Source organism: Nannobrachium achirus, assembly GCF_963921795.1.
Source record: "Nannobrachium achirus genome assembly, chromosome: 20".
NCBI lineage: Eukaryota > Metazoa > Chordata > Actinopteri > Myctophiformes > Myctophidae > Nannobrachium > Nannobrachium achirus.
Genome location: NC_137827.1, coordinates 7,181,518 through 7,253,606, shown reverse-complemented (window position 1 = coordinate 7,253,606; position 72,089 = coordinate 7,181,518). Strand labels below are relative to the sequence as shown.

At 42.7% G+C, this 72,089-nt stretch overlaps 2 protein-coding genes across 3 annotated transcripts in view; one reads left to right on the top strand and one right to left on the bottom strand.

Annotated features, from left to right (window-relative positions):
• Positions 1-25,452: 25,452 nt before the first annotated feature.
• On the top strand, positions 25,453-48,433 carry LOC308305889 (procathepsin L-like). The gene is made up of 11 exons (XM_080750785.1): positions 25,453-25,580; positions 26,778-26,883; positions 27,378-27,520; positions 31,841-31,943; positions 32,659-32,732; positions 33,758-33,920; positions 38,855-38,955; positions 39,635-39,826; positions 42,011-42,176; positions 45,167-45,281; positions 47,062-48,433. Exons 2-11 carry the CDS (start codon positions 26,784-26,786, stop codon positions 47,171-47,173), a joined length of 1,269 nt encoding a protein of 422 aa, XP_080606911.1. The 5' UTR covers positions 25,453-25,580; positions 26,778-26,783; the 3' UTR covers positions 47,174-48,433.
• A 23,513-nt stretch (positions 48,434-71,946) lies between these two features.
• Positions 71,947-72,089, bottom strand: part of gabrb1 (gamma-aminobutyric acid type A receptor subunit beta1) — a gene marked incomplete at its 3' end in the record, with an annotated part of 160,889 nt that continues 160,746 nt past the window's right edge. For both annotated transcript variants that reach the window (XM_080750424.1, XM_080750425.1), the window contains one exon: positions 71,947-72,089. This exon is cut by the window's right edge and continues 211 nt beyond it. In XM_080750424.1, coding sequence (XP_080606550.1) covers positions 71,947-72,089 — 143 coding nt within the window.

Below are 72,089 nucleotides of genomic sequence, written 5' to 3'. Positions count from 1 at the left end.
CTCATGTATGTATGTCGTCAAAATAAATATATAAAAGACACGTTGGTTATAATTTTCTGGCTATAGGAAGTCTTCTGAGTTACCCAAAATACCCTGGCCTCGCTGAGCCCTTCCAACCAGGGCTAATTAATAATTCTAAATAGAGTGATTGGTTAAAAAGTTGGACAGTGATCACACTAGAGAAAAAAGATTATTGGTGTCACCAGTCTAAAAAGTGATTCAGTCAAGTAGTCTGAAAGCACACCCGTGAATCCACATTAAAACCTTTCCAGTGTACACAATGTGACACGAGTTTCAGTTTTTGTAGTCATTTAAAAAAACACCAGTTTATTCACAAACGTTCTACTATAAAATATCTCACTGAAAGGATCAAATGAAACGCCTGTATGTTGGTAGGGAGGTGGATAGAAAAGCAGAAATACTCTGAAGGTGGTTGCACACTGCACTGCATGTTTTCGTTGCGTTTTGGAAATCCGAAAGCCGTAGGCCAGGGAGAGAGAGAGGAAAGGGAGAGAGAGCAAGGGACTCAGTGCAACAGCTGCGAAAATCGGAAAAAATCAACCCTGGTCCGAAAATAAATACGAAACCGGCGGCAGTGTGCAAACGTGATTGACATAACATGAGGTTGATTATTTTATTCACGCACTCCGAAAATCACTCCGATATTCGGCCCTAAAAACGCAGCAGTGTGCAAAGACCTTAACTCCTGTAAACAGAGGCCTCCTCAGCCATTTGGCCTATTTGCAGCCCTCTGTGTGTGAGCATGCATGCTGCTTATGTTTTGCTGTTATGTGTTGTGGATTTCCATGGTCATTGTTACAGTACCATTACTGTTGTTACCCCACAACTCATTAGGCATTACATTTATTTCTTTAAGCTACTTTCAATGGAGAGTTAAATGCTACTATTAGATTGGAATGTGCTCAATTTATGTTTTTTTTATTTTATTTAGTAGAATCATGTGTGAGTTCAATCATTTAGTGTTAATGTAAAACTCTATATAATGTTAGAGTAGGTCTACATTCATAAGCATAAAGGTGGACACTACAGTACTCATATTACTTACATGTGATGTTACAGTTAGTAAATCAATATGCCCCGTCTGTTATATGTTGGGCTTGGGTTCATGATTTCAGCTTTTTTTCCCTTTTTTTTTTCGTCTCCCATGCAAACCTTTTGTGAAGAGGTTTCTGGACAGTATTTGTCATTGTTCCAATAATAATAATAAACATGCATTTGCATAAAGCAAGCATTTGTCTACTCTAGAGCCCGACCGATACCATTTTTTTCGTCCGATACCGATATCCGATGTTGGAGAGTGCTAGAGCACCGATACCAATATCGGTACTGATGTTTTGTAAAGAATATATATATATATGCTTTTTTACAAAACATTAAAAAAAATGTCCACCAGACATTATATAGCCTTGGTATATAGACAACATGCCTGGCCACGCCCCCTACTTCCGACCGGAAGCCCTTTTTTGGGCTTGATCGTAGCGCGATTTCCTGTTTACGTTCATCTGATCTGATTCTCCTCTTAACTAATGAGACGGGATTGTTTTACTTTGTAATTTTACTTTGTAACTTATGTTAACAATGTCACTTAATGGCAACACTCATCCACTCTGCTGATAAATAAATGAGTTGTGACGATACACACCTGTTCTGCCATCATTCAATGTTATGAGTTGGAGGGGAAAAAAAGAGATCTCAATTGAAACAATTGCCATAGGCTTTCTTTAGTTGACCTTGTACTAGTGTACTGTCATGAAACTACCTTTTTTCATATGCAAACTTCTTAAAAAATAACGCTATTTAAATTGTTTCAAAAGCTTTATACCCTGTATATATATATATAAAATGTCACAATGCGACATAGCTTTTTACACAATGCTGTACTCCCTCCAACTGCATGTCATATTATATGTTCGCCATTTTAAACTGTTTTTATTTTATTTGACACTTGCTTTGGCAATATAAACATGTCTTCTCATGCCAATAAAGCTCCTTTGAATTGAATTGATATAGGCCTACAAATAAACAGATTTGTGTATTTGAAAGCAAGCATTGAACCTAATCAGTATTTCATGGAAGCGAATGTTGTATGATTTCTAGCTAGCAAACCTTTTCCCTTCAGAACGCTGGTTGATCATGTCAAACGTTGTCATCTCCATTCTCCTCTGTTCTGGGATGAAGTCACAGTTGGCTTGTGTTGTGTGATATGCATTAATGTTTTTACAAATAGGCCTGTCAACAACTCAACCCACTCCAGAATAGACATAATACACATTAGCCCACCTATTATGTGCATCCTATGCTGTGTTCATTTCACTATATCACTGTAAATCATCGATTTAATCCTAATCAAGGCAATATAAATATCCATTCATATTTAATGCTCATTTAATCATTAAATCCTAAACTGTCACGTCAAAACAATGAATACATTTGGCTTTAATAGATACAAAAACAAACTGGATTAATTGAAAATGACAAGTGTTTAAAAGCATTCCTTCAAAGCATCATTGGGAACATTCCTTATCTCAATAACACAATATACAGTACAACATTTGAAACCCTCAACAGTTAAAAAAAAAAGGCATGGACAAGTCAAAGAAAAGTTTGTATAAATATTTTATTGCAATAAATATGATGAGGAGACCCTCACATCTGGCTTCATTGGTCCTGGACGTACAGTACAGGTCTGAAAGACAGAAAACAATTGCATTCACAGATACAACACAACAGCGAAGAGCTTGTATTTCAATTATAATCAATGTTGTGTTGTCACAAGTGAAAATAACTTGTACTTAGTTGTAACAAGAGTAGTCCCCATACAGTAAAAGATCGTAGCTAACAAGGCTAATTAGCTAGCATGAGAGTTTTACCTTGTTGTTGTTGTTGTTGTTGTTGTTGTTGTTGTTGTTGTGAGTCGTGCTGCTTCTCTGGGGAGTTTGCTGAGTTTAGGATATGTTAAGGATGTCATCAATACTATTAACTGGTGTAGATAGAATAAAAACATCGAAGATAGCGGTGCGCTTGCATATCAAGAGACCATGACCGCAGTCACCGCACCATCTGACAGCTGGAAAAAAAACCTCCGTTGGTTTAACCCTTTCAGTTCATTGTCATAATCTTTTACTGCAGCGCTGGGCAGTGTTGCCAAAATTTGTGAGAGAAATAAGCCAAACAAGCCAACTCTTGCAATATAAATAAGCAAAAAAAACAAGATAGTTTAGGTAAATAAATTGACTTGGCAACACGTTTATATGCATGCCTGACAGAGAGAACCCGGAAGTTCCCTTTCGACTTGGGGGCGGGGCGTCCCTCCTGCAATCGGCCAGGAATGTTGTCTATATGGTTCTGTATCCGTATATCAGACAGTTTGAGCAGATTTCATTCCAATTGGTTATATAGTAGGCCTAGTCAGACATCTATATTTCTCTGTGGATTTTCACATAAGTCTACACACCTTCCTTCACCCCAAAATGAAAAATCAGAGTTATACAGCACATGTGGTGAGTGAATGACACAGAGGCAGCAACTCCACTATAGTGTTGGCTTGCGTCTTGGACTATTATACTGCACTCTACTGGATAATTCTGGTATTGCCCACAAATAGGCTTATATAAATCGGGGTTTCATGCTGTCTCCGCAGACATGTTACAGACAATTAATATCGGATATCGGTGGAATAATTCACCGATATCCGATACCCCTCCGATTGCTCCAAAACGACCGATATATCGAATTGACCGATGTATCGGTCGGGCTCTAGTCTACTCCCATGTTCATAAGAGTATTACAAACTAAGATCTGTTTAACCATGTAAGACCCGAATTCATTTCTACTTGCAAAAAAATAAAAATCTACTTTTCAGATGTGTTGTAGTAGGAGTACTTTGGAAAAGAAAATGTAATGTTAAAAAAAGGTTTTTGTAAGGTTTCATAGCCAAAAAGCAACAATTATAAATTTACATTTTGGAGGATATCTTTCACAATAATATCCTATTGTTCTAGACATTCTAATGATCACCAATACAAATATTACATGCAATGTATATGTAGATGTTGTTTGTCCAGACTCTGGACTCCAGAGATCTTGAATTTGTGTGAATGTCAGCCTCTGTGGGGGGTATTTACAGTATATACAAATAGTGTGCACAATGGTATTGTAATACTAAACAATAGGATCCAATGGTGATGTGACAAATTATTTAGATTTCTTTTTTTTTATATAAAATATAAATGTATCCAAAAAGCGACAGTGGGTCTTGCAGGGTTAAGACAGATTTAGAACGGATAACAATATGAGATTAATATGTGATTAATCATGATTAACTATGGACAATCCATTAGCGTGTTAGTTCTGGTGAGGAGAGGACACACGCTGCACCATTCTTTAATAATTGTCTTCACCAAATCCCTTTGTGAAAAATAGCTGATTTACAAGCTCACAAAAGCAAAAGTGTTACTCCCCCAGAACATGGACGCTGGGGTTCTGGGGGTTAATTTACTATGAAAACCAGCAAATCTTGTCCTCTTATCTCTGTCTGTAGGTCACGCCTGACATTGTGGTTCCCTTGACACATCACTGTGACATCACAGGTGATAATCACAGGTGACAACCTGTAAATGTCCATATATGGGTATTCCCCAGAATCACTTTTATGCCCATATATGAAGATCCCTGATGTCATCGATATACATCACTGGCCAGATGGCCAAGAATGGCTCATATCTGTGTGGCTTGTTCAGATAGGGATCTCCATGTATTGGCATAAAATGGGATTGTATGTTGTGATGTCATGGGAACCACTCTAACAGAATCAATTGTATGCCCATATATGGAGATCCCTGATGTGATCAATATTAAGCCCATACCTAACAGGATCATATGGGAATGCCCATATATGGAGGAAGACAGCCCATATCTGTGTGGCTGGTTCAGACAGGGATCGCCATGTATGGGCATAAAAGGGATGCATCATATACAGTACATGGATCTCCAAATATGGGTAGGCCTACCATGATGGGGTCTCCATAATATATGGGTAGCTGGTCATCACTGGCCAAATGGCCAAGAATTGGCCTGAGGTCGCATGTTGCCCTGAGGCATCTTACTAGTATACACAAACTTTGCATAAATATATGCAGTGAGATTTTATCTTTTTTTTTTTTTTTTTTTTTTTTTTCTTGGCATCCCATGTTTTCCTTAGACATAAGGCTGAGTGTCGGGTAGTTGTCAACCCTACTCTGCAGTCAGAGCACAGCCTGAAGATCCTATAGACCAGGAGGGGTCTTCGACGTTTTCAGGCCATGGACCCCTTAGTTGAAGCAGGGACCCCCACAACCTGTCCTGTTCATAGATTCCATATAGTTTCATTATTTGATAGCATGATCATCGTGCAGGCCTATTAAACTTGACCTTTGACTCTGTACTTAGTCTGCTCTCTTTTTCCCTCTACACCAAACACCACCTTTGCCGAAAATAGCCGATCTTGGCTTGCAGACCTGCTATATTGTCTAAAGTTCTCAGAATATGGACGCTAGGACTCAAGTGGTTAATAAAAAAAAAAAAAAGGTTTCTATCATAGGCTACACATATTTTGGAGGACCCCCTGTAACTCTGAGGACCCCCTGCTGAAGACACTTGTCCTAGACTGTAGATCAGCTTCAATGAATAACAAACATAAACATCTCTGCTTTATTGACACACGCACGCACGCACGCACGCACGCACGCACGCACGCACGCACGCACACACACACACACACACACACACACACACACACACACACACACACACACACACACACACACACACACACACACACACACACACACACACACACACACACTGTAGGCTACTGCTCGAAGCTATTTCCTAAATCACCGCTAGAGGGCAGCATTACCCCATTGATACACTGAGCTTGATCAGCCTGCCGTTGAAAACTAGGAACTGTCAGATGTTCCTGCCGTCTCCACCAAACCTGTTCACTGACGAAAACTAAATAAGAACTAAACTAAACTAAGATGAATTGATGATTTCTTCAATAAATACAAACTAGACAACAATGTTAGGGAGGGATTAGTGGAGAAAGACACTGTAGAAGTCTTAAATGTTATTTTTGCTGATCTTGTATTCGTTTTATTTCTGATTTCTGACTGTTAGGCCTGTTTTGTTTTAGTTTACATATTTCTGTTGTTTGTCATGTGAATGAATTGAGTATAAAGAAAGGACTCCAATGTATCTGCACTGAACTGTACTGTCCTGTGATGTGCTTTTCCTATGCAAAGTGATAATAAAATAATCAAGCAATCGATCAACCAATCAATCAATCAATCAATCAATCAATCAAAACCAGCATTTTTGGTATTTCTGCGGGCCCGGAACTTATAGGTCTATTAGTGTATGTTTCAACCCGGACAAGATAAGTTAGGTTTCAATATCACGCTTTCTGCCCCTCTCTCTCTCTCTTCCGGATTGAAACACAGCGTAAACAGAGCAGTGTTTTCTAAACAGTGGAGACTAGAATCCTTACTTTAGAGCTGTGTTAAAGTGTGTTTTCTACCAGGAGACATTCTTGGAGAAGAAGGTATGTTTTCCTTTTATTTTGTTTATAGATTAAGAATGTAATACCGTAAGTGTAAATGAGCCTGCCTACCAGAGTATTGTAATGCAAAGCAGACAGGCAGGGGATTGAAGTGTTGACCGAGCCGTCACACAACTTGACGACGTGCGTGCATGTCGGGCGCGCGTGCGTACAGCTTGATAAGTGTGGGCTCGCCGAGCCCAACCGAGCCCACATCATCTCACCCCTGAGTACTACAGTGTTTAAAATAATACCATTATTGCGACCGTATGTCCCAGATTAGTATAATGGTCACAGCTTGGCCGTATGTATACGTATCTCCGTCACGGGTTTGATTGATTGAAGACTTTATTAGAAGTTTGCATAGGAAAAGGTACAGTTTCATGACGGTACAGTTCACTGTTACAAGGTCTACTAAAAGGAGATCCATGAAAAGACTAAGCTTATTTCCACTGGAAACCATTGAAGTATCTCATATAACATTGAATGACAGACAAATAGAACACGGTAATATGCAGTAGATATGTAAAGAAAAACAAAAAGAAAAAAGAAGGGGCAGGGGAGGGTAGGGTTGGGGGCAGCCCTCTATTCAGAAACACCCCTACTTAGAAACACCCCTATTCAGAAATACCCCCACTAATACAGTATCTGGCTTAAAGTCCTGTTCGCAATTTGGTGTTAGGGGAGTTTCTCACCTGAACTGAGTCAGTGGGTCCCTAGACATGAAAAATCACCGAGGTGCTCGTCCGCCATAGTGCCACGAATGGCGCAATGGCCAAATCAAATATGGCTGCCATCGGCTATGATGAAAATCCAACTTTTCTGTTTCTGGGTGTATATGCACATGTAATACCTTCATTTGGACTAATTGGGGTATGGGGAATTCATTTCTGATATTGTTTTGACCATTTTGGGTGATTTGGACCTCAAAAGGTCATGGTCAAGGTCATTTTGTTATTCCGAAGACCGTGGGCCATAACTTGGCCATTGTTAGGAGTAAAAACAGGTGCAGTAGGTCTAAATCAACTAATGCTGACATGTATAATTCATTTCTGACATTGTTTTGACCATTAAGGATCATCTTGTCTTTGAAATATCAATGTCAATGCCATTTTTCAAAAACGATTTTGTTCATTATTTGCACTTTTATAGTATTTTTTGTAAGTTTGTTACTATTTTATAGTAAGTTTGTTTTGTTTATAACAAAATACATACTAGTGAGAAATACAACAAGTAAATCTGCATCTTTGAAACATGGCAGGAGTGTACTAAAGTCAAAGTGCTCCTTCCATCCATCAGAGCTTGACATTGACTTTTTGAGGCAGTTGTCCTTTGTACAAGTGTATTTCCCATTCACTTGTCCGGGGACAAAAGTCACTTGTCCGGATAAAAATGTCATACATTGAAATAATAACAAAAGGACGGCTAATGACCCCCCTTGCTCCCTCCACTCCATAGTATGGGCACTTGTCCTGGACAACAGGACAAGCCTTTATGTCATGCCCTGTTCCATTTTCCATTGGTTCTAGTCTTTCCTCAGGTTCCTTGGCTGTTGCAAGCAGGTGGCAAGAAACGTGCTAGAAAGGTGCCTTGTTGGTCTCAGCAGTTGTACTTCTCTGCTACTAATACTGTGTCTTGTTCTGTCAAGGTCTTTGCCTCTCCAAAGTTTGTTAGATATTGTACTACTCGGTCAGAAGCCATAACTACATGTTTAATCCTCACCTGGCCCATGCAGTCATCTCCTGTCTCCAAGGCATATGTGCCTTGATCACTGTCTTGGCTAGTGGTGCTCCAAGATGAGACTGCTTGAGGCAGTAGAAGTGAGTCTCACCAGAGCCATACTGCTGCCAGATCTCCTTCATCCTCAGTGCTTGGAAATATGGGGTGTAATATAGCAGTAATGTGAAGGAGACAACAACTCTCTGGGGTCCGCTCATAGTTCCGACATCCCATTATTCTGACCATTAGGTTAGTGAAGGTTAGGGATAGGCTTAGTTATAATGGAGGCTGAACATGCACCAGGTGTCAGCCTCCTCAATCCTAGTCAAGATGTCTGGGATCTCTTCTCCACTAGCGACATCATCAACAGAGACAACAGAGCTGATAATGGTAAATGGACTGCATTTACAGTATACAGCGCTCTTCTCCAAAGCACTGTACAATGTATTTCACATTCGCCCATTAACACACACATTCACACATACATTCACACCACCATGAAACCATGCAAGGTGCTCATTGGGAGCAGTTATGGGTTCAGTGTCTTGCTTAAGGACACTTCGACAAATAAGCAGGAGGAGCCAGAAATCGACCCTGGAACCTTCAGATTCCAAGGCAGCCGTTCTACCTACATCGCCACAAGCTTGAATGGACACCATATTCCGAACACACAGCTGGAGAGCTTTGTGTTCTCCTCAGACACCCAGAATTTGTAAAGTTGATGAAGGATGGGTGCGTCTGTTATCTCTGATGATGATGAGTGGCTCCATGCAAAAGGGGCTGGAGGTGAAGAGATCCCAAAGATTGAACTAGATTGAGGAGGCTGTCACCAAGCTGCTGGTACATGTGGAGTCAACTGGCCCTATTATAACTAAACCTACCCATAACCCTAAGGGGTCGGCAACCCAAAATGTTGAAAGAGCCATATTGGACCAAAAAACAAACAAACAAATGTGTCAGGAGCCGCAAATAATTATAAAAGTCTTATATATTGTCGTTGTCGGGTGGAAACCTTGTATGTCCAAAACTTCGTTTCGTATTTATCATTAATGAACTAAACTAGTGAAAACAGCCGATCTACAAGCACACAACGCCTCGCGGTGTGCGAGGCGTTGTGTGCTTGTAGCTCTGCTGTTTTCACTACTTTTGTGCGTCAGTCTTGTATGATGAAGCAGGGCTTTACTTTGCGGGGGGAAAAAAACATACAAATTTGAAACCAGATATGACGATTAAAAAATTGTTAAAACAATTCAATTTTCATACATTTTTGAAAAAGCTCTAGGGAGCCACTAGGGTGGAGCTAAAGAGCCGCATGCGGCTCTAGAGCCGCGGGTTGATGACCCCCGGGGGAATAATGGGTCGCCAGGATTATGAGTGGACCCCAGAGAGTTGTCGTAGTGATACTTCCAAGCACTGGGGATTAAGTAGATCTGGTAGCAGTATGGCACTAGGTGTGCAGCGGCACATGCTTCTACGGCATCAAGCAGTCTCTCATCTTGGAGCACCACTAGCCAAGACAGTGATCAGGGGACATATGCCTTGGAAACTGGAGATGACTGCATGGGCCAGGTGGGGACTAAGCATGCAGCTATGGCTTCTGATCGAATACAATATCTAACAAACTTTGGAGAGGCAAAGACCTTGACAGAACAAGACACAGCATTGGTAGCAGAGAAGTACAACTGCTGATACCAACAAGGCACCTTTCTAGTGCATGTCTTGCCACCTGCTTGCAACAGCCAAGGAACCTGAGGAAAGACTAGAACCAATTGAACATGGATGGGTGCAAGGAACACTTTGACTCTCGAGGATATGGCTGCCTTGCTGATGGATATCGGTGCATCATATTTTGCCATGGAAAAATGGAAAATCCATCCTGTAAAACACATCATACTAACTTGGATGCACACAATCACAATATGGTGCACTTTGAGGGAAATTGTTATTTAATTTTGTTTGTGCTTTTGTTGTGTGATTTTATTTGTCACTTTTATTCGTAAATAGTCTTATTTGCTCATTTAAACACCCATTTAAAACCCCCCTTTAAAGTTAAATGTGGATGTTTACTTGTTGTATTTCTCACTAGTATGTCTTTTGTTATAAACAAAACAAACTTACTATAAAATAGTAACAAACTTACGAAAAATACTATAAAAGTGCAAGTAATGAACAAAATCGTTTTTAAAAAATGGCATTGACATTGATATTTCAAAGACAAGATGATCCTTAATGGTCAAAACAATGTCAGAAATGAATTATACATGTCAGCATTAGTTGATTTAGACCTACTGCACCTGTATTTACTCCTAACAATGGCCACGTTATGGCCCACGGTCTTCGGAATAGCAATGACCTTGACCATAACCTTTTGAGGTCCAAATCATCCAAAATGGTCAAAACAATATCAGAAATGAATTCCCCACACCATAATTAGTCCAAATAGAGGTATTACATGTGCATATACACCCAGAAACAGAAAAGTTGGATTTTCATCATAGCCGATGGCAGCCATATTTGATTTGGCCATTGCGCCATTCGTGGCACTATGGCGGACGAGCACCTCGGTGATTTTTCATGTCTAGGGACCCACTGACTCAGTTCAGGTGAGAAACTCCCCTAACACCAAATTGCGAACAGGACTTTAAGCCAGATACTGTATTACACTGAGGTTAGGGTTAGGTGACACCTCTATTTAGAATAATGGAAGACAATCTTCTGAATATCTATGTGTTTGTCCCTCTGATGCTCTGACATCACATTCTGGCTTCACTGTATGTCATATCTACTGCATAGTACTGTGTTCTACTCGTCTGTCATTCAATGTTATATGAGATACTTGAATGGTTTCCTGTGGAAACAAGCTTCTTTTCTAGGCTCTCCTTTTAGTAGACCTTGTACCAGTGAACTGTACCGTCATGAAACTGTACCTTTTCCTATGCAAACGTCTAATAAAGTCTTCAATCAATCAATCAATCAATCAATCAATCAATCAATCAATCACATTAACATAATCCCTGTTTTACCCATATATAAAGTTCCCTTATGTCATCAATATTAAGCCCATATCTAACAGGACTTCACTGGGGAATGCCCATATATGGAGGCCGCATCGGCACATACCACACTAACAGAATCCATATATGGCCAAGACAGCCCATATCCGTATGACTGGTTCTGCTGACAGGGATCTCCATGTATGGGCACAAAATGGTACGATGTCAGATCGGATGTCATAGACATCATAGGACTTTCACATAACGAATAACTGAGTAAGCATGTTTTGGGCTCTCACAGCATATCTCCATATACAGTACATGGGTCTCCATATATGGGTACCAGGGGTCTTTTTTTCTAAGAACTACTACTTATCTTAAAGAGCGAAGATTTTCTAACAGAGAGAGAATAACATTGAGATATTAATTATATTTTCCACATCATAGACTGTGGAAACACATTGAAGTGAAAAAGGACCTTAAAGGTTTTGAATCTACTTTAATTCCCACAGTTAAAACAATCTTTCTGTAGCAATGTGTTTATGAAGGAAGACGTGAGGCGGGAAGGCAAAACTATTAATACAAAAAACATAAATACTTTAATGCTGCAGAGATTAATCGGGACCGTGCCTATGTTCCCCAGGTTCTATGTTCCCCAGGTTCTATGTTCCCCACTTTCTTACCACCTAAACCTACCCCTAACCCTAACCTCACTAAAAGCAATGCTGTGAGGTGGGGAACATAGATAGGGGAACATAGAACCTGGGGAACATAGATAGGGGAACATAGAACCTGGGGAACATAGGGTGGACCGGGACCCCGATTAATCTTAGGTTAAATAGCCTTTCCTCTGGTGCCATCTTGTAGCCAAATTCTCCACTTGGACACAAGATGTGTTAAAACATAAAGACAGATTGTCATGAAACTTGATCACCCTGCAAGCCAAATTACGTCATGATGATGTTATGATAATATCCTCCGGTGTCTCCGGTGACAATCAGAACTAGGCCAGATCACAGCCCATATGGGGATGATCTTTACGTCATTACCAGGATGTCATATGGAATTTTTTGTTTTAGGATTATTGTCATTGTTTGTAATGTTAGTTGAAATAGTATGAGCATGTAAGGTTATATTCTGGGACATATCTGACTAGTTATGAATATGCTATTCATCTGGCCTCGATCAAACCCTCTCTGATTAATCCAGGACATCTGTTTTCGTGGGCAGGATTTATGTTGGTTGAAATCAGGTGATATTCTAGACCAGATCTGACTAGTCATGGTTTGACTTGATCTGGCCCCAATCGAGACGTCACTGATTCGGTCCAGGTCCTGACCGTGCTTGTTGGGCAGTGCATTAAGGCTTCCTGGAAGATCAACTCTAAACCAAGTCTTCCATTGACCTTGATCTTCTAGCGCCACCATCAGGTCAAAGTTACATAGTTCCACAAAAGGTTGCGGTTGCTCGATTATGGCAGAAATTAACACAATTATTTTGGGATTTTTAGTTATCGCGGTAACAAGTCACTGTTTACTGACTGAAATACATTTTAATGGGATTATTTACTCCTTGAAACTAAAGTATTAACAAACACATGGTTTTATATCTTCCTTGTTGACCAAAAGGCTCTCTTTCCATAATCTTGTTTCAGATCAGAACTAAACATCTCATAGTCTGAGGTTGAGTTTTGCTTTTGTGTGTCTTGAGTGACACACAGATGTAAAATAATGATCTTTTCAGCCCTACTTTGATCGCTCCCCTCACCCAGGTCAAATAAGACTGCTTACAGTATGTGGTCAAATACCATCTCTCATCCCCTCTTGTTAGTTTTGGTACATAGTTATATCACAACCCAGTGATTAGCAGTTTTTGAACAACAGTTATTTATATTGTACGCTTCCTCTGTTTTACATGAAACCATTTCTAAAATACATGACACATCATAAGTCTTTATAACCCTATACAGTAAAGGGTGGGGGTTTGGCAGGGCATATAAGGAAGCAAATAAACAAATTTAAAGCAGATTGGTGACTATTATTAAATAAAGTCCTTGTTGAATTGCTTCATTCCAGACCAGAGTGTGGAGTCCAGACTGCAGGTGAAGATGAACTCTCCAGACTCAGCCAGGGCCATTTCTATTAAACAGGAGGAACCTGAAGATCAGCCACACTTCAGTAAGTTTAACCACTTGAACCCTAGCATCGCTAAGCAGGGGAACATGTGCTGGAAATAGTCCATCTACAAGCTCACAACTTGCAGAGTCTTATGTTTTAATATTGTTTCATAATTCCATGATTCAAAAGGGGTAAATGGTGCATTTATATAGCACTTTTATTTAAGGTGCTTTACATAGATTGTGCACCCAATCACACACACATTCATACACAGATGGCAGAGGATACCATGCAAGGCACCAATCTGCTCACTGGAAGCAACTAGAGGTTCTTGCACAAGGACTCAACATATTCCCTTACATGCTATGTCTTTCTATTACAGACATTTTGACCCATTTTTCTCTTCTTTTTTTAACACTTGCAGACCTTCACCTACATAAAAACACAGAATTAAAATGACAATACAACATGACCTCATGTGTACACGCCCCTATTCATTTTGTTTACACATCTGTTTATATTCATATTCCAAGACCCAGGACCAATGTTCCCTCTAAGCTGCGCGCATGCGCGCCCGCGCACAACTCAGGACGCTGTCGCGCACGACAAATCTTCGTAGCGCACGGCAGATTAACACCAATAGATTTGTGAAACGCAGCAGTTGATTATTTTGTGTACTCAGACTCTGTCTGCCTGCAATGTTTAACATAGGCACTTAGGCAGCGCTAGGTCTGTCTCTCTCTCTCTCTCTCTCTCTCTCTCTCTCTCACTCTCACTTTCGGTGCCTTGGCTGCCTCCCCCCTCTCACCAAATTCTCTCGCTCTCGCTCTCTGTCTCCGTCACTCGACTCGATTCTCGCTCGCCTCCCCCTTCCTCTCTCTCTCTCTCTCTCTCTCTCTCTCTCTCACACACACACACACACACATGCACGCAGGCACGTGTAGTCTGGGATCACTTCACTTTACGGGGTTTGATCCGGTTGGGAGCGGAAACCACTTTACGTCATGTTGTAGTCCTATACGGACTACACTTTGGCCGGAACTATCAACCGGATTCAGTTTTAACCCAAAATATTCCCCCTGCACCCAAGGACATACTTTTAGGGCCGACCTAATAAACACCTTGATGAGGCGTAGTTTTGCTTTCGAAAAATTCGTTTGGTATGTGCATCTTTTAATCCAACTCGTAGCGACTGGCAAGACTACGTAGGCTACTCCAGCATTTTAAAAGGGATTGGGGAAACAAACGGGGGGAACCAAATCAAAGCGACGCCGCTTCTTCTAAACGGTCTGTTGTGAACGAAAACCAGGCTCTCTCCCGGGAGAAAGCCTGGTAGGCGAGGTTAAGGCACGTGTGCTAGACAGAAACTTCTTCGGACTAAATTGTTTATTGCCGTCATAAAGCAACAGCGTGTCTGTAGGGAAGGCTACCAAAACAAAACAAACGCATGTGCTTTCCTTCGCGCGTATCAGAAGCTCAAAGGACCATGGTTGCTAATGTGCAGTTTCATAAAGAAATCCCCCGCCTGTGCACAGCAGAGATTAGACCTACAGTACTCCTCCATCCAGCTTCCAGGTATGAACTCTATAAACTGCTATGTTTCTCTGGAGCTGACGAGCTTGGCGTCTCACCTTCACGACGAGTTACAGTAACAAAAATAACTCCAGTGTCCAGTCCTGTAATGCATTGGTCCCAAATTGGGTCTGGGGACCCCCGGGGATCTTGAGGTAGTTCCAGGGGTCCCCAGCAAAAGTTAGGAACCAAATGGACCCTTATGTAACTCAGAGTGTACAAATGGAACCCCACACAGTTAAATTAACTTGTTGATTTTATAAAAACTATAAATTGGGTTAGGGTTAGGGAGAGAGTCCACCTCTGCAAGGTTATGGGCTAGCTTAGGTCATATTATGATTACATTTTTGGGAAAGCAATCTACAAGGTCAAAAGCCAGTGTTAATTTAAATTGAGTGTGAAATGGTAGGCCTATACCAAATTTTCGCATGCATGCTTACATTGGCACTTTGGCACATACAGTAGGCTACACATAGTGCTTTTGGACTGTATTTTATTCATAATAATGACACTTCTTTAGATGTGTTAATGTCAATATGTCAATGTATTGTTATTTTGACTCATATTTAGGCCCATTGTTTGTATTGTATTTACACAACATGTTGTCAACATGTGTATAGCCTATACTATATAAGATAGATAGATTTATTATCCCCAGGGGGGAAATCAGTCTGTAGGCCTAATACTGAATACTAATTGATATAAAACCCTTTTTCCCCCGTCTTTTTAAATGTAACTGTCCTATAGTAGCCTACAGTTTATTAACAGTAGTCGAACCGCTATTACTTATTCTGTAATTACATTTGAATAAGCCATAACTTGACATGACTTGACGCACTGACGCAGTATACACTCGTGCACTCGACATATTTGCTCATCAGTGCTCAAGTTGTGCTCAGAAGGTTGGAGTGTTTGCTCAGACCGAAAAAAAATTAGAGGGAACATTGCCCAGGACATGTAAAATGAAATGATAAGGCATTTAAAGGGAATGTTACATGTTTCTTGACTCAATAAAGTATAAAAAAAATACCTTCGACATTAACTCAGGGGGAGCCTGGATTCGACCTGGGAACCCTTCGTGCTCTAATGACGGTTTCTCTACCCCTGAGCTATGCCGCTCTTGGGTTAGACCCCACACACTGCCAAGAACTTATAGGAAAAAAAGAAAATAAATATAGCTTTATTTCAACATTTGGGTAATTTAGAGTTTAGACCTTCATCAGGACAGACAATACAGGGCACAACAACCACCAAACATGTATAGGCTACAGTGGGTGTCGTTGCACTCTAGGGTGCCATGATACCAGTCCAGGGGTGCTGCAATATGTGGAATTCATCAATTTAACCACTTACTGTAGACCCTCTATGCTTAGAAAAACACACCTGATTGTCTCCACCAGCATAATGCATGGGGGAGAGTATGTTTTCGCCCCTGTCCGTCTGTGCGTGCGTCCTTCCATGCGTGTGTGTGTCCGTCCGTCTGTTACCAGCTAATCTCCGGCGCCGTTGGCTTGGTCACGGTCAAACTTTGTACACAAACTCCCTGGATGCCAATTCAGAACCTCTGCCCCAAATATTTCACATGGGCCTGTTCTAGCGCCACCATGAGGCCAATTTTTGCAAAACTAACTTTTGCCAGTACTCCTACAGATTTTGTCCAAAAATTACGCAAATCGGTAGACAGTATCTCTACAGTCATGTGATCGACATGGATCAGTCCGATTTTCTAGTCTAAAAACTGGCTTCCAAAGTTTGCAGGATTGGTCCATGTTGAATAAAATGCCTGAAATCATGAACGCAGTGTGTGATTTTGATGAAATTGTGCATGCACATTCCCAGGCCGAGGAATAAATGCCACTTAAAAACAACCAAATCAGCCTCATGGTGGCGCTATAACAGGCCAATTTGTGTTTTTACCTATAACTCCACTGATCAGTGTACAACTTTGTATATGCACTCCCTAGAGGCCAAGGAAAAACCTTTCATCTATGCCTTTTATAGCGCCACCAGGAGGCCGACTTATGTAAAACTATTTTGTTCCTATTCCTTGAGATTTTATCAAAAAATCATGCAAATCAGTACCCCTATAGTCATGTGATCAAGACAGATCTGTCCGATATTTCATATTCCATCCTAATTGGCTAACATTGGCTTCCAAAATTCAGTGGCTTTGCAAGATTGGTCCATTTTGAACAGAATTACTTAAATCATGAACCCAGCTTGTGATTACAGAGAAATTCTACATGCACATTCACACTAGGTCAAGGAACAAATTACACTGCAGTTTAAGGCCAAAGAAGGCACCCTTTTCACATTTTGCGCCACCATGACCTACCTGACCTGGTGGAGACCTGTGCTCGGAAGAGCACTGCTTCTAGTTTGTACTGTACTTGAGTTTTTTTTTCCATCTAAGCCCAACTCTCTTCTCCAAAAATAGCAGATCTACAAGCTCACAACGTGTCATATTGTGATGTGTTGTGAGCTTGTAGATCGGCTATTTTTTGTGAACCTTGTTTTCAGTCAGGTTTGATGGAAACGGATATTTCTCCAATGTGTCTTTTTTTTCGTGCAATTTTATTATGAACATTAGTGAGGAACTATTATATGAATATAGGTTGAAAAGTGGCAAAGTCCTCCTTTAAGGAATCCAGTGTTAGCTGTAATGTTGTTTTTCTGCTCCTAGACATCCTGCACCTGGTTGTGTGTAAAGAAGAGGTTTCTCCTGAACAGGAGAGGAGCTCCAGTCTGCTCCAGGAGGAACCAGAGCCTCCACACATTAAGGAGGAACAGGAGGAACCAGAGCCTCCACACATTAAGGAGGAAGAGGAGGAACCAGAGCCTCCACACATTAAGGAGGAACAGGAGGAACCAGAGCCTCCACACATTAAGGAGGAACAGGAGGCACCAGAGCCTCCACACATTAAGGAGGAACAGGAGGAACAAGAGCCTCCACACATTAAGGAGGAACAGGAGGAACCAGAGCCTCCACACATTAAGGAGGAACAGGAGGAACCAGAGCCTCCACACATTAAGGAGGAACAGGAGGAAACAGAGCCTCCACACATTAAGGAGGAACAGGAGGAAACAGAGCCTCCACACATTAAAGTAGAACAGGAGGAGCTACTTCAAACACCAGAGGAGCCTTCTGGGTCAATGTTGACTTCTCTAGTGGCTACTATGAAGCTTGCAGTGGTGGTCCTTCACAAACTCCCTCTAAACATGGTTCACCAGGCTCTCCATCCATCAGAGCACCTGCAGCAAGGCAGCAGTGAGGAGAAACCAGATCCTCCACACATTAAGGAGGAACAGGAGGAACCAGAGCCTCCACACATTAAGGAGGAACAGGAGGAGCTACTTCAAAGACCAGGGGAGCCTCGTGGGTCGACGTCAACATTACCAGCAGTGAAAAGTGAAGACGGTGATGAAGACACCTCTTCTCACTGTTCTGGAGTTGAAGTGGAGCTTGAATCTGACTCTGAAGTCACTGAAGACAGTGACGATTGGGAGGAGACCAGTGGAGGTCAGTCAGTTTTAAACACAGGGACAGGACTTACATGTGTGGGGAAAGAAACTGAGTGTTGAATAAGAGAGAAAGCCGTTTTTGCTCCTCATTTTATACTCACCAGTTTTAACTTACCTCCCCCTTCTCCCCCCCCCCCCCCCCCCCTCTCTCTCTCTCTCTCTCTCTCTCTCTCTCTCTCTCTCTCTCTCTCTCTCTCAGGCACTGGAGAAAACCCCTACCACTGTGAACATTGTAGCAAGAGTTTCAGTGAGTCATCTAGCCTGAAGGCACACCAGCGTATCCACACTGGAGAAAAAACATTTCAGTGTGAACATTGTGACAAGAGTTTCAATCGATCATCTCACCTGAAGAGACACCTGCGTATCCACACTGGAGAAAAACCTTTCCACTGTAAACATTGTGACAAGAGTTTCCATCAGTCATCTAACCTGAAGATACACCAGCATGTCCACACTGGAGAAAAACCTTTTCACTGTAAACATTGTGACAAGAGTTTCCATCAGTCATCTCACCTGAAGGCACACCAGCGTGTTCACACTGGAGAAAAACCTTTTCACTGTGAACATTGTGACAAGAGTTTCCATCAGTCATCTCACCTGAAGGCACACCAGCGTGTTCACACTGGAGAAAAACCTTTTCACTGTGAACATTGTGACAAGAGTTTCCTTCAGTCATCTCACCTGAAGGCACACCAGCATGTCCACACTGGAGAAAAAACTTTTCACTGTAAACATTGTGACAAGAGTTTCAGTCAGTCGTCTACCCTGAAGAGCCACCAGCGCGTTCACACTGGAGAAAAACCTGGGTCATGCAAAATGGCCAAGAAATGAAATTCACAAACATTGGTCAAAGGTTGGCACTATTAGCACTCAATTGAAAAGAAATCTTGTGAAATTAAATGTCGTCAATCAATCATCAAGGACGATGATACACGAAAGGAGAAGAAGAAAATCCAAACTTTGAACGGATATAACTCAAGCCCTGTTGGACCTACAGCCATGAAACTTCATTGCATATTTGCGTCTCCTCATGCCGAACAACTTTAATGCCATGACCTTAACACATGGGCTGCTAAGGTTTATAACATTTATAGCTGTTGCTGCTGCCACCATTGACTTACGCTTTGTTTTGACGTGCCTCGCAAGCTTTGTGCGTGTGCACGTGCGTGTCCAGAGAAGATTGAGGAGGATAATCCATTTGTTTACAAACGCTCGCGAAACTAAAATCCAAACCGGGACCGACCATCGCGGTAAAGTGTCGCCGTGAAAACAATCAGATCTCTGCTTCCCTGGCGCTGTTTTCATCTCATTCTTAGATAAAGCCCTTCTTATGTTTCGAAGTAGAATCTAAAGCAACGTAAAGTGCTTCCGCAATTTCTCCCCCACTCTAACTGCCTGCAGCTGCCGGGTGACGTAATGGACTCAGGTCATTCAGAGGGCAGCTGCAGGCTCGTAGAGTTAACTCTTCGTTGCCTCGTCTGTCAACAAGATAACTTCCTTTTGGCAGGGTGACACCTAGTGGCCTTAACTTGTCCCTGAACGAGTTTGGCTCCATGGGTGTTAAGATCTCCCACCATTTTGAATGATATGATAAACAGTTAAAATGTATCTCCTCCTGGGGCGCAACGTGCACACAACCCTTTTCCAATCTGTTTTCGTGAGAAGTTTGTAACGGAAAGAATAACCTTTTTTATAAGTCAATGAATATTGGGGTTTTATGAAAAATATTCTTCTGCCCCTAACGCATACATGCAATGCAAAGTCACATTTTCATGAAACTTTGCAATAATGTAGAGGGTTAGTCCGAATATCACTGAAACCAATCTTACTCCAATTGTCCAAAGGGGTGGCGGTACAGCAAGCGTTTGAAAATGCAAACTTTAAAATGACAATAAGTCATGCCTCGTTTGGCCTGAAGGCATGCAACTTGCTTTCATACGTGCCTTGCCATGCTACACCACCTCAAGAATTGAACTGCACAAGAATTGAACCACAGCAGTACAGCACCGTAATCAACCACGCTGTGTCCTTCATGGTTGGTGAGTTCACTAACTATGTTTTGTTTATATCTTACGAACTGTGTGATTATATCTTTATGTGTTTAATTCATGGTAATGTTAAAGGAGTAGTTCACCCCCAAAATGACTTTTCTTCTATTGATTACACACGCCATGGAGACTTGAGTTCAATAATATATATATATTTTTTGTTACATTCCTAAGACAAAGATTTGATAAAGAAAATTGGGTCCCCATCCGGAATCAATGGGGGTAAATTTACTATAATCAAATGCAACAAATACAAAAAAACTTTATTGAACTCAAGTCTCTATGGCGTGAGTAATCAATAGAAGAAAAGTCATTTTGGGGGTGAACTACTCCTTTAATATCAACCTGCACTGTTGGCAGCAGTATCAAAACGATAACATACAAATACTATATTTGATCAGGGGTTGACATTAAGGTCTCAGAGGCACTTGCCCGTTGGTCAAGTACAGGTCATGTCCTACTTGCCCAAAGGTCATACCCACTTGCCCGAAAACTAAATCGTCAATTGTAAAATTATAGGTAAAATTTGAATTCAAAGTGTTGAATCAATTCAGCGCTTTTTCTTTTTTTTTTTGCTGTTCATCCTAAAGGTTTATGCCAAATACCTACATAGCTATGAATTTGACTATGGATTCACACTTATTTGTCTAGCAACAGTGAAAACAGCACATTATATGTCAACAGTGCTCTTATTTTACATTCCACAGACCAGAAGACGGATATCTTGTGTTGTCGTGTTTATAGACGGTTGCGTCCCCTCCCAAACGAGCACTTGCCCGGTCGGGGCAACCCGAAAGCAAACTCCACCTGCCCCAAAGTTGTATTTACCTTCCAGGGGGCAGGTGGGCAAGACTTAAGGCCCTTTTCCACCGGCAGCGATAACGATGACAATAGCCATAAAATATCACAGCGATAATTATGCCTTCACATTGATGTCCAATAAAGTTATCGGACATCAATGTGAAGAGGCGCCAATTAAACAGCCGCTCGCGCAGAGCGCATCACAAGCTGTTGTCCAGTTCCATATCACTGTGATCTTAACCACATCGTTGTTGATCCTAACGATGTAGTTGTCGGCTATCGTTGTCTTTATCGGTGTTGGGTGGATGCTGCCGATCCACTTCAATTGAAAACCCACTTTTTTAAATCGTTATCGTCATCGTTATCGCTGCCGGTGGAAAAGAGCCTTTAGTGTCAACACAACGCCTGTTGATGTTGTCATCTGAAGCACTTCCATAAGGCGCACCACAGACATGCGTGAAACATCTTCTCCTTATCGTCTGAGAATGGCCACTGGGGGCGCCGTACTAATGCATTCTCAATGGAAGGTTGTTTGGTGTTTTGTCGTTGCCGTGTCTCTTCAAGAGCGTACAGGCTGCGGCTGAGCTAGAGACACGGCAACGACAAAAAAACAAACAACTTTCCATTGACAATGCATTAGTACGGCGCCCCCAGTGGCCATTCTCAGCCGATACGGAGAAGATGTTTCACGCAGCTGTGTGAGTCCAGCCTAATGGTGAGGTCACACAAGTACCAGTTTGTTGTGCTAAGGTTGTTTTCATAGTAAATATAAGAAACGATTCCTGCTGGTCTTGAGGAATAGTATCTTTGCATATCCTTCATTGCTTCCTTCACAGGTGTTACCAATGATTCTAATTAGGGGTGGGCGATATGGTGATAATTATCGTTGAGACGATGCAATGTCTCCACGATATGCCCTTTCAGAGGTATCGTATATATCGTGATACAATTCACCCTTTGTCAAGTCCCGCCCATTGTCCTGCCCCTCTCCACACCCATTGGTTGCTGTGTCTTGGTGGGACATTCAGTGGGACATTCCATCCACTGCCATGTTAATTCAGTTGCTTCATATTGTTATTCTGTGTGCTCAATTCTAATTTCAAACTTTGTTTCAGTCAATTGGAGCTGCTCAGTGGTAGCATAGTGAATCAGCATGTTTTTAAATGTTTTTATTTATCCAAAAATTAAGTTTTAGCTAATTCAACATAAAAAAGGCAGAACCAGGGCGGGACAAGGCAGATAGAGCCTGCTGGTTGGTCAGTCAGGGACCAACCAGGAGGCTAACAAAGGGTGAATTGAGGGAGCCTTGTAGAAAATCCTGTTTAATCGTTAATACAGAGATTCATTGCAGAATTCATTTAAACCTGCATTTTGGTCTAAATCGGTAGTTCTCAAAATGTCAAATGTCAAGGTCTCCACTTAACTCTGACAGTATACAAATGAAACCAAATGGACCCTTACGGGTCCATTTGGTTTCATTTGTATACTGTCAAAAGAAAAAGAATTGTGATAAAATCGTGTATCTTGATACAGCTTGGGAAAATATCGTGATATTGTATTTTTCCATATCGTCCACCCCTAATTCTAATGGAGGCTCTGGTAGCCTACGTACTCCTCACAAACACAAAATACACTGTTTTACATTCCAGGTAAAATATGCAAATGTCAAATACATTGACCGAATAAAGATCTCTAAAGCAAGCCAAAATGACCTTCTCTGGTGACAGTTACCATGTTTGAACACTAGATGGCTGTACAGTATAGGGTAGACTGAAGATCAAAATGCATCAAAATACATTTTCAAATTTGGTTGCCAATGTTAGAAGAGTACCCATGCATCTATCAGCTTGGTTTTTACAGTGTTCCAGTTATAATTATGTCTGCTCATGTCTTTATGCCATCACTCCTTTCATTTACACGTGTTTATCTCCTCTCTCCTCTGTAAAATAAACTTGGCACAAAAAGAAAGGAAACTCGACTTTGGTCCATTATATCTCCCCTTTAATAATACCAATTTGTATTGTGTATACTTTTTATCATTGATTCGTCACCTTTACAACGAGGTGCAGCTTGTAAGCATCGGGCATTCGAGGCGTGAGCTACACAGCCAAACGTGTGGGTAGTGCCGACCAAAACTTTGTCAAAATGGCTTGCAATACTGTTCCGCTGACATTTACTCTCGTTTTGGGCTTAAGTATAAAGTTGTCAAATATTTCAGTAATTTCTTTGCATATTTAGGTTATGTGTCATATCTACCATGTGCAACTTCAAAGCCTAAAAGCCAAACAGAAATGTAGTTGTCAACACAAAAACACAAATTAATCGCAATTATTTGAGAGAAAATGTATCGTCATGTAAAATGTCATAATCGTGACAGCCCTAACTGTATGTCTATCATACATGAAACTGGCTCACGTGCAACAACTGCACACCGATGGTAAAGAAAGGGAACTAACCATAACCACGAATTATTTGACCAAACAGTAAATGTATCCTCTAGCATACATGGGCTGGTGGCCCGGGGGCCACACATGCGGCCCTTATCTTCACTTAATGCGTTCCGCAGGTTAATATCAGAATACTGATATATTATTGATTTCATCTGTTACTGCAAACATGACCTGCTCCTATTACTTTGGTCTATATTAGTAGCTTAATGGCTAGTCCTATTTGTATTTAAGCTCATAAAGTTAGTGCGTAACTAAATGCATTTGTAATTAAATAAAAAAATACTTTTCATTATTCCAATTAATTTTGGAATTGTAGATCGGCTTTTGTGTGACATACAGAATGATGAAGACCGAGTGCTGCAAATGTTCAAGATTTTTCAAAAATAGCAGATATACAAGCTTGCAGCGCGGCACTCGGTGCCATGCTGTGAGCTTGTATATCTGCTACTTCTTTAATAGTTAAAGAATAAAATAATGGTTAATGTAATGCGTTCTCGGTCTTATAGTGAGGTCTGGATACTCCCAGAGGTCCTTGAGAGGGTTCCAGGGGGTCCCCAGATACATTGTTGAACCAAACGCACCCTTACAGGTCAGAGAGTGTACACATGGAACGTGTAGAAAGGGAACTTGGAAAAACACTAAGAGTTCAGACATTCCCAGACAAGAAAACTGAAGTGAAATCTTCTGCATACGTGTGACAGACGACCACACATGAAACTGGCCCCCGTGCCAGTATCCTTGTTCTACTTGTTGTCGCACCAACAACGGCACAGTGATGGTAAAGAAAGGGAACTGGGAAACGACATTTAAGGACAAACCATAAAGGACTGACAGTAAATTGAGAAGAATAAGGAACCGAAATATCAGTGTCATGCGTTTACTCCATGTGACTGAGATTTCACTTCTCTTTTCTTCCAGTTTCAAGTACTTGGTGTGTGTGTGCGTGTGCGTGCGTGCACGCAGCACACACAGTGTCATTTACAGCTAAACATTGATCTCACAAATACTGTAACCGAAAATGTATTCTATTGATCAACACTTCCTTGTTTTTTGAGGTTTTTCGAGGTGACAGAGTTGCACAACACTTATGGAATACTTTCACTATTGTAATCAAGTATTTTGAAATACTTTTTTCTTTTTATAACTTTTGGGTGAATTTATTAATACATTTATTAAGTAGACCTTCAGCTTTCAACTACGACCGTTGCAGGATATATTTGGCATAAAACATAAGAACAGTATATGGTAATGTTCACTGCCTGGTGAATTTATATCTCACCCGTCTTTTAAAAGAAAATATGCGAATGTACTACAACCAGACTTACACAAACTTACAAACCAGTAAAGGCTGAAACTTGAACACTGTCATAAATGGTAAATGCTTCATATATATAGCGCCTTGGCCCTTTATCCAAGGCGCCTGCTCACCGGGAGCAACTAGGAGTTCAGAGTCTTGCTCAAGGACTCTTCCACACTAACTCTGGGGGAGCCCGGGATCGAACTGGGAACCCTCCGTGTTCTAATGGCGGTTTCACCCCTGAGCCACTGCCGTCCCTATAGTCCCCCCCCCCCCCCCATTGTCTCTACTCTCAATCAGACCAGTCTCAGCTGACCTGGCAACCAGATGGGAGAGGCAGTTATGACATACAGTGAAGCACAGCCCTCCTACTAACCCGTTGGTTGTGTCACTCCATGCCCTATGACTACAGTAAGAACAGTATTCACACCAACTCTGCATCTACTCTGCACCCTACTGCAAGGTAAGGACAAGCTCCTACACGCGCGCACACGCACTCACACTCACACACACATTAGGGGTGCCACAATACTGAACCGAACTGGTATACCGTTTTTCTTTTTTTTTTTTCCTTTGGGGGGGGGGGGGGTTGGCCACATAAAAAACATAATTTTAACTCTTTCTCTACACTTTTTAGGAGAAAATCTTCCTCCTAGTATAATCGTAATACCTGATTACCATGTTTTAGGGGGGAAACAAATGATTGCACCCCATCTTTAAAATGAACGGAACATTTTGGATTCTTTATTTTTTTTTACTGTACCGAAACCGTGAGCCAAAAACCGAGATACAAACCGAACCGTGGGCTGACTGAACTGTGGCACCCCTAACACACACACACACACACACGCCCATTTTCTGAATGCCATTCTTATCTCTTTTTTTTTGTTGCCATTTTTAGCCATAACGCTAAACCAGGTCTAGTCCAAATAGCTAAATCTACATCAGTGTGGGATATAAGTATAGGTATATTAATTGTTATTAATTCAAAGTAATCGATAAATAGATGTGATTTAAAAAGAAATAAATACGAAAAAACCAAACAGTGGTGGAAGAAGTATCACAACTCTGAAATTAAATTAAAGTACTGAAATTACTGGCTGTCATTGGCATTAAATTACTTTTTAATAGCTGAAGTATAGGGCTGAATTGGTTATGTTTAACCCATTTAGGCCTAGAATTATTGAATGCTTTAACCATTGAAAAATAGCAGATATACAAGCTCACAGCGCGGCACCGAGTGCCACGCTGCGAGCTTGTAGATCTGCCATTTTTGAAAAAGTCGTGAAAATGTGTGCAAATCTTTGAATATGTGTATTTTCAAAGCGAACGTTTGTAACTCAAATTTTGCTTCTGGGTGGTCCCTGGAACTAAATATTTTGATATGGGGGTACGTGGCCAAATAAAGAAACATAGAAACATATAGGTTTTTCAAAAAGCCTCAGAAAGATTTGAAATATTCAAAGATTTTCATGATTTTTCAAAAATAGCAGATCTACAAGCTCGCAGCGCGGCACTCGGTGCTGCGCTGTGAGCTTGTATATCTGCTATTTTTCAATAGTTAAAGCACAGGGGCCCTGCAGTGAATCCTTGTACCCAGGGCCCAGAATTTGGTGTGACGCCCCTCTGTGTGTCTGTCTGTCTGTCTGTCATGCATCAGTCAGTCATGCAGTTCCTGCTGGTTGCTGGGTTCATCCTGGCCGTGTCCAGTGCTGCCACCATCTCCCTGGAGGACCTGGAGTTCTACGCATGGAAACTCAAATTCGGTGAGAGACCCTGACCTCGCTGATTATATACATCAGGGGTTCTCAACCTGTGGGAGGTCCCCTGATGATTATCTTAATGTGCAACATTGTTTTCTTTCTCAACATTAAACAAACCAACATAAAGTTTAAGTGTATAGAGGGTACCTGCACATTTCGAATTGAATTGAAGGACTTTTTAATACCTCTAAAATGACAAAATAAACATTGGCCAAACTGTCAAATATTAGAGGCAGAAATTGTGAAAATAGCCTATCTACATGCTCACATTGCCTCAACATGGTGCTGCGAGTGCTTTGGTACGAAGGGCTACGATCTATTCTACACTCTTCACAAGGCTATTTTAAAAAAGCCAAATTATGAAAATAAATAATTATGAAATAGATCTACAAAGTAACGTGTAGCTTGTAGCTAAGGTTTTCAAAGTTTATCATGTAAAAGTAAAAGTACCTAAAAATCTATATTTTATAAACGTACTTCTGATGGTGTGTATTCAGGAAAGGTGTACAGCTCTGCAGCAGAGGAGGCCCAGCGTAGAGACGCCTGGCTGGACACCCGCAGACGAGTGCTGCTTCACAACATGCTGGCAGACCAGGGCGTCAAGTCCTTCCACCTGGGCATGACCTTCTTCGCTGACATGGTACCCTTTATTCTTTTGCACTTTGAATAGCTTTTTGAATAGAATTTTGAATTGAATTGAATTCTAATTCCCTTTTCCCAAGAATGTGGCATGAACATTCCCTCTTCCGGGTCAGTCTTCCCACATGGCTTCATTTGATTGGCTCAACAGCAGATTTATAACTGCATGGATGAAACACATAATAATAAATAATGATGATAATCTTTATTGTACCGGGAAGGGATATTTGTCTTCACAAGTCTGTTCAAAAACAACAACACTGCATAACTAGGCCTGTCATAATTATTACATAATCGTCTAATCGCAATTTATTTGACATAATCGTCATAATCGTTTACATATCAACAATGTGGGTGTGGGAAGTCTGATGATCTTGAAATCAATACGGGTGATACTGTAGAGTTTGTTTCTGTTAGGCATGGACAGTATCAGGGACGTGCTGGGCCCCTGATTCAGCCCGGGAAAAAGAGTTGGAGAGGCCCTCATTGCGCGCTACAGAGAGAGATCTCTCTCTATAGCGCTGCTGCTACTCAAAGATTTGCCATTTCAGATCAGTGCTTGTAGATCTGCTGTTTTCACTACTTTTGTGCAACAGCCTTGTATGATGAAGCAAGGCTTTGCTTTGCGAAAAAATGTACACATTTGAAACTTGGAGATACGAGGTTTCTGCCCAACAGTGACGATTTACTTTGTTGGCCGCCCAGCCCCCAAAATGGAACAAAGGCCGACATTTTATTTTAAATTTTTCCTAATGGCCGGCCTGGACCGGCCGGGAATGAACCGGCCGTTCGGGAGTTGTCCTGCTTTTCCCAATGGCCAGCACGTCCCTGGACAGTATAGTGAAGAAACATGCTGAGCAATACAACAAAAGTTTGAATAATGCTTTTGTACAGTAATAACAGAAGATGGGGGGCAACAGATAGTGATCTTAACTTCATAACGGATTACACAAAGTCTTTGCTGACACCTTCATAAAGTATAACATCATCATTGTCGGGTGGAAACCTTGTATGTCCAAAACCTTTCTTTTTTGTTATTATTTAAAAAAAAAAATTTAAAATGGTGAAATAGAAGGCGTCGCGAGGCATTGTGTGCTTGTAGACCTGCTATGTTCACTGCTTTTGTGCCAAAAAAAAAAACATACACATTTTAAACTTGGAGATACAAGGTTTCTGCCTGACAATGACGATAGATTATTTGCTTGGAATTTGTACTGTAAATGTACTCAGGGACGTGCTGGCCATTGGGAAAAGCGGGACAACTCCCGAACGGCCGGTTGATTCCCGGCCGGTCCAGGCCAACCATTAGGAAAAAAAAAAAAATGTCGGCCTTTGTTCCCTTTTGGGGGCTGGGCGGCCAACAAAGTAAATTGTCACTGTCGGGCAGAAACCTTGTATCTCCAAGTTTCAAAGTTTCAAGTTTCATTTTTTCGCAAAGCAAAGCCCAGCTTCATCATACAAGGCCGTTGCACAAAAGTAGTGAAAACAGCAGATCTACAAGCACGCGAGCCGCGAGGCGTTGTGTGCTTGTAGATCGGCTGTTTTCACTAGTTTAAATCATTTTTTAAATGATAAATACAAAACAAACGGTGAAAAAAGGTGCGCCGAGTGCTTCAGAGTGTAGCATGTGTAGTATCTCCAGTCTTGTCGTGTTTGAGGTGCTAGAAGTTAATATAGGATCAAATCAGCATGGGGTCCCATCGGGAAGTTCTTCTCGCACACTCAGAGCCAAGGAACGCATTAAAAAGCCTTTATTTGACAACTAGGGCTATTACATATTAAAACAATAAAAAGCCAATAAAGCCGACCGGTTTCGACACAAAGAGTGTCTTCTTCAGGGCGTGGCTATAGGGGGATGGCACCGTAGGTGCATGTCCTCTTATACCTCCTTGTGGCCAAGGGAACCAATCATAACAGGTACATATAGGTCTACATCTCATCAGGATCAGTGTAAGCAATCTAACTCATATACATAGTAAGTATTGTGTATTTACATTCATATCGCCCACCTATACCAACAATATAGACATATATGACAAATTTCATAACTCATACTTTCAATATGTAAAAAACCAAATCAATCACCTTTACAGAAATGGTTTAAAATCAATTTCTTCATTTAGACCAGGGTATACCATGGCGTCAAAAGTAAATATCCAGTATGTTTCTCTCTGCAGTAACCTCTGTAATCTGTTGCCACCCCTTGGTGTTTGTTCAACTTGTTCAATACCCTCTACTTTGAGGAGGCTGTCATTTCCATTGTGGACACTATGGAAATGACGTGCCATAGGGTAATCTTCGTTATTTGTTCTAATGGCATATTTGTGTTCAGCCACTCTGTCTTTTAACCTCCTCTTAGTCCGCCCTATATAGAAACAGCCACATGGGCATGTAAGGCGGTACACTATGTAGGTGGAATTACAATTAATAAACTGTTTGTACTTGAAGGTCTCCCTAGTTTTGATGTCTTTAAACTCCTTTTGTTGTACAACATTAAAGCAGTGTCTACAATTAGTTTGTAAACATTTATATGTGCCTATTGGTCTATTAAGCCTCCAGCAAGAGCCGCTGATACAAACGACCTACGGCCTGGTCGCGACTTAGGCCACGACTTGGAGGTCGTAGGTCCCGGTTCTGGAGGTTTTGCGCGATCTCGGTCGTAATTCAGCGACCTGGGAAGTCCGCGATCGAAACTCTACGCTTGCTAAGGGAAGGGACGCGAGTTTAGAAACTCTACGCTTGCTAAGGGAAGGAGCGCCGCGATCGAAACTCTACGCTTGCTAAGGGAAGGGACGCGAGTTTAGAAACTCTACGCTTGCTAAGGGAAGGAGCGCTCGTTTTCAACAGCGTCGGCAGGTTAGCTACTCAGTGTCGGCAGGTTAGGGTTAGGGTTAGGGTTAGGGTTAGGGTTAGGGTTAGAGTTGGGGTTAGGGTTAAGGTTAGGGTTAGAGTTAGAGTTAGGGTTAGGGTTAAGGATAGGTTTTGGTGCACCTCGCGCGGTCCAAGTGACTACAATGGAGCGCTTCCTACCTCCGGTTCAGCCAATCACAAGCTTCAAAAGGTTGAATAGCGCTGCTGCTCTAGAATATTCTGCAAAAAGACGGCCCGGGGACGACCGAGGTGGCGCAACCACGGCCGGGGGTCGCGAAACTAGACCGGCCGCGACCTAACAAGTATGTACCGCGAACTACGACCTCCAGAACCGGGACCTACGACCTCCAGGTCGTGGCCTAGGTCGCGACCAGGCCGTAGGTCGTTCGTATCAGCGGCTGTCTCTCCAATGGCCCTCTCTCTTGGCTGGTAAATAACTCTGAGAGAGTTTGTCCTTTAAAGAAGGAGCTTTTTTCAAACAAAAAGTAGGGGGAAGTTGAAATGTTTTATTTAGAGAGGGGTCACTTTTGAGAATATCCCAATTAGATCGAATGATCTGTTTGATTTGTGAGGACTGTTTGCTGTAAGACAAAGAGAAGAATACACCTGTTGTCTCTTCTTTCCTTTTGTTAGAAGGTTGTAAGAGTTGTTGCCGTTCTAGGGAGCTCGCTTTATTTCGAGCTGCGGTAATAGTAGTTTTATTATAGGATCTATTTAGGAAGCGTTTACTCATTTGTTGAGATTGCAATTCAAAATCAGAGTCCTGGTCGCAAATTCGTTTTACCCTTTGAAATTGTCCATAAGGGATGTTGTTCTTTTGGTGGTACGGATGAAAGGATCCATAATGTAACACTGAATTGCGATCTGTAGGTTTTCTAAATAGAGTCGTGTGTAATTTACCATCCTCACTAATGTAGATTGTGAGGTCTAGAAAGTTAATGTTCTCTCTAGAGTACTCTAATGTTAATTTAATATTTCTGTTTGTGTTATTAAGATACTTATGAAACTCTAACAGATCAGCTTGGTTACCTCTGAATAATAGGAAAATGTCATCGATGAATCGACAATACATTTTAATATTCTCTTTGAAGGGATTTTTAACACCATCAAAAACAGATTCTGCTTCCCACAATCCTAAATATAAACAGGCATATTCAGGTGCAAAAGAAGCACCCATACTGGTACCTTTACATTGTTTGAACTTCCTATTCTGGAACAGAAACACATTATTGTTCAACACCCAGTCGGTGAGTTCCACAATGACATCTGTAGGGGGCGTTAGCCCTTCTCTATCTGACAAATAATGACTCACTGCTCTAAGGCCGTCTAAGTGGTCAATATTCGTATAAAGCGACAAAACAAACGGTTTTGGACATACAAGGTTTCCACCCCACAACGACGAAATAAAACTCATGTACTTAACAGTTGCTTTTCCAACACATGTCTTCAGGACAACGAGGAGTACCAACGCCTCGTCTCCAGCGGCCGCCTGCGCTCCTCCAACTCCTCCACGCCTCGCCGTGGTTCTGCCGACCACCACCCGCCTCCGTCAGGTGAAGGTTTCATGTCAACCTTATTCTCCCACATTACTGTGGTTCTGCCCACCCGCCTCCGTCAGGTGAAGGTTTCATGTCAACCTTATTCTCCCACATTACTGTGGTTCTGCCCACCCGCCTCTGTCAGGTGAAGGTTCCATGTCCCCCTTATTCTCCCCACATTACTGTGGTTCTGCCGACCACCCGCCTCCGTCAGGTGAAAGTTCCATGTCCCCCTTATTCTCCCCACATTACTGTGGTTCTGCCCACCCGCCTCTGTCAGGTGAAGGTTCCATGTCCCCCTTATTCTCCCCACATTACTGTGGTTCTGCCAACCACCCGCCTCCGTCAGGTGAAAGTTCCATGTCCCCCTTATTCTCCCCACATTACTGTGGTTCTGCCGACCACCCGCCTCCGTCAGGTGAAGGTTCCATGTCACCCTTATTCTCCCCACATTACTCTTGAGTCTGGTTTTACCCCTCCTTCTGCCCTGCACTCTGCCCTCATTTGGCCACAGTCCGTATTGCACGATTATGAACATTTGGTAACGCTTAACTTAAAGGTCAGGTTTATAAAATATGAACCCTTGTTGTAAAAAAACAAAGTTGTCCTTTAAAAGGAAGAAATGTCAGGAAGACTGTCCCTACTTTTATGCTTATAAAACAGAACCTCTGAGTCGTAAAAAAAGAGAAAAGAAATAACAATTATTATTACATGATTTAAATTATTTTAGATTGCCTTGCCTGTGACGTCTGTCAGAAAGTCGTCCAGAAAGTTGAAGCCATCGTGAAGAGGAACACGACAGAGGTATGTTGTGTGTGATAATGTGACAGTGTAATGCAAACCTTAGCTGATGAAGTGAAGAGTGCAGCTTTTATAGTCTGTGTTTTGTGCATAAATTGTTTACTTATGAAAGAAGCATGACATTTGCCACACAGTTAGAACATGCCATATTATGGAACATTTTTGGCTATAGGGACATCGCAGATTTGTCTTGGGAAACTTGTGGGAGCCAATCAAAGTCGGGCTCTCACACTGTAGACTTTACTATACACTAAAATAATAATAATAAAAAAAAATGCTTTAAGTAGCATGTGAGGGGTCAAACTAGGGGTTTTTCATGATTCTGAATCCAATGCAAGCATTTGTTTTGCACAAAAAACATTCCTTTCCGAAACACGGCCCCCACAAAACTGTGAAAAGTGACGACTCATCACAAAACCATAGTTTTGTGGGTGCTGTTTTTATCCCAAGGAATGTTTTTTGTGCAAAACAAATGCTTGCATTGGATTCAGAATCATGAAAAACCCATAGTTTGACCCCTCACATGCTACTTAAAGCATATTTATTTTTTGTATTATTTTACTGTATAGTAAAGTGCCAAATGTCATGCTTCTATCATAAAGTGCACGATTCCATCAACATACTGCCTGAAACGCCTGGACTATTAGTCTCTTTCTCTTCATGATAATTTCTGACCCAGCACCACAAATATAAGTGATGTGTGTAGCGCTCACTGCTGTGTGATAAAACATGTATCTGCACTGTTGTAGCTAGGGGAGTCACAAGGGGGGGGGGGGGGTTGTGGTAAATATTTATATAAAAAATATAATCATTATTTAAATTATTAGTTATGTCTATGCATGTACAGCTACAGAGAAAATGCATGTAAAGTGGAGTTACTAGGGCCCAAGGTTAAGATTATTTTATACTTTATCTATTGAAAAAAAGCAGATATTCAAGCGGTGCTGCGCTGTGAGCTTGTAGATCTGCTATTTTCCAATAGATTGTTGTGATTTCAAACTGAACCTTTCCATCCGTCTCACATGCAGGCTGCGATAAAGACGGCACTGGACGAGTTGTGCAACATGTTGCCACGTGGCACGAGGGCCGAATGCGAAAAAATAACCCAGCAGCTCATTGACCTTCTGAAAAACCCTGATCCTCCTTTGACTGTCTGTCAGGAATTGGGACTCTGCCCCCGCATCTCCTCCTGTAAGCACCCAAGCTGATTTCATGGCACCTTATATTGATTAAAATGTTACACAAATGTTTTGAGGCAGAGAACCGGAACCTTTTTGACCATGTCATTTAAATTTGATGCATTGATTGTGAAAAAAGTACTCAATTATTTTACTTAAGTACAAGTATCAATACTGCACTGTAGAAATGCTCTTTTACAAGTAATAGTCCAGAATTCAAAATGTACTTGAGTAAACGTGCTGCCGTTAAAACGTATTTAAGTACCAAAAGTAAAAGTACTCATTAGGGTGCCCACACACCAAAATACCTATGAGAGTGGAATCCGCGTTCCGCCAATGCATTCCAATGAGAAGGGGGCGGTTTCATGTCAGTGGAGGATATCTGGGCGCCGCGCAGACCTTGCGTTTATGCTGGAGCAAAGACATTCTCCACGCAGATTCTGGTTTCCCTCCTCTGTCCAATCGGGTGAGTCGAAGGCGTAACATTCCGAGAACCAGGAAGGGACTGGTAGATGTTTTGTTTTGAAGAGTCTCATGCACCCAAATATCTCCCCTTCCAATAAAGCAAGGGCGAGCACCCTTCGCCTGTCCATTATAGAGTTGACACGTAAAGATGATGATAATAAAGCCTATTAAATTGATAATCTCGCAAGTCACAACGTAACCTGGCTAACGTACCTCTGCAGACAAAGGATCGCTACCATAGAGTTATAATAATCGATACGCGTGTCTACAGGCTACAGGGAGGGAGGGACTTGAAAGCGAGTGACAGCCTGGCAACGTCAAGACAAGGCGGTGCGGGAAGTGAGTGACAGGCGCGTCACTGGCTTTGGGACGGAATATGCTCTCTGCGTTTTCAGTAGGGGGGCCACCAGCAGGGCCTCAAAAAGGAGGACACTTTTCCGGGGCGCGCTGTATGGGTTCCCCAAATTGATATGTAGTCGCGGACCCCCTTCTCAAAATATTTTGTGCCAGCCAGGGGAACCACATATTATTCCAAATGTGTACACTTTTTGATAAAAAAAAAAGGTCAAGTTCAAGTTCATAGCTTGTAGATCGGCTATTTACGAATATTGTGTAAAATAGGTTTAAAGTGGTTTAAACTAAGACTGGGTAGCCAACCTCCTTTATTAATGCACCCAAAGACCCTTCGTGAATTATTTTATTTTATGATGGGCCTGCACTGTATCTTTTTTGCAATTATTCTTGAGTTAAATTGTCCCATTTGAAATCTATTCCACATGACTGGCATCAGAAATAATAAAACAGAGGGGAAGAGAAGGGGAGACCTGTGGACCTATGGGTACTAGATAGCTCAGCTGCACTTATTTAGTTACTAGAGACTAGAGGAAAACCTATAGCTGCAGAACATTAAAGCTATATTGTGTAAGTTGCTCAACTAGTGGTCAGTAGCGGTATTGCTTTTTTCGGCCGTTTTTCGGCCGGAGTCGTCGCGGACCACCGCCGCGGACCACCGGAGCGGCGCCGCAAACCACCGCGACCGATAGTAATCCGTGGAGGGGTAGAACGCATGGTAGAACGTAATTTTCTGGCCAGGATTTGTGGATTAAGAGGTTAAAATCCTTCACCATGGTAAACACTGTAGCCAAGCGGAGGCGCTTCCTGGAGACCAGAGCAGATAAGCTGTGATTGGCCGGTAGTGTACCATGTGTGCATGATCGGCGATGTGATTGGGCAACGTATACACAACGTATACAGATGATGCAGATTACGTCATTTTGGCGCGAAATCCCGCCCCTGTCACTGCTAAGAAGAAAACATATAAAGAGAAGGCTTCAGAAGCTGAAAATAACGGAGTGGGTGTTCTAAAACTTTAGCGATTTAACAGTTAGGACAATTTTAAGATTTGTTTTATAAAAAAAGTTACATGGTACAACTTTAAGTTATTGCCTGTCAGTCAAAGCATGCATTGCGTTCTACCTTTCCTTTGTTGACATCAAGCCGTTACACACAGTGCTGCAAAGTGCATGATACTTGTGAATTCTGCGCTTCTTTTTTAACTAATTTACCTTGCTCCATGTTGGCTAAATGACGTTTCGTTTCGGTGTCTTTTGTGCAAATCTGAGCTGCAGTTTATCTTCTACAACTACTTAACCTCGCCTCACCAGGCTTTCTAACAACTACTCGCCGTCGGTTTTATCCACAAGCGTGGGAGGAGCGACTGGAGCGTTCGGTGTGAGTAGTGCAACTTGTGCTTGCTGTGTGTAAACGAAATACACACACATAGCACGCGACAAGCTGCGGTGCGGTGTCGCGCTGTGAGCTTGTATATCTGCTTAACGGGAGATGTGCGGAGATATGTAACCATTAAGCAAACACATGCACTGTAGCCTAAATTAGGTGTCCGGCCAGAGGCTGCGCTGGGCGGAGGACAGCACGGTCAAAAAACGGACTGTCCGGCGTAAATCCGGACGACTGGCCACCCTAGTTTTCAGTCAGCCGCGCACAAAAAGAGTTTATCCGCTGCCTACCATATTTTGGTGTGTGGGCACCCTTAGGCTGAAGGTCTCATTTCAACTTTTCAAATGTATACACATCTTTTGAAAATAGCAGATCTACAAGTGAGCTATTTACAAATGGCCAAATATAATGTATATAGGGCTGGAGTGGTTAATGTTTCGTAACTAAAGTTTTCAAACAAGTAAAAGTACAATATTTGGATCTGAGATGTAGCGGAGTAAAAGTAAAAGTATTGGAAATTGGAAATTATGCAAGTAAAGTTCAAATACCTCAGAATTGTACAAAAAAGTACAGTACTTAAAGGAGCTATAGTCAACTTTTTCTTGAAAAACGGATGCTAAAATAAAGATAATGTTTCGAAAATGTTTTATAAAAAATAAGCTTCATATATGTGTTTCTATTCAAAAATGACCACAAAAAGCGTAAAATAATGATAAAATAATGATTTTGGCCATTGTCAGACCGACACTTTGTTTACATTCTAGTCTATAGACTAGGATGTAAACAAAGTGTCGGCCCTACAATGAAAAAGTTGACTATAGCTCCTTTAAGTAAATGTACTTAGTTACTTTACGCCACTGCTTATAACCAGGTTTATGAAGTATAAGAGGTCTGGTCGTAATGCATTATAAGCTCAGTGGAACTACACAATATATCTTTATACTGTAACTGATGCTATAGATAACTGACTAAGTTATGGAAGTTAAGACTAGTTAGTATACAACTCAGGTCCAGTGTACCGGTATGTCAACGACAATTTCACGTTAAGATTAAGATCACCACCATATGATTATTGTGAGCAGGTGTTTTTATTTCCCACGATAACCCAGTGGTTCCCAAACCTTTCAGCCTGTGACCCAAAAGAGAAATTAGACGTTTGCCAGGGACCCCACAAGTGAAAACAGCAGATCTACAAGCGTGTAGATCGGCTATTTCCACTACTACTTAAACATTTTATTTTTTTCATAATTGTATTGAAATTTCTTCGATTTTTATTTTATTTATTAATGAAATGACCCACAAAAATGTGTCCGTGAATTGTAAATACTCTTAACTCATATGCTGCTATTTTAAACATAGGCTGAACTGCCAAATTGTCCTTACCTTTTAACGTGGGCACGTGCACGCATAGTGCATGATCTGTGCGTGACTCATGTAGTAGACCGGTAGACAAGATGACAGCTTTCGAAAAAGAAAAAAAATCCATTGGAATAGACAAATCCGTTGCCAGGCAGTATCCTGCTGTATCCACCAGTATTTACATAAGAAAACGTTGGAAACGGCCAGCTGTGCGCTATGGTAACACGTGGGCACGTTCGCGCACATAGCAGACGATATGTGCGCGGATCATATGCCAGGCGGGTAGAGGAATCAAACAGCTACCAAATAAATAAAAAAACGTGTGAAAAAAAAACCATTCTATGGCCGTGCAGCTCCTTCCTTTGTTTACAAGGAAAACCTATGGGCCGGCAGCAATGATTGGCTTTCAGACCGGATATGGAAACCTAGATCCGGTCTAAACAGGAAATACGACCGGATACAGTTAGAAGGCGGGCCTAAAGTCTCCGAAGCAGCTATATGCAGCGATCATACTTTTAATCGTTTCATAATGATTAAAGCTAATTAAATCTTCGGGCTCCTCGGGCATCGCAGAGTGGTACAACGGGACATCTCCGGTTTCGACGGGGATCGCGGGAAATGAGTTAATGGCCTCACAGGTAGATTCCACAAAACCTGGGATCCATTCATAGATTTTGTCAATAACTTGCCTGGGCTTGAACCATAAATGTCTGTCCATTTTATCACATCGCACACTGTACTATTATTATTATTATTATTATTAATGTCCATGCATTTTGTTTGTATGTGTAGTTTTGTCTTTGTCTTGTTTGTAATGTGATTGGTGTCAATTAAAAGGTCCCGACCCACTGTATGGGAAGCACTGCTTTAGAGCAGTGGTTCTCAACCTGTGGGCCGGGACCCCCGGGGGGGTCCCCACATTATTTTGGGGGGTCCCCAGATGATTAGCTTAATGTGATACATTGTTTTCTCACTCAACAGTAAAGAAACGAGCATAACGTTTAAGTGTATAGATAGAGGGTATCTGCACATTTCTAAATTAGACTTTTTTAATACCTCTAAAATGACGAATGAAACATTGGCCAAATTGTCAAATATTAGAGGCAGAAATTGTGAAAAGCGTGTTATACAAAATGTAATGCCTCAACTCTTAGTGCTCGTCAGGGTGGGGGGGGGGGTCCCCCAGTTAAAATATGATTATTTTGGGGGTCGCGGCCTGAAAAGGTTGAGAACCACTGCTTTAAAGGATAAAGTATGGTCCCACCCCTCCAGGTGCCGCCCAGCTGCCTGCCTCAGTGGACTGGAGAGAGCAGGGATATAATATAATATAATATAATATAATATAATATAATATAATATAATATAATATGTTCCCACTCCTTCCAGGTGCCATGCAGCCGCCTGCCTCAGTGGACTGGAGAGAGCAGGGATACGTCACTGACGTCAAGTACCAGGGGACCTGTGGATCCTGCTGGGCCTTCAGTGCTGTAGGTTGTGTGTGTGCAGTGTGCACACATTATCATTCATTCATTCATTGTGACCGTCAGGTCGCAGTTACTATCAAAACCTCCACCGGCTGTCCGTCAGTCCGTCTGTCTGTCACGTCACACTTTTGCCCTACTCATATCTCCGCCACCGTTACTCCTATCCATGCCAAACTTTGCACACACACACTCCTTGGCTGCCAAACCACAACCTCATTTCTCACATGGCCCTCTTCTAGCGCCACCATGAGGCCGATTCTTGCAAAACACATTTTTGTACACTGCTCCTATAAATATTGCCCTAACATCACGCAAATCGGTACACAGTATGTCTAGACTCATGTCATCAACATGGATCTGTCCCATATAGCGCCACCATCAGGCAGATTTGTTCAAACATTTTTGGACACTGCTCCATCCATCCCATTCCATTCCATTTAATTTCCATTTCCATTTTCCATTCATTCATTCATTGCAGTGTTGATTTCATTGACTGGAACTATGACGAAAAATGTTCGTCGACTACCTTTTCTCACTGACGAAAACTAAATAAAAACTAATCTATGATGACTATAACTAAGGCTATTTACATTTTCCCCAGTTACAGTTATATGTCAGAGAGCTGAGTAGCAGATAGCCAGTATAAAACAAGTGTCTTTCTGCTTGTCTGTGGCACCTCCAGGCGGGTGCTCTGGAGGGACTGCACTTCAGACAGACAGGTAAGCTGGTCTCCCTGAGCCAGCAGCAGCTGGTGGACTGCTCCGGAAGCTACGGAAACCATGGCTGCCACGGAGGCTGGGTGGACCGGGCCTTTAAGTACATCCGAGACTACGGAGGTCTGGAGACTGACGAGTCCTACCCCTACCAAGCTACGGTCAGTCACCTCACCGGTGGAAGAAAGAAATAGTCTCATTTCCTTTACTTGAAGGACTACTTCACTCATCTTTAACTTATCTTCATATAAGTGATTGTCGCTAATGCTCATGATATCACCATTTCTGTACTCACCTCTTGTCTCAGAGGAGGGCTGTGGACAGTTCAGAAAGGTTTGGTCATGTCAAAGACCATAATTATTAGTGAGCTGAACTCGTTCTTTAAGTAGCAACTTTACTTGGAAAGTATATGTTGCTATACTTTTGAACGTATACTCAAGTCAAAATGATAATAATCATATTTGAACTGTGGACCCCCTCACCCTTTTTTTTTTTGTCGAACACGGTTCTATTGTGAAAATAGCAGATCAGCTATTTTCACAATTTCTGCCTCTCATGTTTGGCCAATGTTTTATTAGTCATTTTAGAGGTATTGAAAAGTCCTTAAAGAGGTGGTGCCATGATCCCCCCCCCCCCCCCCCTCTAAAACATGATTATCAGGTATTATGATTATACTAGGAGGAAGATGTTTTCCAAAAAAGTATACAGAAAGAGTTAAAATTGGGTTTTTATGTGGCCACACCCCCAGTTCATTAAGTGTGCATGGATGTCATGGTGGGTGGTGACCCAGCTGAAGTTAGCCACAACCCACAGTGTTGGGTGAATGGTAATTAGCGGAGGAGTTGATTCTGTGATGTAATAAGTATGTGTGTTTTTTAACTGACACTTTTGACCACAAGGTGGCAGCCTCCAAGAGAAAACAAACAAATACCAAGAGAATACATAATTGCTCATAAAAACCACACCAGGGGGTCTAATGAAGTACTGTCAACCTCCTATACACATGAAAAACAGAAAAAAGTACAAAACTATGGCACCACCTCTTTAAATTGTCACTTGAAGTTCGGGTGACATGGCCAAAACAGCTAATTAAGGCTATCAAATTAGCCACATTTTTTAATGATGTCATGTACCCCCATGTTAAATTAACCAATCAAATTAATTTATTGTAGTTACTGTACTGAAAGTAGTACTTTCTGTACAATAACTACAATAAATTAATTTGATTGGGCTAATATGGGGGGAGGGGCGGAGTCGGGTATCCATATCATTATCTTTTGAAACTGCCCCAACAAAAGCTGTCCGAGGTGTGTTTCCGACTTTCAAAACCAGTTCTAGGGGTAAAAATTATACAGCATTCACTATAAAATCAGTGGTTATACCGGTAAAAAAATACAAGTCTTCTTCAAAAATCACACCCGTGTGAACTGAGCGGTGGTTTACCCACCAACCGGTTTACCCCTCCCCCTTCCCCCCTGTGTGTGTGTGTGTGTGTGTGTGTGTGTGTGCGTGTGTGTGTTTGTGTGCCTGGCCTGGCCTGGCCTGAAAACAGCGCCCCTCCCTTAACGTGTGGTCATAAAAGGTACTACACCACAGGCTTGAGGCTACATACAGACCCACCCACATACAAACAAACAAACATACATACCTACACACACGGCCACGCTATGGAGACGGTGTGACCACCGCTCAAAAAGGTGTCAGAGATTAGTTACGAGGGTCCAACACGCTTCTCCCCTTCCCTGAGACGGTTTTGTCGGCCATACCCTGCTGTCTCTTCCCCTAAACCTGACTGGAGCACCTGACCGCACCGGAGCAAGCTTAGAACGAGGGTCCAGCCCTCGGCAGAGGAGGTCCGTGGCTCATACACTCTGTGTGTGTAGCCTGTGTGTGTGTGCTTTCGCGCACGCGTGTGTGTGTGTGTGTGTGTGTGTACACACACACAATAGCTCTCGAAAATAGCCGTGCGGAAGCTAACAACAACGCATCACGTGGTGCTCGGCACCGCGCGACGGACGAAGTATACACTCACTACTAACTGATACGGCCCCGCCTCCTTTTCAGACTGTTTGGAGAAAGACCACGTCACCTACTGTATCATAATGTTAAAATTCTTTGTGTGTCATCCGGCCTTTAAGAAATGCGCAGATACCCTCTATACACTTAAACTTTATGTTGGTTTGTTTACTGTTGAGTGAGAAAACAACGTGGCACATTAAGTTAATCACCTGGGGACCCCCTCAAAATAATTTGGGGACCCTCCTGGGTCTATAGGCCAAGTCTAGGCCTAACTGGGTCTAATGAAGAACCATAAATGTGACTGTTTCTTCCACCCCTGTTACCAGGAGGGGGAGTGTAGTGCTGACCCTGGCAGCTTGGCAGCGAGCTGCAGCGGCTGGGTGGACGTGACCGGAGGTACGGAGGAGGACCTGAAGACGGCTGTGGCCTCCGAAGGGCCGGTGTCTGTCGCTATCGATGCATCGCACCCATCGTTCCAGCACTACCAGTCAGGTGAGAACCAGGGCTGTTATAGTCAACAAAATAACTAAATAACTGATTAAAATGAGGCTTAGAATGTTTTATTTCTTTTGACAAAGCTTAACTTAACCCATTTAGACCTGAGGCCGATTCTATATGAATGCCTTCTGAATCACTTGTTCTCACACTTTTTTTTTTAATGTTAAAAAAAACAGACGTATACGCTCACATAAGATCAATGTGAGCTTGTATATCTGCTATTTTTGAATAGCCAACGCAAACATCTAAAATGACACAAGGTCAGGGGTCAGGTTAGGGGTCGGGGTTGGACTTATGCCTGCATCAATATGCCACACGTTATTGTGACCTGTGAGCTTAGAACAGCTGTTTTCTGCTTCAGGGCTAGGGGTGAAAATGGCATTAATAAAATCCACTGAACTTTTTTTTTTTTTTTTTTTTTTACGGCTCCCCTAGGCTAGGGGTTCTAAAATGCTTATCTCCTTACAAGTGTAGTTGCGACCGTCAGGTCGCAGTTACTACCAAAACCTCCACCGGCTGTCTGTCAGTCAGTCTGTCAGTCAGTCTGTCCGTCACGTCACACTTTTCGCCAGCTGCACACACACTCCTTGCCTGCCAATCCACAACCTCCACCCCACCAGGGACCCCCGGAGCTCCAGGGACCCCCAGGGACCCCCTTCCGCCACCGCCAAAAAGTGCAAAAATGACCAATTCACCACCCAAACGGGGCTGTTCACGGGGAATTCCTGGGGACCACCGACTCCTGGTGCTCCAGAATGGATGCCCCTAGTGGAGGACCCCCGCCACCTCAGCGTACATAAAATGCTGTAACTCGGGCTAGGAGCGACCGGGAGAGCCGGGGCCGGTACCCACTGTGGTTGCTAGGGTAAAACTGCCCGTTGCTAGGGTGAATTGATGGTTGCTATGGTACACATTTATGGAGAAAAACATCTTGAGTGTGTTTGTTTAAACTTTTGTTGACAAAAATGTCTGTTGACAAAATGTTTGTTGACATTTGTTGTCCATAGCAGCGGTTATGGTATAAAAAGATGAAGTGTCAACAAATCACTTCAGTTGATCATCAGCATCTTCAAGAGGAGGTCCATAGCACTGAGAGCAGCATACCACCTAATATGGCTCCATTCCGACATGTCTCCTTTCCGACATGTCTCCATTCCGACACTAAACCTATCCCTTACCCTAACCCTAACCTCTATGGAAGTGTTGCCACTCCGACAAAAAGAAGTCAATGTCGGAATGGAGACATGTCGGAATGGAGAGAGCCCCCCCTATAACTAAACCTAACATGTTCAATTTGAAAAAGATGAATACAAGTTGTATACGACCTACAATGTTCAAGTTGAAAAAGAAGAATGCAAGTTGTATACAACGTACACTGTTCAATTTGAAAAAGATGAATGCAAGTTGTATACGAGACAAATTGAACCAGAGTGGAGTTGGCAAACGTGGAGAAGAATGGGCCTGGCTTGGCCTGGTTCCAGCCCATAGACCCGCCCACTCTCAGAGTGGACTGAGTCTGAAATCAGGCTAGGCCTGGCTGTACTTGAGGTCAAAATATGGCGATGACGCCGACGTCAAATGGATAAACGCTGGACGGGAGACGGGTGAGCCCTATGACATCACAGTGGATCATACCAACGGAACAACCCAGTACATAGAGGTCAAAGCAACCAAGAAAGTTAGCTATCAAACCAGATTTGTTGCAACACACAACGAACTCAAACACGCTAAAAAACACAACACTGAATTCTACTTTGTCGTCAACGTGCAGGCAGAGAGACCAGAGCTGTACCATGTGAATAACTGGCATAAGCACTGGGCAATTCAACTGACGGAAGCTGAAATGCCAAAGAAGATCCCTTTTGTAGCAGATCAATTACTCATTGACGTCACAGTGGTTCATACCAATGGAACAAGCTATCCAACCGTCATCAACGTACAGGAAGATGGGAGGATGTGGATAAACTGCTACCCCCTGATGAGCGAGCCCTTTCATTTCAGTGAACATTCTGAACAAATCACTTTGCTCAGCTTCACAGGACCGACCAGTTCAAATGAATGGTTCGAGTTCACCGCTCATGTTCCACGCAACACGGAGGATGTATTCAACGTACTAATGTATCCATCCATCCATCTTCAATGGAATGAGATTTCCAGATTTGGAGATAATATAAACCTTATTATTTGATCCACCACAGGGTCTCCTCCCAAAGGGACGTGCATCGAGGTCGGCCTTCCTAGGAAGGCGCTCGGGGGGGGCATCCTTACTGCTTTTTCAAAACCTCTTTCAATAACAGCAGATCTACAAGTAACAGGAAACTAAAGCTGTCAAAAGATGTGTAATTGTAATGGAGTAAAAAGGTACAATATTTGCATCTGAGATGTAGTGGAGTAGAAGTAACACAAATGTAAAGTAAAGTCAAGTATTTCATAATTATACTGCATTGTTGTATAGTCTTTGAGTAAACCAAGCACCACAGACCAACATATAGTTGATGAGGATTAGCATTACAATTAGTAATACATAGTGGTGTTCTTATATCAACACAAGTATCGGAAAAGCTGCTGATACTGCCTAAAATGCTGGTATCGGCATTTGTGAGTATGACATGTCATTGTCATACACATAAGATATTTCATTTACGGTCATATTTGTAATGCTTCAGCTGATGTTGCACAACTGTTTAATACTCTTACTATAACATATACATGATTATTTTACTAACTTGCATTAGGTTATCATTACTATTCCTAGATCAGTTCTCAAACCTTTTTGAGAACCACTTCAAGGAGACAAGGAACCCCATAACTTGGGAACATTTTGGTAAAAATGTGTTTGTTTGACACTGGTAATGCTTGTGTGTGTGTGTGTGTGTGTGTGTGTGTGTGTGTGTGTGTGTGCGTGTGTGCGTGCGTGCGTGCGTGCGTGCGTGCGTGCGTGCGTGCGTGTGTGCGTGCGTGCGTGCGTGTGCCCGTTCCTTTAGGTGTGTATGATGAACCAAAGTGCGGCAGCAGTGAGTTTGACCTGGGCCACGCCGTCCTGGTGGTGGGTTATGGTACTACAGAGGATGGACTGGACTACTGGCTAGTGAAGAACAGGTAAACATAATAACATGCAGTACAAAATGCTCTGACATTAACCCATTCACTCACACATTCCTCCACCATGGAAGAACGTGTGAGTGAATCTATGTCATGAGTCTGACTGGCAACGCCAGGCTAAGTTATTCCCAAACAATTTACAATTACAACTTACAATTTACAAATGTAATCCAGAGCGATTTACAATAAGCAGGGACAGCACAGGGTGATGCATCAAATGCATAGAAGTAGTTATCTAGAATCGTAGGCAAACTAGTCTATATCGTCACTGTCTGGCCAAAACCTTTTAACTTCATTTTTGAGGTTTTAGATTTGGCATAAATCAGGGCTATTGAACAACCTTTACATCTGATTGTTGGTTAACATAATACTGAACCATTGGAAAGTAGTAAAAAGTGCTTGGGACAAAACCTCCACACTTTCTGCCAAACCAGCTAACTCCACCCGATTGGCCCTCTCTTTTTTTTCATAAATATGTGCTATTGAACACCCTTTACGTCTGTGTGTTGGTTAAAATAACATTGAACCAATGAAAAGTAGTAAAAAGCCCTTAGGTCAAATCCTCCACTTGAGCTTATTTTCCCGAAAATGAACATTGTTGAGTTAGGAGGTTTCGGCCCGATAGCAGAGATATATAACATGCTATCTAAATTACATTTTAACCTTTGCATAGGCCCAGGGGCGTCACACCAAATTCTGGGCCCTGGGTACAAGGATTCTGTGGGCCCCCCATGAATGTTAACCATTGAAAAATAGCAGATATACAAGCTCGCAGCGCGGCACCGAGTGCCGCGCTGCAAGCTTGTAGTCTGCTATTTTTGAAAAATTGTGGAAATGTATGCAAGAAACCTATGTTTCTATGTCAGTGGTGCTCATACCTTTTCATGACGCCCAAGATGATATGTATTTGGCCACTGACCCCCATCTCCAAATATTTAGTTCCAGGGACCCCCCAGAAGCAAAATTTGAGTTACAAATGTTCGCTTAAAAATTACATTATATTCAAAGATTTACACACATTTTCACAACTTTTCAAAAATAACAGATCTACAATCTTTCAATAGCTAAAGTTACTAGGGCCCCTCCACCTTGGGCCCTAGTTTACTCAGTCCCACTTTCCTCCCCCTTGTGACGCCCCTGCATAGGCCTGCAAGGTCCTCAAGGCTATGGCGAGTGCATGCTACGGTATATAAGGGTTACGGACTAAGGTGCAGTCTGAAGAGGTGGAGGAGGATGCGATAATGGAATCCGTAGAAGACGGGGTTGAATAAATTAGAAGGCGCAGCTTGTGATTGGCTGTAGAGGAGGTCTGGAGCGCTCGGCTGTAGTCACTTGTACCACACGGGTGAATGATAACCTCTATGCCTAAACCTAACCCAAAACCCTAACCCTAACATCAGTAAAACTATGCCTAAACGGTTTAGGCATAGTTTTACTGAGGTTAGGGTTTTGGGTTAGGTTTAGCCTAAACCTAACCCAAAACCTCAGTAAAACTATACCTAAACCTAACCCTAACCCTAACCTCAGTAACCCTGACGCTGGCGAGTAGCTATAACCTGCCGACGCTGGTGAAGGGGAAAAGAAGCGCTCCTTCCCCCACCGTCTCCTACGGATTCAATAATAGCGTGGAGGATAGGGAGTGATTCTGCACTTCTACGTGTGGTCCAGGGACGTTATGTGGGGCCCCAAACACTTGGCAAAACACTAACATTTTAATAATCTTCATATGTTAAAAATGATGATGTTAAAATGTGTAAATGTGTGTGTTTGTCTATAGCTTCGGAGAGCACTGGGGTGAGATGGGCTACATCAGGATGAGCAGGGACAAGGAGAACCAGTGTGGCATCGCCACAGCACCCAGCTACCCCACCTTAGCCTCCCATCCATAGGACACCCAGCTACCCCACCCTAGCCTCCCATCCATAGGACACCCAGCTACCCCACCTTAGCCTCCCATCCATAGCACCCAGCTACCCCACCTTAGCCTCCCATCCATAGGACACCCAGCTACCCCACCTTAGCCTCCCATCCATAGGACACCCAGCTACCCCACCTTAGCCTCCCATCCATAGGACACCCAGCTACCCCACCTTAGCCTCCCATCCATAGGACACCCAGCTACCCCACCTTAGCCTCCCATCCATAGGACACCCAGCTACCCCACCTTAGCCTCCCATCCATAGGACACCCAGCTACCCCACCCTAGCCTCCCATCCATAGGACACCCAGCTACCCCACCTTAGCCTCCGAGCCATAGCACCCAGCTACCCCACCTTAGCCTCCGAGCCATAGCACCCAGCTACCCCACCTTAGCCTCCCATCCATAGGACACCCAGCTACCCCACCTTAGCCTCCGAGCCATAGCACCCAGCTACCCCACCTTACCCTCTCATCCATAGGACACCCAGCTACCCCACCTTAGCCTCCCATCCATAGGACACCCAGCTACCCCACCTTAGCCTCCCATCCATAGGACACCCAGCTACCCCACCCTAGCCTCCGAGCCATAGCACCCAGCTACCCCACCTTAGCCTCCCATCCATAGGACACCCAGCTACCCCACCTTAGCCTCCCATCCATAGGACACCCAGCTACCCCACCTTAGCCTCCCATCCATAGGACACCCAGCTACCCCACCCTAGCCTCCCATCCATAGGACACCCAGCTACCCCACCCTAGCCTCCCATCCATAGGACACCCAGCTACCCCACCTTAGCCTCCCATCCATAGGACACCCAGCTACCCCACCTTAGCCTCCCATCCATAGGACATGCTCTGCTTGGGGTAACTTTTGACCCCGCTTATGGAAGAAGTGGGCTAGTGATACAAAAACAGCAATTTCTTAAAATTAATGAAAATATAAATAAAAATGCGAATGGCCTCATGTCACAAATATTTTTTTATGAGGAATACCTGGAATATGGAATTATTCAAACTTTTAATTTGAAAGATTTTGAAGAATAACAACATCATTTTTTGACCCCACTTATTCATCTAAGGGTTAAAGTAGCAGTACCCACACATTTTTTTATACAAGTGAAAGTTCTGTATTCAAAATTTGTATTTGAGTAAACGAACATGTGATGTTTTGGCATTACAATATTGTCGCTATCACGGTGAACAAGTTAAAGCAGTGAAAGCCAATCTACAAGCACACAATGCGAGGCGTTGCGTACTTGTAGATCTGCTATTTTCTCTAGTTTTGTGCAACAGTCTTGTATGATGAAGCAGGGCTTTACTTTACGAAAAAACGTACACATTTGAAACTTAGAGATACCAGGTTTCTGCCGGACAGTGACAGTACTTACTTTAACAAGCGTAAAAAGTGCTCATTGTGCAGAATGTACCATTTCACAATTGTCGCATTGCAACATCCGCTTATTACACCCGCTATTTTAGAATACCTGAACTATAAAAATAAAAAAAAGGAATTGGATACAATTCATGTTTTGAAATACAAATCTAAATAAGCAAAGAGGTAGAATATTTGCCAGTAAGTAGAGTAGAAGTGTAAGATATTGTTGCGCGCGCTTGAATAATATAAGTATAAGTACTTCTAAGTATACTTCTTTTTAGTATGCCCTGCTTTTTTTGACTGTACACAACAATACTTTTTTTCTTTTTTTGTTTCTTCCTTTTATCTTTGTAACTTGTAACCTTTAACTGCTTTTGCTGCAGATTTCCCCCTTGGGATAATAAAGGCCGTGCACATCATGGGGTGATCACTGCTTGCCTCCTGTGAATTTTAATTTGAAAGATTTTGAAGAATAGCAACATAATTTTTTGACCCCACTTATTCATCTAAGGGTTAAAGTAGCAGTACCCACACATTTCTTTATACAAGTGAAAGTTCTGTATTCAAAATTTGTATTTGAGTAAACGAACATGTGATGTTTTGGCATTACAATATTGTCGCTATCACGGTGAACAAGTTAAAGCAGTGAAAGCCAATCTACAAGCACACAATGCGAGGCGAGGCGTTCTGTACTTGTAGATCTGCTATTTTCTCTAGTTTTGTGCAACAGTCTTGTATGATGAAGCAGGGCTTTACTTTACGAAAAAACGTACACATTTGAAACTTAGAGATACAAGGTTTCTGCCGGACAGTGACAGTACTTACTTTAACAAGCGTAAAAAGTGCTCATTGTGCAGAATGTACCATTTCACAATTGTCGCATTGCAACATCCGCTTATTACACCCGCTATTTTAGAATACCTGAACTATAAAAATAAAAAAAGGAATTGGATACAATTCATGTTTTGAAATACAAATCTAAATAAGCAAAGAGGTAGAATATTTGCCAGTAAGTAGAGTAGAAGTGTAAGATATTGTTGCGCGCGCTTGAATAATATAAGTATAAGTACTTCTAAGTATACTTCTTTTTAGTATGCTCTGCTTTTTTTGACAGTACACAACAATACTTTTTTTCTTTTTTTGTTTCTTCCTTTTATCTTTGTAACTTGTAACCTTTAACTGCTTTTGCTGCAGATTTCCCCCTTGGGATAATAAAGGCCGTGCACATCATGGGGTGATCACTGCTTGCCTCCTGTGAATTGTTGTATTTTTATTTTTGTTTATTTTCTGTTTATGTTGTTGCTGAGTGAGGTCAGCAGACAAAGTGACGTGAGTGAGGTGAAAAAACCTGGGTGAAATGTGCCAATCTCAACAGGAACCATAGATAGATAGATAGATGGATAGATGGATAGATAGATAGATAGATAGATAGATAGATGGATAGATGGATGGATAGATGGATAGATAGATAGATAGATAGATAGATGCTGTATGAGTCACTCTTTTCAGTTAGGATTGATTGCCAGTTTCCTCTGCAGTGGTTTTAATTATCCACAGTCCTGCTTACGTACAGTACAGTACCAGTAAGACTCCCTAATCGGGAGATAAGCGACCGTAGGTGGCTTATCTCCACAAATAGGGCAAAAATGTGTTTTTCCAAAATCTTCCTGATCCATGTTGATGACATGAGTGTAGACATGCTGTGTAGTGATATTTGTGATTTTAGGGCAAAAACTGTAGGAGCAGTGTCCAAAAATGTGTTTTAAAAATCGGCCTGAAGGTGGCGCTACAATAGGGGCATGTGAGAAATGAGGGGTGGGGTCTCCGCGTTGCCTTGGCGGACGAATAGGTACCGGCCCCGGCTCTCCCGGACGCTCCTAGCCCGAGTTACGGCATTTTATGTGCGCTGCAGTGGCAGGGGGTCCTCCACTGGGGGCGCCACCACTTTTGCATCCGTTCTGGAGCACCAGGAGTCGGTGGTCCCCGGGAATTCCCCGTGAGCAGCCCCGTTGGGGTGGTCATTTGGTCATTTTTGCACATTTGGTCATTTTTTACATCTGGGGCTCCGGGGGTCCTTGGAGGTTGTAGTTTGGCAGGCAAGGAGTGTGTGTATAAAATCTGGCATGGATCGGGTCAACGGGTGCGGAGATATAAGCAGGGAAAAAGTGTGACGTGTGAGCACATTTGGTCATTTTTTTACATCTGGGGGTCGGTCCCTGGGGCTCCGGGGGTCCTTGGAGGTTGTAGTTTGGCAGTCAAGGAGTATGTGTGCAAAATTTGGCATGGATGGGGGCAACGGTTGTGGAGATATGAGCAGGGCAAAAGTGTGACTGACTGACTGACTCACTCACTGACAGACAGCCCGTGGAGGTTTTGGTAGTAAATGCGACCTACGGTCGCAATTAATTGTGCAAACCTGAAATTCATTAAAGCCCCGGTGATTGAACAGAGACCGCCTGTTGTTCAAAAGGTCACGCTAATCAAACTTTAACTTTGTTATGCAAGTCTTGTTTTCTTTTTTTTTAGATGCTGCTTGGCAAATTAAAATGAAAATCTTAGTCTCAAGGGCAGTGGTGGACAGAAAGTATACCCTTAAATCAAATGTAATCAATGTGCATGTTCGTCGTATATACACACGTGGACATTCATGCACGCGAACATCATGCACACCATAGGTGTTGCATGCAGGCAACGACTGATTGACAAACAGCCTCTCAGCGTTGAACAGCGCAACTAGCGGACCTTTAGTTCCGTGTTTGCTTCATTTTAAATCCAGACAACTGGCCCCCTGCTCTGCTCCAATCAGTTGTTGTTTTTCTCCCTCTGTGATTCATGATTTAATCGTCCAGTTAGGCCCGCAGGCCCGCTCTGCAGGCGCACCGCGCTGTTTTGCTAAGACATTTCTGAAGCATCTGCGCCTGTAGCGAGACGCGTGTCGCCGCGATCACCCTGAAAATCCTTACGCATTCATGCCAGTCAAATAATCCTTGTGCATTCACACCAGACAAATGATGCAAGTTGGCAAGAAATTGACAACTGACTGACTGGCTCTCCACATGTGAGGCACATGCCAGGCACCTTTGACCACTTAAACCCTCGCATCCCCATGTTGGGCATGTCTTAAAACCCTCCGGCGTCTGTTCATTTTGTTTTTAAAATAGAAAATTTCTGCACCTGTGCCATATGGGACTCCATCTACCAGCTCACTGCTATTTTCAACGCAGAGACTTTGGTGTAAATCAGGGGTCTTCAAGGTTTTCAGGCCAAGGACCCCTTAGTCGAGAGAGAGATGAAGCAGGGACCCCCACAACCCTTAGATACCATATAGTTTAGTTTTGTGTCATCGTTTGACAGCACAATCATCAGTGTATTTTGGGTTAATCTAAATTTGTGTTTTCCGATATTTAACCACTTGAACTGTCAATACTTAATAAACTTGACCTTTCACTCTGTATTTAGTCTGCTCTTTTACCCTTCTACACCAAAACTCTTTGCCAAGAATAGCCGATCTACAAGCTCACAACGCCTCGCAGCGCGAGGCGTTGTGAGCTTGTAGATCTGCTATTATTGGCTAAAGTTCTGAGAATATGGACGCTAGGGTTCAAGTTGTTAATATTGAAAAGGAGAAAAAAGCTTCTATCACACAAAGATTTGGAGGACCCCCTGTAGTAACTCTGAGGACCCCCTGTTGAAGACCCCTGGTGTAGAGGGAAAAAAGGAAGTGGACCAAGAGCCCTGGGAGAAATCAGTCAATTAATTTTACCTGGGTTTAAAGGACAACTTTGTTTTAGTTTTTCTGCAAGGTTTCATGTTTTAGATTGTATTTAGAGCAAATAAAAGATGAGTGTTAAAATTGTTTAATTTACTGCTTTCGATAGTGTTTAATTTTTTTTTATATTCAATGGTTCTTTGGAGAACTTTGGTCTGAGCGGTTCTTTCTGGAGCAGCCTACATTTGGCCTCTCTCTGCAGATCATGTTTGTGGTTCCAGTTGGCACTGTGTTGTGTTGCTGTGCGTGGGTGCGTGTCTTTGTACGGTGTGTGTGTGTTGTTCCCAGCGAGTCCCACAGTGCTGAAGCGTGATCTGGCAGGGTCCGTCCGCACTGCACACACCATCTGTCCCCTGGCTCACAGGGTCTGTGAACGGGACGGCCCGACCCCCTACCCCTTCACGAGGTGTTGTGAGTCTTTTACTTCTACTCCACTACATCTCAGAGGCAACTAGAAGCAGTGCTCTTCCGAGCACAGGTCTCCACCAGGCCGTGCGTCCTGGTGGTACTGGGTGGCATATGTTCTTCACCTTAGACCTTTCATGGCAATCGAATGCTGCATGCATGATTTGAAGCATTGTGTTCCAAAAATGTATTTTGCTAAAGTCTACCTGCTGGTGGCGCTATAACAGGCCAATGTGAAAAGGGTAGCATTTGTTCCTTGACATAGTGGGAATATGTGTGGCAAATTTCACGGTAATTGCAAGCTGTGTTGATGATTTGAGGCATTTTGTTCAAAAACGGAGCAATCCTGCAAACTTTGGAAGCCAATATTAGCCAATTAGGATGGAATATGAAATATCAGACGGATCGAACTTGAGCACATGACTATAGAGATACTGTGTACCAATTTGCATGATTTTTGGATAAAATCTCAAGGAATAATAGGAGAAATTGTGTTTTACATAAGTCGGCCTCCTGGTGGCGGCTGATGTGAAAAATGCAGGGAAAGGGTTTTTCCTTGGCCTCTAGGGAGTGCGCTTACAAAGTTTGAAACTGATCGGTGGAGTTATAGGTAAAACCACAAATCGGCCTGTTATAGCGCCACCATGAGGCTGATTTAAAAAAATTGAAGTGACATTTCTTCCTCGACCTAGTGGGAACGTGTGTGCGCGATTTCATGATAATTGCACTTTGCGTTTGTGATTTGAGGCATTTTGTTCAAAACGGCTCAATCCTACAAACTTTGGAAGCCAATCTTAGCCAATCAGGATGGAATATGCAAAATCGGACAGATCCGTGTCGATCCCATGACTGTCGAGATACTGCCTACCGATTTGTAGGATTTTTGGCCAGCGACCGGGCCAACGGCGACTGACATTAGGTGCACACAAACTGCGAGGACACACGGACGGACGCACGCACGCACGCACGGACGGACACACGGACGGACGAAGGGGAAAACATACTCTCCCCCATGCCTTCGGCTGGTGGAGACAACTAGAAGCAGTGCTCTTTCGAGCACAGGTCTCCTCCAGGCCAGGCGTCCTGTTGGCGCTATGATAGGCCAATGTCAATCTGGGAACCCATCGTCAAAGAAGAAAGGGCGACACCTATCGGTCGGCCTTCGTTCTCTGAGGCTGTTCTTGAGAGACTAGGCCAATGTAAAAAGGGTGGCATTTGTTCTTCTCCAATCTTAGACTTTTCATGGCAGTCGGACGCTGCATGCATGATTGAGGCATTGTTCCAAAAATGTGTTTTGCTAAAGTCTACCTGCTGGTGGTGCTCTAACAGGCCAATGTGAAAAGGGTAGCATTTTTTCCTTGACGTAGTGGGATTATGTGTTTGCAAATTTCACAGTAATCGCAAGGTGCCTTGATGATTTGAGGCATTTTGTTCAAAAACTGAACAATCCTGCAAACTTTGGAAGCCCATATTAGCCAATTAGGATGGAATATGAAATATCAGACGGATTGGACTTGATCACATGACAAACTGATTTGCATGATTGTTGGAGAAAATCTGATGGAGTAATATAGCAAAGAATGTGTTTTACATAAGTAGGCCTCCTGGTGGCGCTATAAAAGGCAAATGTGAAAAATGCAGGGCAAAGGTTTATCCTCAGCCTCTAGGGAGGGCACATACAAAGTTTTCCACTTATCGGTGAAGGTAAAAACACAAATTGCCCTGTTATAGCGCCACCATGAGGCTGATTTGAGAAATTTGAAGTGGCATTTCTTCCTCGGCCTAGTGGGAATGTGCGTGCGCGCCCAATTTCACCAGGATTGCACGCTGTGTTCATGATTTGAGGCATTTTGTTCAAAACGGAGCAATCCTGCAAACTTTGTAAGCCAATTGTAGCCAATCAGGATTGAATATGGAAAATCGGACAGATCCATGTTGATCACATGACTGCAGAGATACTGTCTACCGATTTGTAGGATTTGTGGACAAAATCTCTAAGAGTAGTGTACAGAAATGTGTTTTGCAAACATCGGCCTCATGGTGGCGCTAGAACAGGGCCATTTGAAAAATGTGGGGAAGAGGTTCTGAATTGGCATCCAGGGAGTGTGTGCTCATTTTGGCAGCAACCGGGCCAACGGCGCCAGAGATTAGCTAGTAACAAACTGGAGGGACGCACGCACGCACGCACGGACGGACGGACGGACGGACGGACGGACGGACAGGGGCGAAAACATACTCTCCCCCATGCCTTCGGCTGGTGGAGACAATATTGTACTTTTACTCCTCTACAATTATTTGAAAACCTTAGTTAATCGTTACTTTGTAGATTTTGATTATTGTTACAAAACATACATTAACCTACTTCAACCCTATAGACATTTCGGCCATATGAAAGTAGCAGATCTACAAGCTCACAATGCATCGCGATGCATTGTGAGCATGCATTGTGAGCTTGTAGATCTGCTTTTTTCAACGATTTTTATACATTTGAAAACTTGTAAATCATTCTGCATAATGAGTACTTTCTGCTTTTGAATTTTAATACCTTTGTACTTTTACTCAAGTAATGTTTTAATTCCGGACTTTATTTGTAACAAGGTATTTCTACTTTGCAGTAGTGAAACATTAATTGGGTGACATTGGTGAGTTTTTACATCGGATGTGGTCCGTCGTGAAGGGACCACATGTTCCTGAGTTGTGACGGTCTTTAAAACAATATGACACAGACTAGGCTATGTGTCCTATAACACAGGGGTGACTTAGCTATAGTGGCTTCCCTTGCCAGATTTCTAATTCACCCCTTGTTAGTCTTCTGGTTGGTCCCTGACTGACCAACCAGCAGGCTCTATCTGCCTTGTCCCGCCTTGGTTCCGCCTTTTTTTCTATGTTGAATTTGCTAAAACATAATCTTTAGAGAAATAAAAACATTTAAAAACATGTTGAGTCACTATACTGCCACTAAGCAGCTCCATTTTACTGAAACCAAGTCTGAAATTAGAATTGAACACACATAATAACAATACGAAGCAACTGAATTACAATGCTACAGTAAATTCTCGCGGAAACAGGTGGATACAAAAAAATGGAAGCTACAGTAATTAATATAGAGGCAAACATTTAAAAATGTTTATCTCTGGAACCGAACAATAATATAATGCCTCAACTCCTATCCAAGTGCTTGTCAGGGTTTGGGGTCACCCGTTGAAATATGATTATTTTGGGGGGGTCACGGCCTGAAAAGGTTGAGAACCACTGATCTACAGTATACTTTAACCCATTTAGGCCTGAACACATTATGACGCAATATTTTATGCTTTAAATATAAAAAAAATAGCAGATATACACTGCGAGCTTGTAGATCTGCTATTTTTGAAAAATCGTGAAAATTTGAAGAGTTTTGGAAAAAACCTATGTTTCTATGTCAGCAATCTGGCCAGCCATCGTCAAAGAAAAGGTCATTTTCACTTAACTGGAGCTCAGTTAGTCTGTTCTTGAGAGACTACTATGTCAGTGGTTCTCAAACCTTTTCATGTGAAGGACCCCCAAAATGATGTGAATTTGGCCACGGACCCCCATCTCAGAATAATTAGTTCCAGCAACCCCCCAGAAGCAAAATTTGAGTTACAAATGTTCACTTAAAAAATACATATATTCAAAGATTTGCGCACATTTTCACGGCTTTTCAAAAATAGCAGATCTACAAGCTCGCAGACATGATGTCTCCATTGACTAGAAATGGACTTACATTGTAGCCCCTGCGTCAGGGGGGTACTTATTACTTGCGCAAGTAGAGCGCTCAAGTATTGTAATCGGCTGAGTATGCAGATGTCTCCCTTTTTTGAAGACCGTAGCCCTGAAATGTCTGGGATTCTCGGAGTCACGAGTGTATGTATGTACCGATGTTTCTGGTTCACATTGGAACATTTCACTCAGGTTTTTTTCATCTCACTCATGTCACTTTGTCTGTTGACCTCACTCAGCAACAAAATAAAAATAAAATAAACAAAAATAAAAATGAAACAATTCACAGGAGGCAAGCAGTGATCACCCCATGATGTGCACTGTAATGTAGTTTCAAATGTACTACACTGCATATGCTTTTTTGAGAGTAAAAAAAGAAAAAAAAAGAAGACACGTGTGACATGCATGATCTGGGCAGATTGCCCCAGGAAATGTGCCAATCTCAACCCAAAACAACGGTATGTGGGTGTCTCATAATTAACAGCCAATGAAGGACCAGCATTCCTGGTGATGTCAGCAGTGTTTGGAATATAATAGCGGTCTTGGTAATGTCTTCATTACCATCCAAAGAGGCCAGCAGCGCACACCTCGTGGTGCGCTCTGCTTGCGCACAAGTAGACCGACCATGTGTGGCCTGCTTGTACGTGAGGCGCAAGTTGGCACCTCGACAGAGTGCATTTCTAGTTATTGTTATTACTACGAGCTCTTCTCTACCGGCCGTTACAAAAGCACCCTGACTATATTCTTCCCATTAGTTTTTTCCTGTTATTGTTGTTGTTGTTGTTTTGTTGTCTCTGCTTCAGAGAGGAGCGTGAGTCGTGGATCCGGGCCAAGTACGAGCTGAGGCTGTTGGTGGCAAAACACACACACACACACACACACACACACACACACACACACACACACACACACACACACACACACACACACACAAAAAGAAAAAAATCCACCAATTGATGAAATTGCCATGTCAGCGCCATCTGGTGGGCAACTCATTTGGTGAAGTGTGTGAAGATGATGGTTTGTCATCAGAATATGTAACTGATTGAAGCTCTTATGTGGTGTGAACACGCTGGTGCCTCCTCAGAGGTTCTAACTTACTGAAACCCTTGTCACACTGAGTACAATGGAAGGGTTTTTCACCGCTATGGACGCGCTGGTGTGTCCTCAGGTTACATGACTGACTGAAACTCTTTCCACACTGTTTACAGACGAAGGGTTTTTCTCCAGTGTGGACACGCTGGTGTAACTTTAGGCTGCCTAACACACTGAAACCCTTGCCACACTGTTTACACACAAAGGGTTTCTCACCACTGTGGACACGCTGGTGATTCTTCAGGTTACCTAACACACTGAAACCCTTGCCACACTGTTTACACACAAAGGGTTTTTCTCCGCTGTGGACACGCTGGTGTGTCTTCAGAGTTGATAATCTACTGAAACCCTTGCCACACGGTTTACACACAAAGGGTTTTTCACCACTGTGGATACGCTGGTGATTCTTCAGGGTACCAATATCACTGAACCTCTTGTCACACTGTTTACACACAAAGGGTTTTTCTCCAGTGTGTGTACGTTGGTGTTTGTTCAGGTTACCTAACACACTGAAACCCTGGTCACACTGTTTACAGATGAAGGGTTTTTCTCCAGTATGGACATGCTGGTGTAACTTCAGGTTGCCTAACCGACTGAAACCCTTGTCGCATGTTTTACACAGGAAAGGTTTTTCTTTGGTGTGGACATGCTGTGTCGATACCTCAATTAAACTCTTATTATCACATAAGAGGTTTTCTTTCCTGTGTAGGTCATCAAATGTTTCTTTACTTCTCCTGGCTGCGTTGAAGTCCTCGCAAGATCTCGGTGTGTCTGTGTCTCCTTGTTGCTGGCCGGTTACACAGCTGGTGATGATCGGACAGGAAGATGAGGGCAGCTGTCCATTGGTCATCGTTTGACGGCAGAAGTTGTTGTGGCTCCTCTTCATGTCTTCATGGAGGGTGGCCCGAGACGTGAAGGCGTACGGACGCCTAGAACAGGACACCTGAGTCTTGGAAGATTGGTTCATGGCCACCGCCCGCTGCTACTTGGACAGTAAATTGGAAGGCGTTTCTTTGTCTCTTGCAGGTTGGAAAGACTAATATATTCTCTGTCAATCTCTTTCTCCTCCTCTATGTCTCTATATATCGCTGCCTCTCTGACTCTCACAGTACTCTATGTCTGTAAAGAACTTCTCTTGGTTGTACCACGACTAAATGGGTGATTTAGAAACTGTGTCACATCTTATACAGGTCGACCAGAGCTCTGGTCTGACGTCACACAAACCATTGACATCATTGTGGGCTCGCCTGAAAGGCGAGAACACTATGTTATCCTCATTATTGCCAGACCCATGAAATGGGTAGGCCTACATAAGCAAATGTCGGTCTGTCCCTTTTCTATATAAAGGGTATATATGATGATGACATGATGATGACATGCCTACAAAAGGCATGATGTCATAAATGATGATGACAGACAGGGGGTCTGGCACAACCAGGTTGACCTGGTCTAGTTTATATAATAATATATATAGTGAGTTCCGCCGCCTATTTGTGCCGCAGGCAGTACAAAGACAGGGCCCTTAGCCAATGAGGCGCAATTGTTGGAAATCTGGGAGTGGTGTTAGCTGGAGTATTGGTTGAGCTTCATTTATATAGTGAGTTCCGCCGCATATATCTGCCGCAGACAGTACAAAGGCAGGGAGTGGGAGTGGTGTTAGCTAGAGTATTGGTTGAGCTTCACATGACAGTTAGCATGTTGCAGAATATAATCATGTTGGCATGTTGGACTATAATCCTGGGGAAACTTTATTTATTGTGGGCTCGCCTGAAAGGCGAGAACACTATGTTATCCTCATTATTTATAGAGTGAGTTCCGTCGTGTGAGTTCCGTCGCGTGAGTTCCGTCGCAGACAGTACAAAGGCAGGGCCCTTAGCCAATGAGGTGCAATTGAGGTGTGGAAAATCTGGGAGTGGTGTTAGCTGGAGTATTGGTTGAGCTTCATATGACAGTTAGCACGCTGTAGAATGTAGTCACGAGCGAGCCCACACTGTTTCGGAGGAACAAAATCTCTAGGTCCTAATAACACTGATTTGCACATCTGACAGTTGCAATTCATCCATCTGTGATTTTAGTTGAAACATTGGTCATCAAGTTGATGACCAAAACCGGAAGTAAAGGCAGCTGGCAGTCTAAGAATAAAAATCACACCCAATGTGAAGTGAGCGGTGGTTGTGCTTGCATAATGTCTTCAGACTAGGATTTGAGTCTAGGATGTACAGGCTATGCTACACACACACGTTTCTACAGACACACGCACAGCCACTCTATGGAGCGGTTTACCACCGCTCAAAAATACATAGTTATTTTATACCAGCTTGCGTCTTGTGGAGCAGTTTAGTGGCCTAAATTGCTAACTGAATTCCGTCTTACCATTTATATTTTAATAATACCTAATGGTAAAATATAATAACATCTAACTAGTAAGACGCCTCAGGGCGACATGCGACCTTGCCCTTCTTGGCCATCTGGCCAGTGATGTATATCAGACCAGTTACCCATATATGGAGACCCCTGGTACTCATATATGGAGATCTATGTACTGTATATGGAGATATGCTGTGAGAGCCCAAACATGCTTACTCAGTTATTCGTTATGTGAAAGTCCTATGATGTCTATGACATCTGACATCATACCCTTTTTTGCCCATACATATATAGAGATCCCTGTCTGTAGAACCAGCCACACAGATATGGGCTGTCTTGGCCATATATGGATTCTGTTAGTGTGGTATGTGGCCGATATGGCCTCAATATATGGGCATTCCCATATGAAGTCCTGTTAGATATGGGCTTAATATTGATGACACCAGGGAGCTCCATATATGGGCATGAAAGTGATTCTGTTAGGCCCCTTTTACATTAAAACGGGCTTCACTGTAAACGTAATGATTTATAACCGTTTGTGGGGGGTCATTTAGACGAAAATGGCGTCTTCGGGGGGTGAAACCGTAACAAAGTGAAACCCCCTTTGAAAGTGGAAAAGGTAAAAACGCTTTGTATCTCCCGCTTTCATCTAAATACCGTAAACGCAGCAAACCACTGAAAATGATAAGATGTGGGACGTCCTAATAGGGCTGTCAGATGATTAATTGTCATACAAATAATCAGCGATTGACGAATATATCGTCTTTTTTCCCCCCTTCATTTTATGCCACTATGATAAATAGCTTTGAGCTCATACTCATACTGTACCTTAATGAAGAGCAATTTAATTGCGTTTTAAACATCAGTTCAGTGGTGTAAACTGTAAAGTAACTATTAAGTACATTTATTTGCTAACGTTAGCCCTAATTTATACCGTAGCTATTTGAAAATAGCCGATCTACAAGCTCACAACAACGCGTCGCGGTGCGTTGTGAAAATAGCCGATCTACAAGCTCACAGCGCGTACATGGTATATGGTGCGTTGTGAAAATAGCCGATCTACAAGCTCACAACGCGTCGCGGTGCGTTGTGAAAATAGCCGATCTACAAGCTCACAGCGCGTCGCGGTGCGTTGTGAAAATAGCCGATCTACAAGCTCACAGCGCGTCGCGGTGCGTTGTGAAAATAGCCGATCTACAAGCTCACAACGCGTCGCGGTGCGTTGTGAAAATAGCCGATCTACAAGCTCACAGCGCGTCGCGGTGCGTTGTGAAAATAGCCGATCTACAAGCTCACAACGCGTCGCGGTGCGTTGTGAAAATAGCCGATCTACAAGCTCACAACGCGTCGCGGTGCGTTGTGAAAATAGCAGACAACTGCAAAAATAGCCGACCTTGAAAATAGCGACAGTCTGTGTGTAATCATCATCCCCTCCATAAGCTGCAGTAAAGGCATTGACTCCAGTCCTCTGTGTTGAAACGAAACGTGAATCGAACGCCTTTTTCTGTATCGTATCATAAGGAATAAATATAGTCCCGGGATGTGTATGGTACATGTGTCTGTTCCGACCGTCTGGAACAAACTTTTTAAGCATTTTTGGCGACAACGGCAGTGCGTTGTATTGACTGACTGAGGAGTAGAGGCGGGATGTTCGCGAACTAATCGAGTCTTTTGAACGGCCTCTTTGATATGAACGATGGGATCCGGTTCGCAGTATAGGGAGCCGTTCCTTTCTAATGAACAACAGTGGTGGGAAAGGTACAACAATGTAGAAATACTCTGCCACAAGTTGAAGTTTGGAATAAAAAATGTAGGCTCCTTGAGTAAAAATATCAAAGTATTGGTATCAAAATGTAGTTAAAGTAGGCTACTAATAGTAGCTAGAAAGTACTCATTATGCAAAATGTCCCATTTCACAATTTTTCCAATGAATAAAATGTAGGGAGAAAAAAACATTTGAAAATAGCAGATCTAGCTCACAGCTTGTAGATCGGCTATTTTCAAATGGCAGGTAGGCCTATGTACCTATTATGTCCAAAATAAATGTATATAGGGTTAATGTATAAGTGATAATTATAATCAAAATCTACAAAGTAACTACAACTAGTGACTAGAATGAGCCAGTCTTTTGAACGGCTCTTTGAAAGGAACGGATCCCAGAGATTCGGCTCACTTCAAAGAGCCATAAATCCCATCTCTACTCAGGAGGACCAGAGAACGGAACTTGGGCAGTGTGGTCATGGCGACATGCGCCACCTAGCGACCTGGCATGCAAATTACCGCGTTTATGGACAAATTGCGTTTTCATCTAAAGACCACATAAAAAATGAAAACTAAACGGCTCTTAGCCGTTTACAGTGAAGCCTGTTTTCATCTAAAAGGGGCCTTAGTCGGACATCACAGTGAAGCCCAAGCATGATGATGACGTCATCACCCGATTGACGTCACTTGTTCAAGGGTTTTCCCATTGACACACACACAGACAGACGTGGGTTTCCCTAATTGTGGGCTTGTTGAAAGGCGAGACTAGTATGTTATAGGTCAATTTTATTCTCCTCAATAAATTACCGACAGTACAAAGGCAGAGCCCTTAGCCAATGAGGTGCAGCCAAAGGGTAGATCTTTGTGCCCATACATGGTGTTCCATGCAAGCCCACACTGTTTCGTAGGAACAGTATTTCTAGTTTATAGTTAGATGTAGGGAAATAAAATGGGAATTTTGCTGGAGTCATGGAACCAGTGGTTTACGGGCTAAAAGAGCCTGCATCATATTTTGAATAATCAATTTCTTGCCAATGGAGAAGTTATTTTTGATCTGTTGCCCTCCTTTCAGAGTTTCATCATGGCAAGGTAACTACGCCACCCAAACCTCTACCAAAGTGGTCTTGCCCTTTAAGTACTTTGTCCTATAGCAGTAAAACATCCCGCTCTCACATTTCCATGAGTGTTATACTAGGCTGTCTAACAGCTGTGACTCAGTTGAACAGACATTTTCAAATGAAAAATAAAAGCATTTCTTTCATTCATACTTCTGGATGCGTGATAGACATCCTTGATTCTGTCGCTCTCCATTCAAATGACCAGACGGCGGTTTGATAGAGATGTCAGTAATTTTATTTTAATTTCTATTAATTGAAGTCCTTACAGATTCCATCAAAGGATTTTTATTTTTGTGTTCTTCTCCCTTTTCCTTGTGTACAATACCGTCCCGTATGTGTACGTGGACACGCTCGCGCGTACGCACACACGCATGTGCGCGCACGCACACACACACACACACACACACACACACACACACACACACACACACACGCACGCACACACACACACACACACAAACATCATTTCACATCAGAGCACACAGAGCATGAGAGCGACATAGTACATAGTTGTATACAATAGAGGTCTGTGTGTGTGTGTGTGTGTGTGTGTGTGTGTGTGTGTGTGTGTGTGTGTGTGTGTGTGTGTGTGTGTGTGTGTGTGTGTGTGTGTGTGTGTGTGTGTGTGTGTGTGTGTGTGTGTGTGTGTGTGTGTGTGTGTGTGTGCGTGCGCGTGTGAGCGCATGTGTGTGTGTCCTCGTAACTCCGGGGCCTTTGGATGAAAGCAGTTGTTTAAAGCCTCCATTAGCTCGTCCGTTAGAAGAAGAAAAAAACGCGTCCCGTCTTTTGTTGTTGTCGTGAGAGAAAGAAAGCCGAGAGAGACGCTTCTCCTTGTTTAGTCCGGTCTATTCAGCTCTGCCCACCGCAAAAAAAATAAACTCACAGGAGAAGATTCTCTCTTTTTTCGGTTTGTTTATTTCTTTTTTTCTTTTCAGCATTGAATTCATATAAGATTGTCTTGGTAATGCCGGAATGTTCTGACTATGGGAGCTACGGTTTAGGTAATGTACCGGAAGTGTTTTTTTTTTTTTTTTTTTTCAACCACTCGAACCCGAGTATCCATAATGCCGGGCTGGGGTGGGTTGGTTGGTGGGGTGAGGCCGTGAGGGGCATTAGCCAAAGAAATAGACCATCTACAAGCTCACACGAGCTCGTAGATCGGCTATTTCTTGCTCGTAGATCGGCTATTTTGGGGCCATAGAGACTTGCTGTGCGAGGAAGGGAAAGCGTTACAACCAGGGACGTGCTGGCCATTGGGAAAAGCGGGACAACTCCCGAACAGCCGGTTCATTCCCGGCCGGTCCAGGCCAGCCATTAGGAAAAAAAATAAAAATAAAATGTCGGCCTTCGTTCCATTTTGGGGGCTGGGCGGCCAACAAAGTAAATCGTCACTGTCTTGCAGAAACCTTGTATCTCCATGTTTCAAATGTATACATTTTTTTCGCAAAGCAAAGCCCTGCTTCGTCATACAAGGCCGTTGCACAAAAGTAGTGAAAACAGCAGATCTACAAGCACACAACGCCTCGCGGTGCGAGGCGTTGTGTGCTTGTAGATCGAGCTGTTTTCACTAGTTTAAATCATTTTTAAAATGATAAATACAAAACAAACGGTTTTGGACATATAAGGTTTCCACCCGACAACGACGGAATATAACTCAAAAAGAAAATGAGGGCCTCTCCAACTCTTTTTCCCGGACTGAATCAGGGGCCCAGCACGTCCCTGACGTATACTGCTGTAACTCCAGTCCGTTTGGTTGAGACTTCAGAGAGGCTTTGTTGAGAGAAGGAACAGTTCTCAGTTTGCTTCCATCGTCCTCTTCTTCCGCAGGTCTTCTTCTTTGTCTTTAGAAAAAGGTTTGGCTCTTCGTGTTTTTTAAATTCTACTCACTAAAGATAATAAGATTAAACCCTGTGAAAATATTGATTCTTGTTAAAAGGCACAATATTCAGCCATGAGAAGAGAGCTCATTATTAAGCCTATCTGGTTTAGCCTTTGTGTGTGTATTTTTTTTAAATATATATATATATGTATATATATAATATTTTTATTATTATGATATTAAAGCCCTGATAACACAAGCATCATCAATCCACCATCAAAACACAACAAATTATGTCAGTCTCTGGTGCACCTGGGGTCTGGGGACACCCCGGGGGTCCTTGAGGGGGGGGGTTCCAGCCAGGGGGTCCCCAGCAAAAAAAATATCTAAACATGCCTTCTAAATCCTAAAGGTTTTCTGAAAAACCTATGTTTCTATGTCAGTGGTGCTCAAACGTTTTAATGTCAAGGACCCCTAGAAATATATACGTATTTGACTGCCGATCCCCATCTCAAAATATTTTGTTCCAGGCCTGATCTGTAAAGAAAAGGTTGAGAACCACTGCTTTCAATGACATGAAAAGGATCTGTTCAACGTGTTTGTACTAGGGCATTAACCAAAAAGTCGAAAAGTCGACTCAGTCGACTTCAGTACACAAGTCGACTCCCACAAGGGAAAGTCGAAAGTTGAAGTAAAAACATTTTTTCATCATTATTTTTGCTCCATGTGAGCTTGTGTACAGCATTCAAACGGGAGTGTGTCGCTATTTCTACAAGTCATCTTTTCGACAATCAACCCTAACCCTAACCTCCGTGGGGTGAGTAGCGATACCTGCCGACGCTCCGTTGTCGAAATGATGTGCGTTCCAAAAAGCGAGATTTCCCCCATTCAAACAGTAGGATTGTTTATTGTCAAGGACAGAATGATTCTCTCCTTTTCCAACTGTTTTTTTTTCAATGGAATTAAGCAGAGGGTTAGGGTTTATTCCCCCGCACCCCCACCCTCAATGTGATGATGTCATCAAACAATAAAGTCGATTTCAACTCAAACTTTTTACTGTGTCGAGTCGACTTGCAAAAGTCACAAGTCATTAATGCCCTAGTTTGTACTGCACACACACACACACACACACACACACACACACACACACACACACACACACACACACACACACACACACACACACACACACACACACACACACACACACACACACACACACACACACACACACACACACACACATGCTACTGTGTACCCTGGACTATAGTTCGCCTGCTCGATGCTCTGACTTCCACATTAGGGCACCAACATTTGGTGCACAAATCAAGAAACATGCTGAAGTGAAGCGTTCTTCTGGGTGCTTCAAACGCCTTGCATTGAGGTGAATAGTGATCCCCACAGACAGGAACATGACATTTCTGTGTCCATTTTTAGCAGCAGGTGAAGAAAGCAATACTGACCAGGTTTTGTGCAAAACACTTTGATTAAAACATCCTTCTTTGAGGGCAGGAATACCTTATGGTTGTTGTACTCCTGCTGTGACCAAAAGAACAACTCGGCATAGTCCGTTCTGGACTGTCGGGCAGAAACGACCTCTTATCTTCGTATTTTAGCTGTTTTGTGTTTTGTCGTAAAGGAATGCCCAACACTTAATCACACTGCAGCGTGACACAAAAGTAGCAGATATACAAGCTCGGAATGCGGTGCGAAACATACCGTATTTTGAGCTTGAGCTGCTATTTTTTGCTATTTTTGAATTTGAACAGTTTTGGACATAATCAGTTTTCCACCTGACGGACTACATAAATCGGAACGTACATGTACACTCATATTCATATAATATACATGTATACACGCCCACAAAAATGCCATGGCATGTTTTCATTAAACATAGTTAATGTTTATGAACTATTAAAAGTCCAGTGTGATCCGTCATCTACATACACATTCAAGGTCAAATTAATATCGTTATGTCACATGAAAGTGAACCACTTGAACCCCATCAGCATCCCTATCCTGGGGGAACACCCCCCCCCACCAACCAACAACAGTAGATCGGCTATTTTTGGCAAAGACATTTGATGTTCTGCATAATGAGTGCTTTTAGTTCTACATTTTGATGCCAAAATAGAGGCCTTTTACTAACAGAACATTTCTAAATTGTGGGTAGCCCATTACTTCTTTTATTTGAGTAAAAAAAAGTATGGCTAGGAAGTAATTATCAGTGGTGTAAAGTAACTAAGTACATTTACTGAAGTTCTGTACTTACATTAAGTACAACTTTTTCCACCACTGTTTTAATTGAGTAAAGAAACTAAGAAACTAGGAAATAATTATTCCAGCACAGTTCATGTCCTTCTGGTTGAGTTCAGTATAATACACACAAACACATCTAGCCAACAGAATGCTCCATCTTGACGTTAAGTGTTGCTCCTTTGCCCGGGGTAAAATTACAGCTTTACCCTCACTAATTATCTGATTTATCCTGATGAAATAATGTATCTGTTTTATACGGTACAGTTGAATAGTGGGGTAAAGCATAGCTAGCAGTAGTAGCAGTCTAGTAGCTTTGACTATAGATGAGCAAGGGGTAATCAATGCAGGTAATGATGTTAGACCCCAACACGTCTTTACCCTGAAGTGTTGATGACAATCGTCACTCCCAAGCGCCCGCATTTCACCACAAATTAAACATTTTCATGAGCAAGACCTCTTGCTCGATAAATCAAATAACCGGGGTTACGTACACAACCTATAGTTCTTTTATGTAGATATTTTCTCAGCTCTGAACCAGGGACATGCTGGCCATTGGGAAAAGCGGGCCAACTCCCGAACGGCCGGTTCATTCCCGGCCGGTCCAGGCCGGCCATTAGGAAAGAAATTAAAATAAAATGTCGGCCTTTGTTCCATTTTGGGGGCTGGGGGGCCCAACAAAGCAAATCATCACTGTTGGGCAGAAACCTCGTATCTCAAAGCAAAGCCCTGCTTCATCATACAAGGCGTTGTGTGCTTGTAGATCGGCTGTTTTCACTAGTTTAAATCATTTTTTTAAATTATACAAATACAAAACAAACAGTTTTGGACATACAAGGTTTCCACCCGACAACGACGAAATATAACTCATGTAATTGGCCCACTGGCTTTTCACTTGTCATGATCTGAAATGGCAAATCTTTGAGTAGCAGCAGCGCTATAGAGAGATCTCTCTATAGCGCGCAATGAGGGCCTCTCCAACTCTTTTTCCCGGGCTGAATCAGGTGCCCAGCACGTCCCTGCTCTGAACACGATCGCTGCCCGGAGTGCATCTCCGTCCCACGGCCCGTCCATGAACATGTTACACACTTGTCTGCGAACATACCATGAACCACCTTCACCCAGGGCATCCCTGTTTTGGGCATCATGCCATCAAAGTGAAAATTGCACATCTAAGCTCAAAACGTGCCGTTATGCGATGCGTTGTGAACTTGTGGAACAGCTATTTCCGTTACTTCGGAAAAAGGGCTTAAATGGTAACCTTTTCTTTGCCATCCCCTAGGTTTTTTATTTGTATTTTCCTCTGAAATTAGTCTGTAGGAGTCTGTTGGATGCTTATTTAATGGCCTGCCCAACCTCTGTGGCCCATATCAAGACAAACATATTTGACTAAATAATTTTAATTTCACTATAATAATTATTATTCATGATTTTAACTTATATGAGCTGGCTGCCAATCAGTCAGTGTTAGTTTCAGCTGATGCAGAGATGTCAAGTGCCCTCCCACCTCGTTAACCTTGCAGCTGCAAACAACCCTATTTGAGACGGCCAGAACGCACGCTAAGTTCTACAGTATGTAGCTACACTTCTGGTGTGAAATGGCACGAGGGACCACAGATATAAAAAGCTAGATACCTCCTCCGCCGCTGCAGTTCATTGGCGCGACTGGTCAAACACCGCTGGCGGAAGTGCGTAACTGTGGAACTGCGGAAGGCACTCTGCCCCCTCCGATGGGAAAGAGGTAGTCCTGCCAGTCCTGCATCTGATTGGCCTACCGAGCTTCCCATTCTGTGACGCACAAGGAAGAGCCCCGCCTCAGAATTCTGGAGGCTTGCATAGAGTTATTGGGAGTCTTGCCAGCTCGCTTTGACCAACCCCCCCCCCCCCCCCCCCCCCCCCACCCCCCACCAGAGGGAGGTATCTAGCTTTTTATATCTGTGCAAGGGACCCCCACAAAAAGACCACCCCAAAAATGTTGTGAGGTTTGAGCAACCATGCCCACTCAGTCAGTGCTCTCTGCACGGCCCTGGTCTGAAGTCAGTCTACAAGCTCACAATGCTGAGCTCGTATAGACAGACTATTTTTCGACTACGACATATCGGCAAACAACCAAGTATATTAATTGTCCCTTTACATTGAGGAGCAGGGAGACTTCGCCAGAACACACACATGGCTTGTGTTATCAAGGCTTAAATAGTTTTTTTTTTAATGTGGTTTTGAAAGCGTGGTGACATCATAAGTCATTCTTTACCTGATTTCTTTTAAAGAAAATTACATTTTACATGCTCACAGACACTGTGAGAATATCCTCAGAGATACAAATTTTGAATTTTCCGTGAGATTCGTCGTAGAGGTTTCCAATTGTTTAAACACCAAGTTCCTGTACTTACCTTAAAATGCAATGATTGTTCAAAAGCATACACGTAGAATGATTATAATACAGAATGTTTTTTTTCCCCGATAGAGCCCTGCTGCGATGCGTTGTTCTTTTTTTTAAGTTTGTTTTGTTTTATAGAAAGTAAAAGGAAACAGGCGTTGTTCTACAGTGCAAAAAGCTGGCCGTTAACATGCACTCAGCTTAAGAAAACCTAACCAAATCATGTCATACGAGAGAGGAGCAAAGGAGCCTTGTGCTCTCCGAGGTACAGAAGACTTAGGCCGTGTTCACATAGTTAAGGAATATTCCTTGTCGCTTCCTTATCCTTCCTTATCAGATCCTTATCAAAATAAGAATCCATTTCCCACAATGCTTTGCACGAAGTGGGTCGTTCCGCGAGAGGCGGACGCAGATTGCAGCCGTGTAGTTCTTTTGTGAGTTGTCGTCGGGCGGACTTACTGCTGCTTGTTGTCCTATTGGTTGGCGGTTGGTTGAACCCCGCCCCTTTGTCTCATCACGGCTTCCCCCTGCTGCTTTGCTGCTCCGTGGCCGCTTGCCTACAACTTTCCTCATGGAATCCTCTTCCCTTAAAACCAGCCTTAAGGAAGGCTTAAAGAAAGCTTTCCATATCAAAACATGTGACGACTTCCTTAGGGAATGAATCGGATGCTTCTGCCTCCCCCGCAGGTAAAGGATAAGGAATGTTCCTTAAATGTGTGTCGGCGGCCCTCGCCATAGTTCAACAGGAGGGGTTTCAACACACCAACGATGAGGAGTAACTTATACATCATAGCACTGAGCTCAACCACAGGCAGGAGGGTTGGGATCCTTGAGGATTTTAACGACTGCGGTACGGTCCGATTCCTTAGCAGGTTCCGTTTAGAGGAGTAGTTCACCCCAAAAAAATGACTTATGTCCTGTCAGTTACACACCCCGTGGAGACATGAATTGATGGAGATGGCTTTAGTTTTTTGTCCCGTTCCTGAGTACCCTCATGTAACCGTTAGGAGACACAAAGAATCTCCTTTGAGTCTCCAATCACTGCTGGTCATCAAATGATCTTATAGCTTAGGGATGGGACAAAAACTAAAATCCATGAATTCTCCATGGGTTGTGTAACTGATTTTGGGGGTGAACCTTAAATATTCCTAATATGGGTCTGTAACTCTTGAAAGCGTACCAATGGGTCCATTTGGTTCAATTTGTATGCTCTCAGAGTTATGGTGGTCAAAAAATGTAGCGTTTGAGAACCAGCAGTATTATTCTTGTATAGAAGACCACATAACAGCTCTGACAATGTGATAAAACCCTGTTCCAGAAACGGTTCCAAATGTGATGGAACCCATTCCTGGTTCCTCAATGTTGGTCCTCTGGTTCTGGATCCCAACCCTAACTGCCACAGACGGATTTCAAAAACAAAAAAAAAAACTCTTTCCGTTCCATCACAGAACCCGGTGACATTTCATTTGGCAGCCACTAGCAACTGCTAAAAGAGGTGGTGCCATAGTTTTGTACTTTTTCTGTTTTTCATGTGTCTAGGAGGTTGAAAGTACTTCATTAGACCCCCTGGGGTGGTTTTTATGAGAAATGATGTATTCTCTTGGTATTTGTTTGTTTTCTCTTGGAGGCTGCCACCTTGTGGTCAAAAGTGTCAGTTAAAAAACACAGATACTAAGTATGTCACAGTATCAACTCCTCCCCTAATTTCCATTCACCCAACACTGTGGGGTGTGGCTAACTTCAGCTAGGTCACCACCCACCATGACATCCATGCATACTTAATGAACTGGGGGTGTGGCCACATAAAAAACCCAGTTCTTCTGTATACTTTTTTGGAAACAAATCTTCCTCCTAGTATAATCATAATACCTGATAATCATGTGGGGGGGGAATCATGGCACCACCTCTTTAAAAAAAAAACACAGCATCAGTTTTGAAACCAAGTGAAAGAAAAGCGCCTTTCTTTTTTCTGTCGCCCCTCTCTTGCTTCTCTCTTTCTCCCTCCCTTTTTCTCTCTCCCTTTCTCTCTCTCTCTCTCTTTCTCTCTCTCTTCAGCGTCGTTTTCGAACCATATAGAAGCAAATAAAAGTTGCGTTCGATCTGCATGCAAAGAGTGAGATAAATTAAGGAAGGGAAAAAATATTCCGGTAAATTAAATATCGTCATTGCCTATTAACTACGTTAATGATTTTTTTTTTGTCTCTAAAGTTCATTTGGCACAAAGTTCCAAGTCCTATAAATGCAAAAGTCTGCACGCCCTCTTTAGGCGCGTCTTAAATTCATTATTATTTTTTTTATCCCCCCCTTCTCTATTCCTAGGTTTGTATGGATGAATACAGCAAAAAGTGAGAGAATTTATTAAATTATACTTCTCTTTTTATATATATATATATATATATTTATATATTTATATACATTTATATATCGTATATTAAATTGTATTTACATCGAAAAGACATCTGCCACTCCTCTCCTCTCCTCTCACAGCCAAATAGTATACAAACAGGTGTGGGTGGGGGGGGGGGGGGCGGGGGCTGAATAGGACTCGCCCCTCACCCCTCTTTGCCCTCCTTCTTCTCTGTACAAGAACCCTATAGCCAGCCAAAATAAAGTGCCAGCGCGGCGGGCGGGCGGGCGGGTGGCAGCGCCCCGGCCCGGCCTAGTTGACGTAGTAGAGCCAGTAGACCAGGTTGAAGAAGGTGAAGGTGATGGGGAAGATGACGCGGGACCACTTGTCGATGGAGTTGACGTCGGTGAGGTCGGGGATCTTGACCTTGAGCTGCGAGGCCCTCCGCCGCAGGC

Coding starts and splice junctions, on each gene's coding strand:
- LOC308305889 (XM_080750785.1), top strand. CDS start 26,784: ATGCAGTTCCTGCTGGTTGCTGGGTTCATCCTGGCCGTGTCCAGTGCT. Junction 32,733..33,757: donor TGAAGAGGAACACGACAGAG/GTATGTTGTGTG, acceptor TCTCACATGCAG/GCTGCGATAAAGACGGCACT. Junction 38,956..39,634: donor CCTGCTGGGCCTTCAGTGCT/GTAGGTTGTGTG, acceptor TGGCACCTCCAG/GCGGGTGCTCTGGAGGGACT.